Source organism: Haliotis asinina, chromosome 15 (assembly GCF_037392515.1).
Source record: "Haliotis asinina isolate JCU_RB_2024 chromosome 15, JCU_Hal_asi_v2, whole genome shotgun sequence".
Classification (NCBI taxonomy): domain Eukaryota; kingdom Metazoa; phylum Mollusca; class Gastropoda; order Lepetellida; family Haliotidae; genus Haliotis; species Haliotis asinina.
In genome coordinates this window covers 37947860-38008807 of record NC_090294.1, presented here as the reverse complement: position 1 = coordinate 38008807, position 60948 = coordinate 37947860, and the positions used below count along the sequence as shown (strand labels likewise).

General features: G+C 37.6%; 1 protein-coding gene across 3 annotated transcripts; it reads right to left on the bottom strand.

Moving 5' to 3' along the window:
- Window positions 1-1002: 1002 nt before the first annotated feature.
- On the bottom strand, window positions 1003-48120 carry LOC137266365 (clathrin interactor 1-like). 3 transcript variants are annotated; one of them, XM_067801854.1, is made up of 15 exons: window positions 47712-48120; window positions 38633-38834; window positions 34982-35120; window positions 33039-33173; window positions 30077-30239; window positions 28810-29107; window positions 24706-24868; window positions 24039-24111; window positions 23113-23425; window positions 21779-21892; window positions 19348-19464; window positions 17826-17873; window positions 11577-11703; window positions 6605-6757; window positions 1003-5774 (listed from the first exon to the last, which is right to left on the bottom strand). In XM_067801854.1, the coding sequence occupies exons 1-15, from the start codon at window positions 47741-47743 to the stop codon at window positions 5638-5640; spliced, it is 2214 nt and encodes a 737-aa protein (XP_067657955.1). In that variant the 5' UTR covers window positions 47744-48120; the 3' UTR covers window positions 1003-5637. The 3 variants fall into 3 exon arrangements, with proteins under 3 accessions (XP_067657955.1, XP_067657956.1, XP_067657957.1); XM_067801855.1 differs by lacking the exon at window positions 17826-17873; XM_067801856.1 differs by lacking the exons at window positions 1003-5774; window positions 6605-6757 and adding an exon at window positions 10052-10226.
- Between the last annotated feature and the right edge of the window lie 12828 nt (window positions 48121-60948).

The window sequence follows — 60948 nt, the reverse complement described above, 5'->3', positions numbered from 1 at the left end:
ATCAAGCATGATTTCAATGATTTGTTGTAGCAGAGGCATCGTGGTAGTGGTAGCTGTCACCCGAGGATTTAACTGAACAAAAATTGATGTGGGACGAGTGTAGAAATTACTGGTTGCGATATTCTTTTCTATAGATGAACATGGGCCTTTTTGAAGTTGAATGTGCTATGTAACTGATACGCAATGCCACTGCTTTCAAGCAGACTGTAATATATTTAGCGAAGAATAAAACATAATAACTAATGTATTTGTGTGTGTTTTGTTTGGTGATACATGTCATTCATAACATGGAACAAATTCAGCTTTTTAGAATCAACGATGACACTTTTTATCATTTTGGATTTACAGATGAACAGTTTAAACTTAAAATTCCTGGGTTTTTAATTGTCTGATTTGGATCAAATATATTTTGTACTCCCCATCCAAAGTTCAGACTCAATAGTGTAGTGTAGCCATTTGCTTCGGTGAACTGTTCTAAATTTCATTTTGCGGAATATTCCATTCTGTTTAAAGGTACTGGTTACTAATGAATTGAAGTATTATAAAACAGACTTGTAATGTTGAAATAATTGTCATGAGTTCTTATCAGTGAAAACTGGCAAATTCTTAACAAAACTTTACACAAAACCACTGCTATTCACATGCATGATTATTGTGCAATTCATCTGCATAAAGTTAGTAGTTGTTTTCAATGTAACCATTTATATAGAGAGACACACGTAACATTAGTCTGACTTTTGATGGGTAATATATGCAAAGAGCCCGATGAGAATTTTGTCTTCATCCACCCATGTTGTGTGGTCAGGCCCTCTGACAAGGCTGATACATGTCATGTTATCAATTGCAAAAACTGATGCTCATAATATTGATCCTGGTCCATACTTGATTATTTGCAGACTGCCGACATGTAGGTGCAATGTGCTGAGTGCAGGCCTCCTGTCATGTACCACGGAAATAGTATCAGCCCTGCCACAAGTGTAGCAATAACAACCCAAGACATGATCTCTTTACATAACATGTTTACTCTGTATTGGTACATATACACACAGACCTCAGCTGCGAGACCTCACAACTGAGGTGTTAACAGTGATGCTATGTACACTTCCATATAAAACATATAATCAACAACAGAACCATGTACAAACAACTGCCGCTAGGTTAGTTCTAACATCAGGACTTATGTACATCTCACTAGGTTTGGAATGAAAATTCACAACTTTCGTACGCCACCATGTTTGATATATATATATAAGCAAGCAAAGCGATATATACCCTGCTCTAATTATAATAAAAAGACTGGGATGACTTTTGTGGACATTCTGCTAGACTTTTTCAAGGATCAGTAATAAGCTTTTAAGATGATCTGTTCGTGTAGGACAGAGTGACTGGGGTAAAAAAACTACACCCAAATAGTCTTGCGTTATCTACGGTCAATTACATATGGGAAAAGATAACAAGAGACAATTGTTCAAGAGAAAGATCACAAGGTTATAGAAATGGACAGAGAATACTTTTTGAGAGATTAAGTATTATGAAATGGCTCACAAAATTCAGCTCACTGAATATAAATCATTTTGAAAGGTTTAATTAAACAATTTACAGAAATTGTCACAAATCTGCAACAGATAGAGAAAACAGTAACAGGACAATCAATGAAATATCTCAGCTCCAATACGAAGCACTAACAGTTCACACAGGATCAAGTTTCCACTTTTACCGATAGGAAGATATCTGCCCTCTTACTTTGAAAAATTATACATTCTGAGTACATGGATGTCTGTACACAAAGTAACACATTTACAGGACATGGTTATAAATAGAAGCATCCAGATGCTTGGTTATTCTAAATAAAACATGCGTTCAGATAGACAAACTGATTAAGACAATGCAAAGTATCTTGAATTGCCCCTAACTTCTGAGTATTACATTTTAACATGAAACACTGAAACCATTTCTGAAATTGGTACCCATTCTACAAAGTGATAATAGCTCAACAACAATCAAAGTCTTTGTTAATTCAGAGGAGTTCGCCTTGGTGCTAAGGTCGCTATGTGGAATGGGTCCTGTTTGCTTTTAGTAGGAGGAGTAGATAACTGATGTCATCCCTGTATAGTTTAATCACTGGATAACAATCTGTTGTAGTATCTAGAAATCTGTAACAGGAAATGTCTGCATTTCTAGTACAGGAAGACCCACTGCAATGACGAAGTGATATGTTCTTTCAAAATTGTCATCATTGACATCACAGATACAGAAATGAATAATAAACCATGTCAGTTCAAAATCCCATAATTAGCAGCTTTCTACCAAAGTTACAGATACAAATTAGAAAGCGGGACCCTCGATACCACATGGTTATGAACATGACACATCTCACGCCTAAAGTACCAGATAGTTCACTCAAAATGACACCCAAAGACTTAGTGTTCAAACTGATGAAGATTCAAGAAGCATCTCCAAAAAGTTGCTCTGGAACAAGATCATAGCAACAGTTCAGGAACGCATCAACATCCATACAGACTGACCTTTTGGCTGCATATTCTGTCCAAAAAATTGAGAATGAAGGTTCTCATTCAGTTCATTGAATACAAACAATACTTGCTTTAATTTCAGAAGCAAATCTTGTCAGTTTGACCTAGATCCAACCCTAATCTGGCTTCATCAAGTTTAACTTCTGATTACATGCGACAGACGAACTGTAAATCTCACAGACTATTGTGATAATCCCTCATGTATTTCACAATGAGGTGAACTATTTCAACATGAGATTTTGTGCTGTCACATAGGTTGCCTGTTTCCAGCTGTACTGCAGGTACTAAACTCACTTGCCTTAACTACTCAATTTCATACATACTTAAGCTGAATAAAGCTCTTTGTGTTTCTCATAACACTGAAGTCAAACATAAATGTTAAACCAGCAGTTATCTCCCTTGGTTTGTATACCACATTAAAGGACATTTGATTATACATGTAGTATCTACCAAGCAGTTTTCAACTACTGAAAATTATTGAATATGTGAACTGCGTGAAATGTTTCGCGATGAAACCTCACATGTATTCAAAGCTAAAAGAAAAATAAAAGCACTGAAAATCAGTTTGTCATCCCCATTCCTCGACACATTACAAGTTAAGTACATGACGATGTTGCTAATACATGTATCTCTTGAACTACTTCTGATGATTACAAATCCAAAAAATGGGAGATGTGTCGAGACTCATCATTTAAAATCACATCTCTCCACGTAAGTGTCAAACTACATCCCACAATAAGCACAATGTACACAGATCATTCATACTTAAATCATGCTTATCACTAGTATGCAATAAATATGTTTCATAACTACATTCAAGGAGAAACTGGGCCATTGAGAAATATAAAATTGAGCAAAATGCTGAAAAAAAAAAAAAAAAAAAAAAAATATATATAAAAACAAACAAAACAAATCAGGCTTACCTATGAAGAGTACCAGAGACTAAATGCTTGCTTTCATTTAGAATATATAAAATGTTCTGTCTGTTCTGAACACAAATATTGCAAATATAAAAAACGAAATACATGTTGAAATAAACGAGAATTACTTCCACAGACAAGCTGTGGGAAAGGTAGAAGTATTCCAAAGTGTTTGGTGTTCAAGTCGAGAAATCCTAAGCTGTTAAAAAACAACCCCAAAACAAAAACATTCCCATGGAGGTGTTGAAGTGCAGAAAATTTGCAAATTATCCAATGATTAAATTACCAGAGTGTAATTAGTGCTGGGAAGTTGCCATTTAGGTTGGCTTGATCAGGATTATGTTAAGGGTTCTCTTGTCTCCATATAACAAAAGAAACAGGCAAAATGTAGAAAAGTATTGTATATCAGGTTTGAAATTAAGATATTCTTCTGAAAAGAGCCTTTAAAATTTTGTTTCAATAAACTTACATTAAAAAAGATGTTAAATATTATAAGTCATACAATATTTTTAATTGTTGCCATACTCTTGCGCAATATGTTAGGAATTTCTATTGTAAAATGAAAAAAGTATATATCTTTGGCCGAGTTGATGTCAATAACTTTGCTTCATTTTGCTAGAACATAAACACAGCCCTCTACCATAATAACCAATCTGTACCTGTGTAACCATGACAACATGGTATTTTGTATACATCAAAATCTTGTAAGAATAGAATATTGGAAGATTTTCTTCAGCAGATTACAGCATGTGGTTTGTAAATATTTGGCATTGGGCTGAAAATAATACATGTAAAAAGGAACAAATAAGAAAAGGTGCACTTTGATACATCGAGCTCTGTGTACCAGATATTGGTAGATCCTCAGTAATGAAAACTTTATAAATAATAATGAGTCTCTATTTGACTGCAATGGCATCATAATGTCACGTCTTTACGCTGTTCCATTAATTTTATTTAAAACATGGCATGTAAAATAGAACTGGTATGACAGCATCTTGGAATGTCTTGAAAATACCTAACTCGAGGCTCTCGCAAATTCCAAACTGCTTCATATCAAAGCAATGATTTTGTTTGAAGAGTCCAATAAAAATATTGCGAAATCTGATGCCAGTGTTTCTATATGACAGGTGGGGGAAATATATGCCTGTATGAAACCAACCAATCTGAAATGAGGGCACAATGATATTAACCAATCAGACATCAGCATCCAATTTACTCCTGCAGAAGAAGTTCGTGAGTCACACACTTTCACATACTCTTGTTTATCATTTTGATGTAATGCTTCGACATCTAGGTTGTAACCTAAAATTACTCAAATATATAAACTCTGCATACACCTGTATAATGATTAAAGATCTAATATAATATCCATACCAATAATGGACAGAAACTGTTCCACCTGTGCTAAATGACATATCCAAGAAACAACACACATAATACTACACCACCAGGGTACTAAATCTCCATTCCATAGGCAAAATTACCATGGACTGAACTATCTTGTTTTAGAATAACATGGAAAGTTTCAGAATGACATGAAATATAATTCCAGAGTCCTTGATTATCTGAAGCAAAGCCGCTTCATGACCACGGTCAGTACTAAACTTGACCTCCTGCTGTCTCAAATGCAAAATGACTTCATACACCTGGGAAATATACTAAATGTGTGTTTCTTGAAATTTAAAACAATACACCAGTTGTCATGTTGACCTCCTTCCCTTGTGATATTATACTTTGGAAATATCTACTGAAAGTGATTGATAGTTTACATCAGAGTATGACTTGCTACACAAATCATGCTCTCATTAGGAAGTGGTCAGGACCAAACTGCTTTCAGAGTCACTGCTTTGGTCGCTGACTTTGACCTTATGAGGAAGAGAAAATCTGGGATCACCCCGTCCAAAGGGATGACACAGTAGCGGCATCAATTTGAATATGAAGTTATCTCAAAATTGCGAGGATATTTGTTACCATGGAATGGAGATACAATACCCTTGGCAATCAAGGTCGTTCTGCATTTTAAGAGATCATAACAAGACAGGTAGATATAAATTTGAAAATGTCACTGTACTGTTATAGAAAATAGGCCTAAGAGGGCGATATGAATGATATCTCTGAATGGGTGTATATGTGATGTAAGTATGACTATGGATGCACTATTTGACTGATGGTGATGGTGGACTACATTATTTGACGTTGCCGAAAGATGCGAAGGCGGAATCTGTGCGCTTCTGGAACGATGACTGTCCTGATACGGTGGTGCTCTGCATGCCCATGCTGCCCTGGGACATGCCTCCCATCATGCTCGGTTGCATGCCCATTCCTGGAAACAGACAGGGATATCAATACTGCTGGCTCTGTCTGCTCAGCACTTTTCTAGACCTGTCAGTGACTTGTAAACAACCATTCTTGGGATTGATAATATTAGACATTGTGGATGTGAGCATCAGCTGAAGAACATTGTCTATTTGAAATATCATACAAAAATAATAAAATATTTGGCCTGTAAGAAATCCAAAATACTTATTTTACATGCATCTAAATGCATCTAAAAAACAGTGCTGTGTCCAACATATTCAAAGCATGAAATTAATTTTGGATAACAAAATGGGATGAAGAACAACTGAACGTTTATTGAGTAAATACATTGAGTTTTTCAGGACATTCTATTCTGCTGCAATCTGTTATTGGTGGGTCATGAAAGAAATACCTTGAGCCCCAATGTTCTGCATGTTCCAGTACAGATTGGTCTAGAGACGATCATGTTACCATCGATAGGAAAGCATACTGACTCCAACCAAGGTCCGACCAAAAGTCATACTGACTTGAGTTACTATGACGTCAAGCTATGATGTCATTCTATTGGTTACATGTCACAGCATTGCTGACGTAACGTTATAGGTGTGCATTGAAAATACAAGTACCTTTCTTGACTAAATGCACATGTTTTGAAGCTATTTGGGTGAGTAATTACATAATAAAATAATTACAAATTGGTGAATTTGGTCAATACTGAGGACTAACTCTGTGGTTAATATTGTTTTTCGCTGGTCCATGAAAACAGGTATTGACTTCATCAGCAGGTGATGATTGTAAAAAGTAACACATGAACCACTGAAAAGATCAACGACAATCGCCTGGAATAAAACATACCTGTTCCCATCATTGGTTGTGGATTCATCATCCTGGGAGCTCCCCCGACGTTCATGGTAGCCATGCCCTGGTTTAGAGTGGACATCCCTCCCATCATGGCTGGACTCTGACCAGAGTACATGGCACCTGCAGGTGCAGCTCCTGCCCCCATACCTTCAACAGAACAAGCCACAGTGTCAGGCTTAAGTTTCACAGTACATCTGTGACAGTGGAAATTTGAATTGTGAATTTCACTTGTATCTCTGTTCAGACTTGCAGCCTTCATGGTTTTAAGACCGATCACAGATCATGAGCACTGAGCAAATAGGTGATGAAAACGCCACTCATGTGAGACATTAAACACAGGCTGCAGTGTGGCAAACCTGGACCTATTACACAAAGTGATCATAGAAGATCGACCGTACATCAGTTAACTCAAACAAATACAAACGCTAGTCCTTGCACTAGGGACATCACCATTTACAAGCACTTACACTGGTACCTTGAAATGGGGGCATTAAAGGATTACCTATAATAATAACAGAATTTTGTAAAGATGTTGGAAGTATAAAAAAATATATAAATTTGGAAATTGGATGGAAATATTGTAATTTTGTTCAAATTTGTCCGCAAATCAACTGTAAATTACATCATCTCAAGTTATTTTTTTTGCAATATAAAATGGTCATTTGTAATTCCAACTCAGGAATATTTACTGACACATCTTGCAGATCATCCTCGATATCTCCAGCGTATACCTTCCGATAAGTCTCCACTATACCCTGGACGCATCTACGGCTCTGCCAGATAAATTTATTACCTCCCTTGACTGTCTTTTCATCCAGTCAGGTGTCTATGCTGGGAAGTTGAGCGAACCAATCACAACTCACTTTTGTTTTTTTAATTATCTAACCGATTATACTTGGCAACAGAAACAATGCAGAGGTTCTCTGGAAGAGGTAGAAGGCGTTCTTGCATATGTTGTTTTAAAGTTTCGGATCTGTCAATTTGTTTGTATGATTTCCCTAAAATCTGAGTCGCACTGTGGGCAAACCTTCGCAGTTGCGACCGCTACCTTTGTTGACACTGGCAAGCTCTGTTATAACGGCGGCCTAGCTGATAGGCTAGTGTGAGAAGGTGGAGCCAGCAAACGGAGGTAATAAATTTATCTGGCAGAGCCGTAGATGCGTCCAGGGTATAGTGGAGTCTTATTGGAGCGTATACCCTGGAAATATTGAGGATGCTTGCAGATATGAGTCCAAAGATACGATTTTCAGGATTCAGATAACACCCTTCATAGTCAGTTTTGTGATCGCTTTGTGAATTGGTCACCCGTGTCAAAAAAGCCATTGCCTCATTCCTTCAAGTGCTTGTAGTGAAGACTTGTGCTGTTGTCATAGCAACTGACATAATACAGATCTTGCCCCTGCATCCAAAAAGTGAGTGTGTAAAGACAAGATTTTCAATTTCATTTTCTGATGTTTTTCAGGCACACAAGTTGAGAGTATGAACAAATACGGCTGATGGAGACTGCTTCCAGTGTTTAAGAAAATGGTACAAGATGCACAAAGTTTAAACCAATAATCATCAGTACTTCATGGGCTCATTTACTCATGCTCGTTCATCAAGGTGAATACACAGGGCATCTTTGTTGGGTAGTCTCCATTATCAACCAATGAAATAAAGCCATGACTTAGATCAAATTTGTGGGGAAACCACCAGATTTCACTGACAATATTACTCACTGAAAGGTTTAACACCACTTCATGAGTGAGTACAGTTACACCATACCTAGCAATATTCCTGCTGTATAGCATTTGTCTGTAAATATCAGTCTGGACCAGACAATCTAGTGACCAACAAGAGGAGCATCAATCTATGCAAGAGGGATACAATGAGTAAAACAAGTCAGAGCGCCTGACCACCCATCCCATTAGTCACCTCTTACGAAAAGTGTGTGCTACTGAAGGCCAATTCTAACCTGTATCTTCACTGATGACATCACTTGTCATCTGACGAGGAATCAAAGTGGTAAAAGTGTTACAGCTAGAGAGATCCCTAACCTAACACTACAACACCCAAATTCAGATCTGTGCAGTCACAGGTGATACCCAACTTCAGATCTGTGTAGTCACAGGTGATACCCAACTTCAGATCTGTGTAGTCACAGGTGATACCCAACTTCAGATCTGTGTAGTCACAGGTGATGGAGAAACACAGCTTGCAGCACCATGAGGTACTAATGACATGAATATAAAACAAACATTCCAATAGTGTATTCAGTAAAATACTCAGGACATGCAGTTTATATACGTGACAATGTGGAGAGTAAGTGCAGTTCCATCACATCCATCATCTTGAAAGATCTGTTGCAGAAGGAATATAAATATCTAGAGAGTGAGGAGAGATGACAGTCGGATGTATTCAGTCTGGTCGTAAAGCAAGACCAAGGCAGGAGCAGAGAGACTCCAGCATGCAGATTTCCATGCATTCTAAACTCGATGAAGCTTTGGCCTATCTGATCAACACAGATGTTTTACTGATACAATGACAAGTGAAATGTTTCTTGGACTTGTATTTCTGAGATTAATAAAAAAAAAAAATGTGTTCCTCCTTCTTCACATTTTTCTATAAAATTAGAAAGAAAGTTCTACTGCCCTCATCACTTTTGCAGAAAACTGAGCCTGAGAAACATTTAATTTTTTTTTCTGCATCATGTAAAGTAAACTGCCTATCAGACCTTGCAAAATATTCACACAAGTACTTTGGAGAACAAATATGATTGAATGCAGAAAAATAATTCTGGTGTACATTTGTATTGATGACAATTTTGTGTTTTGGGGCATTTCCTTTTCCAGAGATCCATATTTTTTTAATCAAGATGACAAAAATTTAAATATTTGTTTAAGAAAGATGACATCTGCTTGGCTGAACTTTCTCTAGAACTCAGACATCCTCATGACCTACTGATGTCCACAGATCAGAACACATAGGTGTTGAATCAGAATACAAGATCTGATTTCACTGAGAATGATCCTGACCCATATGATGGTTTAATTTCTTCTTTTCAAAGAAGTACAAAGAACAATATCCAATATGTGGAGGCAGAGAGAAAACCAGGTAACTTTATTCCCAGTGAAAAGCTATGCTTTCGAGATGTAAGAATTTCCACTTATTGTGAACTTATGCATTCTGAATCCTTCAATTACTCTAGCTCACTTGACAAAACCAGGTTTGTGAGAAAAGCAATTTGACATTCCCCATTTCTTCAGTTAATAATATCTGGTTTCAGGACGATTATTTTGAGTCAACTAGCCTGAACTTGTCGAGCAAAATTTTTGTCAGGTTATCTTATTCTAAAGAAATAAATTTTCATCAGCTACCTCAAAACAGTTTCTACAAGACAAGGACTTCAGACTAGTGGCTGAAATAACAGGATAACACAATGCTTTTCTTGTGACCAAAGTGAGTATTTCTCAGAACGAACAATGATTGAGACACATGAATAAGGTAACACACATACACACACAGACACATATATATATATATATAACCCTGCTTGCCATATTCAACACATGCATTATCACTGCCGTCCCCATGTACAGACCTGTGCAGTTTATCTCTGGGTACCAGTATACAACACCTTGGGAGAGAAGTGAGACAGTGATGGTTAGACACTTCCTCAACACCAGGGTGGCTCTAGTGACTCTACATTTCCACCAATGACAGTGACAGCCAGAGGTGCCCTTGCAGTCTACATGTACTTCAACCTGACAATCACACCAGATCTCTCTCAGGAGCCACCGTCAACTCTCTATTGCCTTGTATACCACAAGCTCCTCCATCACAATAATATATACACTGAACCGTAAGAGAAACGTAATTTTGGCAAAAAAAAAAAGTCCAAAAGAAATTCACATATTTCACATCACTGGTAAGGTGTGACATATTTGCTGGGTAAGAGATACCACAAAACAATCAATTTGCTTTCTGTCTTTGGCAACAGGCACAAGAAATGATAGGAAGTTTTGTAATTCAAAGTTCAATTACAAGGGTGTAGATATTACATCCCTGATGACAATTTTGATCATTTTGAATGATTTTGATCATTTTTTCCTATAAAAAATTGTACTGACTGTCTACCTTCATTGCAAACCATCTGTATATTTTCGTGGTGATCAAGAAACCTATACTGAACAGCAAAAGAAACATAATTTTCGAAAACATGAAATCTCACAAAAGCAAGCATCCATCTTTATGTCTTCTATTTAAGACCTTGAAAAAGAGTCAGAGTGGCGTTTCATTTGCTGTTCAGTATATATTGTAAGCAGAACCAGTGGACCACTGACAAGAGTCTGGTGTAGATAACTGAACTTGGAGAGATCAGCTGGCTGCAGGTTGTTCCTGGTTAGTAAACTCTACATACATTGGTGCCAATGCAGCATGTCAGTATGTTAACATCAGAAGGGAGAGAACTCTGTTTGAATCATGCATCACTGGCATCAATGAAGTCACAGTGAGTTACTTAAGCAAGCATGTTAAGTAAGGTTCTACTATACACACACATAAGCCAGTTCAGTTAATAAAGCTCTACAGCTATGTTAATACACTTAATAACTTGGTTAATACACAGCAAATATATTAACAAATTAAAACCTCAAAGACACATCTATGACTAGATCCTATACAATGCACTTATTCATCTCTTTGTATTACAGTCTTAAACAGTGTTTGAATATAAGAAAAGTGTGAGACTTACATACTGTAAATATTGTCTACAAGGAATTGATGAATAAACAATCACTGGTCACTTAAAGTTTGTTAAATCCACAATGACTATTTCCATTAAAACTCATCAACATTTCCACATGAAACATTTTCCATTTAACCAAACAAGTATCAATTTCAATTTCTGATGAGTATCAAACACTGACAAAGACTGTGTCTTGCGTCTTAACACAAAAATTGCCCTGTAATTGGCAATGTCACTCACCTGTTCCCATCATGCCTTGCTGCTGTAGTTGGTTCATGCTAGGCTGGGCCTGCTTCTGAAATCGGTTGGCAGGGTTCAGGGTGTCCAGGCTGATGTCGACCTTCGACTCGGACCATGTGTTTACCTTCTGAAACAATCATTCCATGAAACTGTATAGAACTCCTTTAACACTGACATTTACCAGAAGAGTTTCCAAATTATTGTGGTGATGATGAGTAAAGATTTGATGAAGCGGCACACCATCTTTACACCGGGCAATGTGAGGAGTTGATTGATTCAGGTTGTCGATATTTACCTCGGTGGTGAAACAGACACACATGGGTATGGTGCTGATGAACCTAGAAACAACGCTGGGATTTTAACCCATGATGAAAAATTCAAGCAGTCCTATAAACACTACAGACATGATCTGGCAACCTATGACCTTGTAAGCACACATGACATTAAGTACAGAAGTAGCAAAACCTAATTCAATAACACACCTGAAACTAAACCTCTCTTTCAGACAAACAAGATGCTTACCAAATTTGAAAGCAATTAAACCAATAATTATAAACTAATTTGTTTTTAAGTTCCAAATTATTTAACTTGTCCTTTATTTATAAGAATTAAAATTATCATAATGAAAACTTGCCCTGCATTAGACAAAGGAGGTGGTCCTTCCATGGGAATATAAGCCAAGAAATAGTTTTCATGTGACTGGTTGAACAAATATTTTTAAGTTCAAAGGTTTAAATTGCTGGATACAAGATCAATCTATTACAGCTTGGAAATTTCACAGGAAAAGAATGCAACTTTAACACAGTAAACTGTGATTCTCCTGAATCAACAAGGTGTAGAGCTGCCACACCAGTTGATAAGGAAACAGATCTTGCATGACGAGATGGTGATAAAATGTTGTTGTTACCCTCAAGTGAGCAAGTGAGTTTAATTTTATGCCCTTTCTGGTAGGGGACATCATAAATGGGCTTCTCACATTATACCCATGTGGGGGATCGAACCCAGGTCGAACCCAGGTCTTCGGTGTGATGACAGAATAACTTGATTACTATGCTACCCTACCACCCCATCCCAACTGAAGAAAGAAGATAAAAAATAATATAAACGTAGTAAGACAGGAAAAATAAAATGGTTTAGTGTTCTACATGTTCCAGTGCTCTAAGACAAAAGAAAACTAAAGACACTAAAAAGCACAGACCTGTTATGAATAATTAATGTATTACTATTAACACAGCCAAGCTATTTTCTCAATGATGGTGTGTAAGGTCATTTAATTCTCAAAACACAAACTGCTTTGCATTTCTCATAGCAAACAAAATCTAATGAGTTTTGCCCTATATTTATGCTAATGGCACATTAATGGGAAATGCTGGTCAGCAATATTTTTCAATAACATGCTGGCCTGCACATCTGGCTTTGTGCCCCAGTGGTCAAAGTGTGAGCAAAGATCCCTGCCTTCTGGGCACAATGACAGACAAAAGGTGAGGTAACACTGGCAATATTCCATTTATATGGTGGCAGTCTGTAAATAATCGAGTCTGGACCAGTGAATCTAGTGATCAACATGAGCATCAATCTGCACAACTGGGAACCGAAGACCTGTGTCAACCAAGTCAGCAAGCCTGACCACCTGATCCAACTATTCGCCTCTTACTACAAACACAGTTGTTTTTTTATGGCAAGCACTGGTTGCTGAAGGGCTATTCTACCCTTGACCTTCACGGGTCCCAGCTATATGGCGGCGGTCTGTATATAGTTTATTCTGGACTAGACAATCCTGTGATCAGTATATTAAACATAGACCTAAGTAAATGGGATATGATAGCATGTGTCAACCAAGTAAGCAAGCCTGATCCTGCTAGTTACCTCTTCTGGAAAGTCTACAGAAGATCACCATCACAAAACTGACAACTACTTGTGTTATAGCATAAAAAACCCCAATAAAACAGTCAAATATTTGGGACATGAGTACTGTTCTCAATTTCAGCTGACAAGGAAACATGAATAAAATATATAAATCCTGCAACAACTGTAATCCAGAACTTTTCATGTTCTTAGTATACAGAGAGGTGGACCAGAGGCATTTTTCAACATGGAGGACTATGTTAGGTGATAAAAAAAACAAACTTTACTTCGTTCCACTGTATAGTCTGTTTGCGGTGAAAATGAATCAATGAATTTCACTTTAAACAAAAGTACATCGAATCAAGTAAAATTAACACTGCGGATGCTCATAATTTCACCAACTGAACATTTTCAGCTTAGGGTAAAAGTTGTTTGACAAATGATCATAGTAATAAACTGCTATTACTGCTTTATGACAAATGGGCAAGGACATTATATTAACCACTGAGAATAAGTACGCTCGGTCAAAGTTAACGCTTATCAAATACCATCACATACATGCATTTGTTTCAAGGTTCCAACTACATATTACCCCTTGTAATACAAACCAATAATATCAATTTGAAACTATGATCGTTTGTTAAAAAACTGTTATTCAAATTTGAATCAAATTCTGAGATATAAATGTTCAATTGGCAAGGTGGAATTTAAAGTGTTCTCAATCTCAATTTCAATTTATCTAATTTATTTTTTTTTGTTTCAGGTGGAAGTCATCAGTATGTTTTCACTGCAAATATTGCAACAGACCTGACTACAGAGCAACACAATGCACCCACTTTTGTGGGTTCTACTACCAAAGTGTTCCTTCCAGCAAAACTGGGAATGATGGCAAGCTTGACAATGAGCTAAGAATGGGTTCATACTGATGATCATCTCTGAAATCAAACACTATTCAATAAACACTTGTATCCAGCCACAAGTTTATTTTTTGGGGGGTGCATATCTCCTTCCACTTATCTTGCTCAACTGAATCTGGAACATTTAACTTCTTTGCATCAGTTTGATAATAAAAACAGCCCCTAACTGTCATGCCTTTCACAAAATGCTGTTCATCTCACATGTCAATAATACCACATGCAAACAATCACAGCATTCTGTTACACACATTTCTACAATCTAGGGAAACTATTAAGATGTATTGACATTGATATTCAATGGCATGCAATACTGTGACTGATAAAATCAAATCAACAACAGGGGTTCAAAAATCCCATTGCCGACACCCAAATCTGTTGTTTTTATTTTTCAGGTAATCAAATAATGGTATCTTACTTGTCTGTGGGCTACTAGATAATTTCCACTTACAGTTGCAAACTGCAAATAAATTTCATATCCCCTCAAAATGTAGCCATTAAAGTTCACAACGATAATGAAGTAGAGTTATCTTTCTTTGGAATTTATCACTTTTCTATAAATAGTCCAGTAAACATTAACATCAAATACCATGTTGATTCATTCTTTCATAATTACATCCTCATATGTCATGAAATAAGGGCAAGTAGAAAATCAGTCAGGTCAAATCACTTTCTTAAAGTAGTTTGCTCTGTGGTAAGCATCCTCGATATCTCCAGAGTATACGTTCCGATAAGTCTCCACTATACCCTGGACGCATCTACGGCTCTGCCAGATAAATTTATTACCTCCCTTTGCTGGCTCCGCCTTCTCACACTAGCCAATCAGCTAGGCCGCCGTTATAACAGAGCTTGCCAGTGTCAAAAAAGGTAGCGGTCGCAACTGCGAAGCCAATGCGACTCAGATTTTAGGGAAATCATACAAACAAATTGACAGGTCCGAAACTTTAAAACAACATATGCAAGAACGCCTTCCACCTCTTCCAGAGAACCTCTGCATGGTTTCTGTTGCCAAGTATAATCGGTTAGATAATTAAAAAAACGAAAGTGAGTTGTGATTGGTTCGCTCAACTTCCCAGCGTAGACACCTGACTGGATGAAAAGACAGTCAAGGGAGGTAATAAATTTATCTGGCAAAGCCGTAGATGCGTCCAGGGTATAGTGGAGACTTATCGGAGCGTATACCCTGGAGATATCGAGGATGTGTGGTAAGTGGCTTTTAAGAAATATTTGAACCCCTGAACAATATTATTAGTTCACATACAGTTGAAAAACTAAAACTAAACATATTTTAAAACTTCTACTTGGGTATGAGGTAATGTCTACAACTTGGGCATTCTTTTTCACATCCATGCCCTTCTGTATACATGCATTAGAAGTAACATGCAGTTAAGACCCTAAGACTACCATACTTTGCAAGGAACCAAATCCTAAACCAGAAAGAAGGCACACAAATTTAATGCATACTCCCACTAGAAATATGACACTTTTGTGATACACAGATAATAGCTCAGTAATATGGCTTGTTCTATGCTCTATACACAGATATGCTGACTTATCAATGCTGTACCCAGATCAAACAGAAATAAACAAAAAAATAAGAAAGAATGAAGGCACATTTCCAGTTTAGTCACTTCTTAGAGCATGGAAGTGTTGAGCATACCCATTGTACCCTTGGTGCTCTCAGAGCCAGATAATAAGTGGTGAACGGCAAGAGCACTATTCCACAGAGGCAACAATGATGCGTGATAAGCAAGCTCTTTATGAGTGAGTGAGTGAGTTTAGTTTTACGTCGCACTTAGCAATATTCCAGCTATATGGCGACGGTCTGTAAATAATCGAGTCTGGACCAGACAATCCAGTGATCAACAACATGAGCATCGATCTGCGCAATTGGGAACCGATGACATGTGTCAACCAAGTCAGCTAGTCTGACCACCCGATCCCGTTAGTCGCCTCTTACGACAAGCATAGTCACCTTTTATGGCAAGCATGGGTTGCTGAAGGCCTATTCTACCCCGGGACCTTCACGGGTCAGCTCTTTATGACCTACTATCAGAACCTTTTAAGCAACTGATAAGCAGCAGAGTGCTGTGGCCTTATTCAACATATCAACACACAGGGCTTGCTTTTTGTAAATGGACAATGCAGTCAACAGGGTTTGATTCCAGCTATATGGCAGCTGTAAATAATCAAGTCTGGACCAGACAATCCAGTGATCAACAACATGAGCATCAATCTACACAACTGGGATACGATAGCATACGCATGTCAATCATGTCAACAGGCCTGACCACCAAATCCCACTAGTCGCCTCTTATAACAAGCATGGTTCACTGAGGACCATTTCTAAACCAGATATTCATGGGTAGTCTTATGGACAGGAAAATGTCTGACCACTAATATGTGGAGTTGGTATAGTAGGATGCAATAATTCTTAATCATGTCAAACCATCCACATTCATGCATTTTGAAACTCTGAATTGTTGAAAACAAAAGGTAGACGCAATGTTATTTACAATTACAAGCCTTTCACGTCAAGAGGCTTAAAAAGTCACAACACTATGAACTCAAGTATGACTCGAGGTCAAAAGTCAACTTGCAGCTGCCGAAAATACAGAACCCATATCTCATTTGAAAAAAACCCATGATGCTTATGCTACATCCTTACTTGGTTTACAGATTTCCACAACCAAAGGTAAAACTGAAGAAAGCAAATAAGATTATTACAAATTGCTCAGGATGATATTATCTTACATACTTTCAAGCAGAGATGAAAGGAAGTGAGTCTGGCACGTCACAGTCATCCAGATCATTCTAGCTTTATTTTACAAATTAAGATAAAAAAGGAATATTTGAAAGGAAGTGAGTCTGGCACGACACAGTAATCCAGATCATTCTTACTTTATTTCACAAATTAAGATAAAAAATGAATATTTGATGGTCACAGACATCATTTTAAATGAAGGGCTAAAATATATATTTTCGATCTCACTAAAAACAAATATTTAAAAAAAATAGAAAAAAATTGATATAGTTTAATTCAGCCACCAATAAATCTGTAAACCAAATAATTGGAACATGAGACAGTACCTGTCATGTACTTCAAGCATATGGAGAAACAAAGTGGAGTGACACTGACAGAGACAGACTGTGAAGCAGCTATTCTACAGCCAACAAATATGGCTGAATCAAAATGCATAAAAAATAGGTAGTGGAGCAGTGATATCAGCTTATCTTGGCTTTATGCAACCAGATTAGGTTGACCTACAAATTAACAGATATTACTAAATAACACATCTTAGAAGTAAAATAATGTTGATAATGATATACATATAAATGTTTAATCTCCTATGCGTATACAAACAAGGTGCTGTAAAGAGCACTTCTCATCCACTTGTGCCTTACTTGTAAAACTAATCCTTGAAGCCAAGGTATTCTGACCAGCTGCAAGTGCAAGGGTAGAAAGGGTGAGAATAAAAGAGAAACAAACCTTGGGTGTTTGTGGCCCTGCTGACGAAGAGTCAGAGGTCGGCGTGTCCTGAGTGACGTGTACAGAAAACAAAATGTGAGGGAGGAAGAGACAGAGTCAGCTACAGGTGATGCTTAATGTCGGCCATTTTGAATGTGATCATGACCTCCAAATTCAGATTTTTACATTTAACTTTTTTGTAAAGATCAAACATCCTTCTACACAATGGAAATATTTGTTTCACTGTAAGAAAGATACTGTAAAATATTGCAAATAAATTGAAACTTTCCATCATGTTAATCACACTTTCAGATTCATGTGATTCCATGAAGTTTCCTAGAACGTTTCAATAGAAAAGTGGAAAATGCCAAACTTCTTTGTTTATCTGATGTCTTTTTATTATTTTTCAAATTATGTCTTGCTGCAATCACATATCTGTCAGTTTCCATGTATCTTTTACCGAATTTGTTCTTTCATAGTTGTCAAAGGTAATGACTGCCAGGTGTTGCATCTGACACTTGAACATGAAGTACCTGGAATTCATTTGCTAGCTTTGAGCCTTTTCAGTTATTGCTGGAGTGAGTGAGTTGTTTTATGCCACAGTCAGCCATGTTCCAGCTATATGGCGTCGGTCCGCAAATAATGGAGTCTGGACCACACAATCCAGTGATAAACAACATAAGCAGCAATCTACGCAATAGCGATATGAAGACTTATCAACTCTGTACAGACGTAGTAGATTTGTAGACTAAGGTGAGCTGACTTATTCAAGCATTCAATGTAACCAATGGTGCTGAATCAGTCATGATACTGACTTACTGCTTTCCATGAACAAAAGTGTTGAAAAAATGAAAATAAACAGTAAAACTGTCAAGACAGTGATACCAGATATGTGTTGCTGCTGTTCAAAATAATTCATCCAATGTCTCCTTAATAAGGAGAAAAAGTTAACAGTTGTGCTGACAAATAAAACATCTCACTTAAAGCAAGTTTCCCGTGTCAGTCATCCAGGTTTCCCAAAGCACACAACCAAATGTATGTGAAATGTTTCTCATATCAAGCATGCAATTTTCCCATTGCACACAGCCAAGTTTCCCATTGCATACAACCAAGTTTCCCATGTAAACCATCCAAATTTGCCAGGTTAACTAGCCAAGTTTTACATGTTACTCACTAAAGTCAAAACATATACAGATTGAATGTTACATATATACATTATCTCAATAACCTTCGATGTTTGGGACACCTGAAACAGACATCATGCAAAACACAATATCGCTCATATTCAATGTGCAGAGCTGACAAATTGAAACACAGAGAAAGTCCAATCGACATAGCTTCAAAGCAGAACAAACTAGATAATATCCTTCACATTACCTGTCATACTTACCTCAACAGATACCAACTAAAACTTTATTTTCAACATATATTTATCCATTTAAAAGAAGCAATCATGAAACAGTTGTATAATTAGAACACAGATTCAACAGTAAAACAACATCAACCATCTATAGATATACATTAAAAGGGCCAACCATCTTACCTGCACGGGAGTGGATATGGATTTTTGCATGGAGGAGTTTGTGTAGCCTGCACCAGTCATCTGCATGGGCTGCATCATACCCGTTGCCATGGGCGTTGCCATGGGTGACATCATGGGCTGGGGAGGGGAGGAGAGGGTGATAACTAACTACTGACACCAACAACACTCAGACTTTCCTTGGGCACTACATTCAGTGCATCCTCGATATCTCTAGGGTATACATACTGATATGTCTCCATTATATACTGGATGCATCCCGATGAATTTATTACTTCCCTTTGCTGGCTTTTTAGCCAATAAGGTGTCTGTGCTTTGAAGTTGAGCGTAGCAATCACAACTCACTTTCACTTTATTAAATCTAACAAATTAAACTTGGCAAACCAAACCATGCTGAGGAACTCTGAAAGAGTTATGATTACACAATGATTACACAATGCCATCTGTTCTTGCATATATTTTTTTAAAGTTTCGTACATGTCAGATTGTCTGTATGATTTCCCCCCCAGATCTGAAATGTACTGTGAACAAACCTTCGCAGCTGCGACAGCTATCTTTGTTGACACTGGCAAGCTCGGTTGTGTTGGCAGCATTGCTGATTGGCTATTGTAAGATGCAGAGCCAGCAAAGGGAGGTAATAAAATCATCGGAGCGAGCCGTAGATGCATCAAGGGCATAGAGGAGACATATCAGAACGTATACCATGGAGATATTGAGGATGCATTTAGTACTAACATTGGCACAAGCTTTTATCAAATAAGCCACTGTAAAAAATATCCAAAAGTTACCCTCAAGAAACTGGTCTTTGTTCAGGCTGAAGAGCGATATATTTCTCTTGCTGTGGGCATTCAGACTCAGACAAGGTAATGTCTTACCTTAGAATTCTTTGAGGTGTAATGATACAATACATTTGTTGATAGTGAGTGATTATGGTTTAGCAATATTCCAGCAATATCACCGTGGGGGGACACTTGAAATGAGCCTCATACATTGCACCCATGTGGGGAATTGAACCTGGGCCTTTGGCGTGATGAGTCAACGCTATGACCACTACACTACTCCACCGCCCCATTTACTGATAATATGGGTGTGATATGATTCATATTCTGAGGCAGCACTTTTATTTCATATATTCCATTTTTCTTTTTATTCAGCAGGTGAACCACAACCCTGAATTTATTTATTAAATTTCAGGTAGCAAAATATTGGACTTTGCACTGAAGAACCGTGTGTCTGGGTGCACAGTGTAGATTTTGCTATTTATAGCCAAAAAATCTGCATACAGTTTCTATTGAAATTGACATTTTTACTAAAAATAACTAACAATAGCAGATAGTATGCATCATGACTAGGAAGTGTAAATTGATGTATTGATAACAGGGCCTTGTATTGTAGGGAAGAATGTTTGGGGATTTGTGCAGATTTTGCTATTTATAGCCAATCAGGAAATACTAGGAAATCTGCATACACACATTCTATTATAATCCATGTTTATCATCAAAATAATGTGTAATGAATGTATTTTGATAAGAAGTTGTAAATCAATGTTTTGTATCATGAGCTTGTCACAGTTCAACACTACATTACCATGAAAAAAGATGCAGCATCAAGTAAACAGTACTGACAAAACAGTATTCCTAATAATGGATCAATGTTGTGCCCAACGAAACTCTCTTAACACTAATTTCTATAAAACTATGACGAATTATCACGAAGATTTAAATATAGTAATATATTTTGAAAAAATTCTTTTTTTTAACTTTGTCAAAACTACAACACATTTTGTTGGTAAAACTGTTCAAAAACATAAGCACATGGTAACTTAAACAAAAGAATGCCTATGCTGTTTGCCAACTTATGAGACACCAATCACATGAAGCCAAACAAAAGTGGTGCATAAGCTTAAACTGTGATTATATCAAACGCCAAGCATGTACCAACATCACCATAGAATGTCTGCCTCCAAACACCTTCCCTGGACTGGGGAATTGAACCTGGATTTCAGTGTAACAAGTGAATGCTTTAACCACTAGGCTACCCCACTGCCTGTTAGTGTAACAAAGTTTCATTTCTCATTTGTCAAAATTTCTTCTTTTAGTGACAAATCTTCCCAATATTCCTTAAAACACTTTTGGGTTCCTGTCTTTGTTAATGATTTTCATGGTCAACCCAAAAATAGCCATTAAAATTTTTGTTTTGTTTATTGCTTTGCTTCTTGACTTAAGAAATATGTACAAGTCATAAGATTTTTCTGTCTCTACAAGCAGCTTGAAATTAGCTGTAAGTTAAAGAGGCAGTGTTATTTCATAACAACTCCATTTATTTTGGATTTGTTGGTGGTCAAAGATGGCAGAAGACTCATGGTAACATTGAGCATACAGACAAGGAGGCACTGGACAATAGATGTGTTGACGTTCTGCAGAACAGTAATCACCTGCTGGCCCATCATGTGTGTCGACATCCCTGGCATCATCCCCATTGGCATCTGGCCTGGCATCTGGCCTGGCATCTGACCTGGCATACCCATCCCGGGTGCCATGCCACTCATCTGAAAGTGAAATAGAGCAGTCACAAGTGCTGTAACTCTAGAAACTTCCAAGATGAACCATGGTCGAATTGCCTCCATAATTACTATATGCAACAGATTTATCCTATTTTATCCTGGCCCAACAGTCACCATCTTTTAAAGGTTAGTGGACTTAGGCAAGTGTTGAAGGTTCTGCTTCTAACTGGAAGTCTCTCTGATGTTGTACACTGCAATCAGCTGCATCATGACATCCTATCAGTGAGTCTTGGTCTACCAGTGGTTCATGAAATATGTCTGGGCCAAACAGTGGTTGATAATAAGTCTGAACCAACCAGTGGTTGATTTTATGGGAGTCCGGGCCTAACACTGGTTGATATTAAGTTTAGGCCAAACTGTGGCAAGTGAAAATCTTTGACAGTTAACATTTTAATAATTAATTCCAGCAAAAAATGGGTACCAGGTGGTATAACTGTAAGTCATGTGACTATTAACCACCTAGCACCTCAAAGACAGCTTGGGTTATCCACCTTAATAATAACCAGATTATGTGTTAGTGCTTTTGAGCAGGTACATGGGAAAGGTGCATTATAAATTCACAATTATTATCATTAATGATCATTATCATAATTTGTCAGAATAGTGCAGCAATTTGGCAAAAATGTGACAGCATGGTAAGATTCCTTTCCAAACAGAAAGAAGATGAAGCAGTCGCTGGTAGTTTGTGTACGTTAACTGTCATTCACATTTCAAGTTCAGGCATTCGCGCAACTACTGAACTACTGCAATTACTGAACTGGAAAAGTCTTAATTTCTTATCATTAATGAAGCACCAGTGTGCGAAATAATTTTCAAATTTTGCTAAACATTCGGGCTAGCTATGCCTGCAAGTTACTCACCCACAAAACAATTCACTACCCCATATTTGAATATAGGCACTTCAATAGCAAAGGATTATCACAATGTAGATGATACGAAGATATTGTTGACATGGTACAGGTTTCATGATAAAACAATTAATATAATAAACATTTTTATTAGGCCATAACATTACATGAATTGAAAGGGTAATTTCAGTCAGAAAGAATCATATATATGCCAAATAACCACAAGAAAATTCACTAGAAAGTCATGCCAGTGACTGGAGATTTACTGGCCCTACTGAATTTTCACTAGTCACAGGTTAGTGGGCTAGTGGCTATTTTCACACACTGTCTCTGACACCAAACATTGAACCAACTCACCCCCATCTGAGCTCCCATGCCTGGTTTGACTGGCATCCCCATTCCCATAGGGGGTGTGCTCATCATGGGTGATGTCGCCCCCATTGCAGGCTGGGTTGGCATCATGGATGCAGGGGCCGGAGCCGGTGATGACATAAGGTTGGATGCTGTTTGCATAGGTTGTATTGGGGTGGACTGAGGGGACGTTGATCCAAACATATCGAAGAGATCGTTGCTTGCGGAGGCTGTGTTAGGAACTGCTGGTGTTCCAGAGACTGGGGACGTCGGAGAGTTGGCGGAGTTCATCTGTGAAAAGTCTGCGAAGTTGGCAGAGCTGGGAAACAAGGAGATTGTATCAGTCTGACAGTCTGATTAACTTCTGTTCATGTCAAGGTAACACTGATGCCTTAATCAAGCTGTTCATTTCTACTGTTTTATTATTTGGGATTGGAGCAGTTCACTAGTGCAGTAAATTAAACATGTGAATACATGAAAAGCAAAACTCATCCATTTCAGCCACATCTGACTAAATTAAGAATAATAGTGAACACAGGACACACTCCGCAGGAAGAAAAAATAGTAAAAGTTTAAATAGAAAATATGATTTATACAAGAGGCACATTGTAGAAGAAGAAACTAAGAAAAGTTTCACTTCCTCACTGAGTACTTTAGTAATTGTATGATAAGCATGCTCACATTGACTTATTGCAACAGTGAGTGAGTATGGTTTTACTCATTGTACATATGTGGGAAATTAAACCCATGCCTTGGGTGTAACGAGCCAATGCTACCCCTAAGCTACCCCTCTGCCCAATCACTGTTACAGAGTAATGTCAGATTTGCATGTGAGGAAGTGTATAACGATAATCTAAACATAATTTGTGTTAATTCCATCATTCTAGATTCTGATCTGTGAGCTTGCAATGAGTTCACTGACTGTATCTTACCCTGTGGGAGATGAGACTGTTCCTCCGTTCTGAAACTGTGCAAAGTCACCGAAATCAACTGGTTGACCTGGAGCTGAAAACAAGCATAATGAAGTGAGTGAGTGAGTGAGTGAGTGAGCGAGCGACTAATGCAATACGTAAACATCAGTAATATTTCAGCCGCATCTGTCCAGCCCATAATATGCAAGTGTGAACTAGAGAAATCAGTGGTTGACACAGTAAAATGAGCCCAGATCTGACAAGCCTGTCATAGCAAAGAGCTTTATTATTATGTCAAGCAAACGCTTTAACAACTACGCTACTCGACCGCCCCTCCTAAGAAAGATCTTCCCAAAGCAGTTAGATTTGTTTGTTGTTTGACACTTCAGTCAGAAACATTCCACCTATATGCCACAATTAAAAAAACCCCAGAATCTTAGGGCTCATAGAATTTCAAACATTTTTCTAATATATGGTATCGTCAATCGGTGAAGTAGACTTTCTTGGTGAATTTTCTGTCAAAGTGAAGCATGGAAAAGCATCGAAAGCAACATCATAGCTTAGCCTGGGGAGTATCGATAAATGACAAGACTCTCACTGGTAGTACAGGTGTTCAGTATTTCTGTTTCCCATGGAAAATAATTATAATGCCCAAAAATAGACCATAGGCAAATAAAGTTTCACCTACATTGAGGTGTTGTTGCTGCCCTGGGGTTAAAATCGTCAAAACTTCCATTAGAATTCGCACACTGGTATCCACTGAAGTCAGCAAAGGAGGGCTCCGATGCCTTCTGTTGAGGTCCCATATCGATAAGACTAGGTGCATTGTCTACATTAGTACTATTTACACTCTGAAAAGAGAAACAGTATGCCAAAATTACTCAAACTCTCTGTCTTCTGTTGAGGTACCACCTCGATAAGACTAGGTGCATTGTCTACATTAGTAGACAATGTCGAGCCTTTTACACTCTGAAAAGAGAAACAGTATGTCAAATTACTCTAACTCGGCCTTCTGTTGAGGTCCCATATCGATAAGACTAAGTAAGACTAGGTGCATTGTCTACGTTAGTACTATTTACACTCTGAATGAAGAATCAGTGCATCAAAATTACTTCCACACTGTATAATTTTTACAACATTTCTTGTACAATCATTAAGATCAATGTTAGTCAGTGAGTGAGTGAGTATGGTTTATTCCAGCAATATCATGGCAGGGGAAACCAGACGTGGGCCAATTGAACCCGGGTCTTCAGAATGGTGAGAGAATGCTTTAACCTCTAGGCTACCCTACTGCCCCTTAAGATTGATGTGCACAATCCTTTTCTTCATCATCTCACGTAAAACATTGAAATGTTTCTTTACGATAAAACAAAATCAATGGCATACCTTATGAGGACACCTGGAAAGAAATATGGGCTTTCATGCGATCCCGTTTTTTTTCCCCCTCAGTATACTTGGGCTTGGATTACAAACAAAACACCGCCCTGCACGTAATTTAGAAGTAGCACATCAACAAAGACCTAACTTTGTGTATTGTCTGAGTTGTTTACTTTATTTCATGTACGATATTATACATAATGCAAGTTTTACATCTATAATCACTGATGTTTTTCCATCGATGTTATTTACGATTATCAATATTTTTTTTAATCTTCTGAACAGTAGTGATACGAAAGTTGAAATTCTCCTTTTCAGACTGTCTTCACTGAACTTTAGGTTTAAAAATCTGAAAAATCATAATAAACAGATCGCAGAATTTATGACTGATTCTTTGGAAGGCAACCAGAAGAATCAAATCTCAAAAATCAATTCAATTAACTAAATGGTACAACCTCCATGATTAGCACAGAAACATAATCTGAGGATTAGGACCAATCATCCATTATTCCATTCAAGACATACATTAATTATCATATCAATGAGTTTTTACTGTGTTGATAAAGGCAGAATGAGGCTCTGTTGTCGTTAGTTACAGATGGCATGGTTAGAAGGCATAAACTACATAGTTCTCTATGACACATTAATCAATACTGCACTTGCCAACCAGTAAATTAAGCCATGAATTTCCGTAGGAGAACTACATTCGTGATTAATCTGAATTATCTATGAATTACCTTCACAAGTAGATGAATCAATATTGCTAAGGGCATAAAAGAGGTCATTGTGCTGCTGTGAGAACTGTCTTTATATTTGCAGCACTATGTAGAACAGGCACCAGAGATATTATCAGCTGTTCAACTGCATCATTAGTAAGAACAGGGCTGTAGGTTTGCTGATATATCTTGAATGCTCAGAGGCTGATCATCAAAGTTTCAACATTTCCTGAGCTGAATGAAACCATCTTTGATATCTCCAGGGCATATGTTCCGATAAGTCTTCTTTATGTATACCCTAGATGCATTAACAGCTTGGCGCGATAATTTTATTACCTCCCTTTGCTGGCTCCGCATTCTCAGAGTCGTTAATCAGATGAGCAGCCATTACAATTGAGCTTGTCAGTGTCAACAAAGACTGCAGTCACAATTATGAAGGTTTGTTCACAGTATGACTCAGAGTTTTGGAGAAATCATACAGACAAATTGACAGGTCTGAAACTTTAAAAAATATATGCAAGAACTCCTTCTGCCTCCTTCAGAGAACCTCTGCATCCTTTGTGTTGGCAAGTTTAATTGCTTAGACAATTTTAATTTGAGAAGTGAAAGTGAGTTGTCATTGGTACACTCAATTTACTAGCGTGGACACCTGATTGGACAATAGCTTTAGAAGCACCCAGGGTACAATGGATATTTATCTGACGCTAGAGATATCATGGATGAGTGGAACAGGCACAAGTGATAATATCACTGATATGATGAGCTGCTCAACTGCACTGCTAGTAAGATCAGGGCGGTAGTTTGGGAACTGTATTTTGACCTGCTCTGAGGTTTGATAAGCTGACCCAAACTGTCTTCACATTTCCAGCACTGAGTGGAACAGGCACTGCAGACATAATCTGTCAATAAACTGCATCACTAAGTCTTTCAACACCAGTCAACCAAAGGCGTATACTGCCATGACACCGAGGTCCCAGAGAGATTGAGGTCACAGATGAAGCCTATGTTTATCAAGGAAAATATCAGCCCATAAATCATTATTACTACTACATATCAAACACCATTAGAAAGGTCTTATCCTACTGTTTATAAATATCTTACCTTTTATCATATTATTCAAGCAATATGACTGCAACTTAAATTAGTTCATATTAACTGAAAATGCAGGTTTACATATTTATGTCAAGATGAACCACGAAGGAAGCGAAAACTGGGGCGATTTTTGTAAATTTGAAACATGTCATGATATCTTTTTCCTTTTTCCTTTATATTTTCATTTTACAAAATCAAAAAATTATTATCAAAAGATTTCTAAAATAGAATGTATGGTTGTATATTTCCCGATACCAGAGGCATTCTGCTCAGTATTATGATACAACAGCTAGAAATGCCTCCATTTTTGATGTTCCATATGAATAATATTCGGCCGAAAGCTGTGAACATCAACAATATCACTGTGCCCTTGCCAAGAGTATTTTCACAATTGTAAGAACTGATTTCACTGGATAAAGATTGGTTTCTAGTGACGCTTTTTTGAAAACCTGTAGATTCAGATGAAAGTTTTGGGTACAAAAATCACCACCACATTATGGAACTTGGAAGCTGCATCAGTTTTATTCATATGTTATAGCACTGAACAGTGTGTCTTCCAGTGTGAAGTTTGAAGCGACGAAAGCGAAGATGTTACTTGAATTACATTACACCATCGCACAATAAACATGGAAAAAAAACAAGTTATGTTTGTTTGACAACATTTATGTCTACGGTTGTTGATTTTATTCATTAATTCATTTGAATTGTTTCACTATATCCTATAAACATTGTTAATTTGCTCATTGAGAACACTGATATGGACCTGTTGCTGAAGCATGTGTGTGAGAAGTTTTTTCAATAACATTATAATTGTAATTCTGTCAATAATCCATGGCCATTTAAAATGTAATATTTGTTGACAGGCATTATGAAGAGTGATAGACTTGATAAATGAATCATATGTTAGTTAGGTTCCTAAAATTATATATCATTTTGATGCAACTACTCCCTGGCTGATATTTTTTGCCTGCAGTATGTGGGGACTGGTGACATCATGGCCGATTTTTCGGCCTACGGCGTTGAAAGGGTTAATAAGATAAGGGCTGTATTTTTTAGACCTACTCACATACTAATATTCCAACTATACAAAATATTCCAGAAATGATAAAATTCCCAATTCGTTTAAATACAGTCTGTCGAAAAGAGGTAGGGAATGGTGAAAATATATAGCGTCGGGCAACTGCTTCTAATTCTCACTTGGAACCTGTTTTGCACAAAACACAACTTTTAATTTCAATACTAACATAAGTTTGATAACAGAAGTTCCAGAAAAACAATGTCATTTTTCATGATAGAGGTTAATGAAAACTCCACTGGTCAAAACACGACTCAAATACATGTAACCAATGAGGTTGCCATTTTAGAACACTAGCTTCATTTCAGTTTACTACTGATATAAGGCCAGTGGCCCAATCTACATTCAGAAAATGGCTAGTAATCCTGAAAATGGCCCATTGTCAATGTTCTCTATTCCAATCACTGCAGGCGAAGTAAAAATTTCTGATTATTTTGATCTTCATCTCCCTATGATGCTAAAGAACTGGAAAAGAAGCTTCAAACAATAGGTATCCTGCAACAGAATGTAAACAACAATTATTCCATCCTACCGCTGAATCTGTATCTTTGCCGAAGGTGCTAGCAGCTCCGAGATCAATTTTCTTTGCTTGTCTTGATCGTCTATTTGTTGTGATTTTTTCTGTACGCGTTGTATGAGTTCTTTCCACTGATGTAAATTCATTTTCATCATCGTCTTTATATTCATAACGATCACGATCTCTGGGTCGATCTCGATCCCTATCACCGTAATCATCATCATGATCCACATCTCTGTCTCTGTTTCTGTCTCTATAGTCGTCGTAGCGACCGACTCTGTCGTCATAGCGACTTCCCCTGTCGTCATCGTCACTGAAAGTAGAATTGTATTTTGTACAACTATGTCATATAATTTAGGGCATGGTAGGGACTGTTCAAAATTTATGGTGAGGGGGTGATGATGATTTTAAGGGGTGATGGAGGGGAGTGTCATCCATTTTGTTCTGAGGAAGTAAGGGGTATGTGCGTGTATGACATTAATTTTGTACATGAAACTACTAAAAGGAAAATTATGGAAGGGTTAAAAAGGGGGACATGGAGCAGTGACTTTGTATGTTAAAGGCAGGGTCACTTACTCTATGCATAATTTTTAGGGTGGGGGGAAAGGGAGAAAGAAGGGGAGCATTCACATTGTAGATGCTTCTCCCAAAAAAGTGATTGAGTGATTGAGTGAGTCTAGTTTTATGACGCACTCAGCAATATTCCAGCAATATTCCAGGTATATGGCAGCAGTCAGTAAATAATCGAGTCTGGACCAGACAATCCAGTGATCAACAAAATCAGCATCGATCTGCACATTTGGGAACCCATGTTAACCAAGTCAGACCACCCAATCAAGTTAGTCACCTCTTAAGACAAACACAGGCGCTTTTTATGGCAAGCATGGCTTGCTGAAGGCCTATTCTACCCCGGGACTTTCATGGGTAAGTGATTGAGTGTGTGGATGAGTGGATGAGTGGATGAGTGAGTGAGTGAGTGTAGTTTTACACCAACTTTCACAATATTCCAACAATAAAAGACACCAGAAACAGTCTATCCACATGTTACTCTTTTGCAGGCATCAAACCCAGGTCACTATCTGACTATCCCATCGCCTGTGAAAACCAATATGTAGAAAGTCTCTGGGCTTCATTCATTTTATTTTGCATTCATAATTTAAGAAACATTTTTCTGTAAAATATGTTCCTTTCCGAGACTGGATGTAAGTCTAACTGAATGTATACAAGTATAAGATACTGAAAGTCAATGATGCCCCTTGGAAAGATGGAGAGGTTGACTTACTAGAAATCTGGCGCCTCTGCGCCTCCTCGCCGACCTGTCACTTTGTTCCATACATCCTTGACTCGGTCCACTGCTTCATTGGCAATGGACTTTTTTCCGCCACCCCAGTCATCGATGTCATCAAGCTTCTTGGTTCGCCTTGGCTCCTCATCGTACCGATCACCTAGATGGGAAGTTAATCTACATTGCAACCTTGTTAATTCACTTTTTAACTTTAGATCTAAGAGATAACTGTGTTCAGGAGCCCTTTGCACGGACACAGATCAACAAACATCCCCATGCTTACTCAAAAACATTAAAATTAGGATGGCAACGATTCAACCAGAGCTCGATCTGATTCGATTTTCCATATTTGACCCTCGCTTCTAGCATTGTTTATTTGAATCTTCACACAAGTGAAAACATACTCTTTAACTCTCAGTACTTACGAAATATATCTCACTGAAAAGTTTCTCAACAATTTTATGAGGAAATCAGGAATGTAGAAATATAACTTTTTCAAACAAATATGATGTTTACACATGAAACACCACTCCTGAATCTTTCACATTAGTTTCCATGTATCTGAAATGCTCCAACTCTTTCAGCTTTAAGTAAATCAGCGTTTAAAGCATGAAATCCATCGTTAGCTTGGCAAATTCTACTAACAAATCTCATTGGATTATTAGCATGGTGTCAACCCAACCAGTCAGATTCACCTTATTCCAGAACTTGAAACTACTCAAGTTGGAGTCAAAATTACATAGTTGCTGTTTTGAAATAATATAAATAAATACTGACTAGAAATAGTGATAATGGTTATACAAAATCGAAAAGATTTGAAAGGGTGTTTGGGTTAATTTCCACTGTACAGAAATCAGATACAATGGTGTGAAAGCTTTATGGTGGTTAACCTCATGTCCTCAGACCTCACTGCATCAGGTATCATGTCAGTATCAAGGATCTCATTTTTAAGAGACTATGCTCATTCATGCCATCAGTTCTTATCAACACCATTATACAGACATTCTAACACACATGCAATACCGACATAATCAGGCTGAACAACTCGAGAAAGCTGTGACTTCTTCACAAACACAAGAAATAATCATTCAGGCATGCATTGACAAACAATACATATTTGAGAAAGATCTAATGATGCACTGTCGCTTCACAAGGTCCTGGTGTGGAAATAACCCACTTCCCGATGTCCCAGTCCAGTGTTGTTTTTTATCCAGTTGGGTAAGCCAATTTATATCACACTGAACACCTGTCCAGTTGACTTCTCAATGCTAATTATGTTGTTTATGTAAAAAATAAACAAGAAAATTGGCCAGCATAGTGGAAATAATTGTCAACACAACTGATGTTACACGGGTCACTAGCAAATTAAAGTTGTTACCACCCCTGAAGGTCAGACATGAATTGTTATTTTGGGTTGTTTTTCTGCCACTTTCAGCAATATTCCAAGAGTATTATCATTGTGGGGGTGGGAGTGGGATGTAGGGATGGTAATGGGCAAGTACTGAGCAGTATAACCCTTGGTAATCTAGCAAGAGTGAGATGCATAATGTTTGAGTTGCTGACATTATGGTGTCTATGGACTTCAATCAGTTATGATAAGTTCACAACTGAGATCAGATACATGAGAAGGTGCTTGGGGTTTTGTTTCTTGCTTAACACCACACTCAGCAATACTCAAGCTGTATGGCGGAAGTCTGTAAATAACTAGTCTGGACCAGGAAAATTTCATGATCAACATCTTGCATATTGATTTCCACAACTGGGATACGATGATATGTGTCTACCAAGTGAGCGAGCCTGACCACTTGATCCTGTTAGTCACCTGTTACAACAACCTTGATCTTGGTGAAGACCAATTCTAACCAGAGTGAGTGAGTGAGTTTAGTTTTACGCCGCACTCAGCATATGGCGGAGGTCTGTAAATAATCGAGTCCGGGCAAGACAATCCGGTGATCAACAACATGAGCATCGATCTGCGCAGTTGGGAACCGATGACATGTGTTAACCAAGTCAGAAATCCTGACCACCCAATCCCTTTAGTCGCTTCTTAAGACAAGCATAGTTGCCGTGTATGGCAAGCAAGGGTTGCTGAAGGCCTATTCTATCTGCTTCTATTCTAAAAAGCTTGTGGAAGTCCATTTCAGTTTTGGTATTCGTCCATGGATTCCATGATGCTTTCTGCAAAGGACACTTTGGTCCAGTTTGTTTTTAATCCTTCGATGCCAAACACTTTGCAGGGTAACAGCGAGTGAGTGAGCTATTAACAATAATCCAGCAATATTGTGGTGGGGACATCAGAAAAGAGCTTCACAAATAGTAGCCACATGGGGAATGGAACCTGTGTCTTTGATGTGATGAGCAAATGCTTTACCCACAAGGCCATTCCAACGCCCCTGGCAGGGTAACACCTAGTCTTGGTTTTTACTCACAATCAGTAATTGACCTATCAACTGCAATCGTAAACTCTACCACAAAACTGACAAGGGCAGGTTAATCAGTGTTCACATTCATGCAGAAACATACGTTTTTCATGCATAAAAATAATAAAGCCACGCAAAAAATATTTTGTGTACGTTTTGGACGCATAGATTCTAATCTACATAATTTCAAAAAGTACCTTAAACAAATAGACAAACAACAAATTTTAACATGATTCAGGATTGTACTGAAAAGTTCACGCTCAAAAGATTTGAACTACATATTCATAATTTCATTTCTGGACGCACTCGTACAAAACCTACCACAATCACTGTTAATAATAAACACATTTTACTCCTTTGGGTATCGAGATGTAGAATACAAAGGTGTTGGCCTTTGCAGAGGTCTATATACACAATTCCTCTTTGTTCCAAGCAGTCCAAGTCAAGTAACCCTTGATTTGTATTGAAACAGGTGTTTCGGAAGGAGAATCATGCTAAGCCATGCTGACTACAATCTAGGCTCACATTACAACACTTACTGTATGAGTTATAACCTGTAGATTCTCCTGACACACCCACAAACTTGTCCTTCGTCTTCTTGGCTTTCTTCCTCTCCTCTCTGATCTTGTCATCATCTTGGATGAAGCCCAACAGGTCCTTGCACTTGTGGCGCACTGACAAAACATGACGAAACTTATGTTAAACACAACGTGGGCCGTTTCTCTAGAAACAGTCGCATAAGAATTCTCAAAGGCGATGAAAAACCACCCATGTAATCAGAGTTCAAACGGTTCACTAACTTACCCCTGCACTCGGCCAAAAAAGTGGTTTTAACAGCCATGCTGCTTTGCGCTCTTAATGCATGCGCTGCGCTCATAATGCATGCACAATGAAAAGGTTTGCGGAGCTTGAAACAGTATGCATGACCGGAGTATGAGGTCGTAATCAGAAGTCTAATCTTGGTTGTGTACACAAGAAAGTAAATAATTTACTCGTTACATAAAAATACATGTTGGTTGTGATGAGCAGAGTTTGTCACAGAGACAACTTGTTGTCTGGGTTTATTGACACCTACATGTCTGCCTGTCTGTCGGGTAATGACAAAATGCAATGCACATCTTCAATCACTGACCACATGCAATTTGAAATTAACACCTATCAGGCTTATAAGTCCCAAGCAAAGAGCCAGCTAAGCGTATCTGTATGACCAGTGGCCAATGAAAAGGCTTTGTTACACTTGAGTTAACATCCACCGGCTATGACTGGATTCGGTGTTGCGGCTGCTTCTTTTCGAGGGAGGTAAATCCAAGTACAAATTATAGCACTTGATTCGCGTTTATACACTTATAATTTTTTTTTTTTCTTAATCAGCAATGCATTTTATATATCAAGAATAAGGGATAACTGTGTTTTAATTACGTTAGACCTTTAACTTTGATAGCAGCCAACAAACCACAAACGTTTTGAGAATAGCTACAGCTTGTTTAGCTTCACCTGAGCTACTCTACATATGCATGATCTGTGATGGCAAATGGCACAAACAGCAGGTCGTGTTAACTGCATTAAATTGGGAGCAGAGAATGTTATTATTGTTGCTGCTTGCTGCCCAAAGCTCGTTTGGGAACATTAAACCATCTGTGTCTTTTTAAACAGAAAATTAGGACTGATGATTTCTTGACACTGTGGTATCAAATGGGCGATCTTTGTACATGTTGAATATCAACTGACAAAGGTGCACCCCTTCACAATAATAGGCCCAACCAGTTGTGACATGGTCATGCAATGCACAAGTATTCACTTGATCAGGTCAAGTTGAACAAGCTGTAGCCAGTAATCTAGATCTACCCAAATAATAACCAACCACTTGTGGATAAAGAGATCCTCCAGTCTAAAGCCATTACTTGACACACAAAGAAAAAAAACAGACTAATGATTAGTCTCTGAATATACTTAAATTCAATAGTAAGAAATTAAAAAAAACCATTTAAATGGGAGAGATGGGAGATTCCAAGCAAATCTAGACTTGATTCATTTAGGGTTTTGACATTGTAGGGAGTGCTAGGCAGTGGTTCAGGGACTGGCAAAGTTGGGATACATCTTAGAAACTTTTGACTTATATCAAAAACAGTCTGTCAGCTCAGAAGCTGATTCCAAGTGCAAGGTAGGCAGCAAATGTCAGGAAAATTCAAAGGACAAAGTTCATCCTATGATACTTATTTCTAGTGTGGAGGCTCTGTGCCAATTTGTCGAGGTGACCTGATCTCACTGCATACTACCCTAATGAAAAGGACCCTCAATTTTACATGACATGCAATGTCAAAATACAAAAGAATTGCGAAAGGCAGAACTTTACCCCAAAATGCAAAAAAACTGAAAACTATAGAAATATTTTCTATTTGTGAATTTAGTGTCCTGGACACTTATTATTTGAAAGTAAACCACTTAATGAGTATATATGCTGCTGTCTTTATTTACTACCCACCATTTAGACCTTGGTCCTTGCCATTTTCGTCGGTGAAAGTGTAGTTTTCCAGTGCCCTCAAGTCGTAGATGTGTTCTCTTGCACTCGTCACCACACGTTCTGAGCCATTCCTCACCAGGTACGTCAACAAAATCAAACTCTGAAAACATCAAACACAAATCTGAGTCATCTCCAGTTTCAACTCCACATGATCTTGTGGTAAATAACATTCAGTATACCACGGTTGCATATCTGCATTCCGTTATGAATAATAAACTGACCCCAATTGGTTACAAATGCTGATTTGCATCTGCCATACAATATCACTGATATCGCAACGACAAACTATGATATAAACAGAAGTCTCATCTTATTATCAACATACAGATCGCCAACATATAATGGAAATATTGCTCAGTGCAGCGTAAAACTGAACTCCCTCCCTCGCCCAACAATTGCAACATAATTCTCACTGAAATAAACCTGCATTCACACTCATGTCAATCATAAATGTGAGAAATATATCACACTCTCATTTTTACCATTAAACTGTTAACATGTAACAATATCCAAGTACTAAAAACAATCATTCATTCAATAATATTTCTAAGTAATATTTCGTTGTACCTTGTTGTTTTAGTTATATTATACAGAAGACATATGCATCAGGAATACAAGCTACTTTAAAAAAATATTTCTTTGTCACATTCAGAGTCTCTATGACAAGAATGCATTTAGCGACATCCTTTGCATTTCATTTCTGTTTCATATTCCATGTCACCTCCAGCAATAAATCAACTACATGTACCTATCCTGATCACTATTGATTAAAGATCATCTCTGATAAGCTCATAAAACGAACAATGTCAGTAAGCTGGTAGAACATTAAGTGCAATCCCTTAAGCATGTTTTAGGACTATCAGCTCTTTTTACATTGTTACAACTGTTACAAGTAGTGATGTAACAATGCATTGAACTATCGACTGATTACAATTGCTTAATCTAACAATTAATTGATGGAAGAGTGAGTGAGTGAATTTAGATTTACGCCGCACTTAGCAATATTCCAGCTGCAAGACGGTGGTCCATACATAACCAAGTCTGGGCCAGACAATTTAGCATGAACATCCATCTGCACAACTGGAACTGACGACATGTGTCAAGGAGGTCAGTGAGCATGATCACCTGATCCTGTTAGTCGCCTCTTATGACAAACATAGTCACCTTTTGTGGCAAGCACGGTTTGCGAAAGACCTATTCTACCCTGAATCTTCACAGGTCAATCCATGGGAGAAAAGAAAAACTACTGATGCATCGATGGTATGTGTGACTATTGATAGTTTTGTAATTGACTTCCGTTGATAAAAGCACTGCACAAAATACAGGAAGTATCAGATTTGCTGACTTTGATTTTGAGTTATCTGCCCCTCTTAGACAAACATGGCACCAAACACGGCATGCTAGTAAGTGATTGAAAGTGTGAATAATAAGTTATGTTTTAACTATTTACTTGAACTGGGTTTCAAGTTTCTTGTCAGACTGACACTACTTGCACTTGTTATTTCATTTAAATTGAAAAAACTACTGCAATAGCTGGTTGCAACAAACTATCACTATCGCAATGGTATGTTGCAACAGATTATTATATTGTAATAATTATTCCCCCCTCAATAGTCACCTGTAGTTACTAGTGGACCTTTACATCAATCGTTTACCAAACAAAGGCCCATCTGGGTCACATAAGACCGAACATATTTCCTGTTGACCATGATAACAACCTCTATTGAGGGGACAGTGCCCTGATGAGGTCAGGTGTCCTGGTGATGTCAGGTGCCACATTATGAGAACAGGGATATAATAAGAATTGTACACTCTACTGCACAATGTACAATCACATATTTCTGCATCACACAAGGTTTTCCAAGTGTATTGCTTCCACTCATTCCTAACATAATGGAAATGACAAAACTATTTTGTGTCCAGTAAAGCCTAGTCAGAACTAGAGCTGGCATAAAATATAGTAGATAGGGAAACATATTAATGACTAAAGGAAATTTGTCATCGATGATACTGCACATACACTATTGTGAAAAATATTTGTTATAATTTACTCACACAATACCCAAAGGTTTTGATTCATAGGCAGCTTGTAAATATTATTCAGGACAGTGTTTTGTAGGTCATCCAAGCCGAAACGTATCATTATTTACCAATATATTGAAAGATGATTTCTTTCAATTTTTTCTTTTCTCAGATATAGTCCAGTTACTTCTCCAATTTTTATCGGCAATTGATTTCTATCCACTTAACGATTATTGATCTCTTTGATTGACATAGATAAGCAGCCCTAGATGTAGGGAGGGATAATGTGTTGAAAGTAAGAGTTTTGTGCACATGATCTATCTTCACTGTGAAGAACAAGGAGCAACAATAAGTCAGATGGTTCTAATTCAGCTTTTAACAGTATTCCAGTTATAACTGGCTATCAAGGCTATCAACAAGTTGGCTATCAATGGGAGGAAATGCCAAAGTGATGGATACAAGGTTTTATGTGACATGCAAATGTGTATATAGTCCAGAATGACAGAGAAAATTACTTCAGAAGGATGTACAAAAATATTCACTACAAACACAACAGATACATGTCTTTGATAAGTGTTTGAGTAGCCACGTGCATCGTTTCACCCATCAGTCCATATTATTAATGATTCAGTCATCCCAGGCTCTATCAAAACATGCAGTTCTCCACACTGTTGCTCTATTGTATTGCCTGCAAGGACTCTTAACACCACTTATTAGCAGTCACTTGGACGCCCAATTCAGATGTTTCTGGTCTGCCCATGGGCAAACACGTCTAAAATATCTGGGCCACCACATTTCCACATCACATTTATGACACAAGGTAAAGTACACCAGTCAAATGCAGTGATACATGGCAAATTTGTCTGAATTGTCAGTCTCTTTGAATGAGAGTAAAGAGTTTTTTGGTGTGTATTTCTTGTCACAAAGCAGAAATAAAATCTGTCAGGGAAGAGTTCAACTGGTTTAATTTTTGTGCATTCTCAAAATAATTATGAACATATGTGACATGCTATTCCGCTTCAAAGCATTCTGTCTGCCAATACAAACATTTATTGACTTCCAGGTACATTGTTGTCAGGGTTATTGTGAAATGCACAACTAATTATTCAGTCAAGCTACAGAAAATTTGTTTTATGTACTTCACTACCCTTGGCCCAATGTATATATGCATTTAACATGCCTCTGGACTGGCACTCTAGATAATATAATGTCCATTTATTTGTGTACCTGTAGGCAGTAACATAGAAAGTCTTCACTGACTTGTAGTGGTTACGGTTTATACCACATTTAGCAATGTTCCAGCAATATCATGGCAGGGGGACACCAGAAATGGGCTTTGCACATTGTGCTCATGTGGGGAATCGAACCCAGGTCTTCAGTGTGCCGAGAAAATGCTTTAACCACTAGGCTTTTCACTGACTTTAAATTCTAAACTTGGGGCAAACTGAAATCGAATAAAACTGATTAATATTTATACACAGAAAACATGCTGAAGTAGGACTAGCTACAAACTTTCAGAACTAGCAAAATAGGCTCTCTAACTGGTCTAGCTTTGAAGATAATCAAATTCGTGTAGCTGACAACCAATACCTTGTAGACCCGGCGCCAGTTTTTCTTGTTGTCATGCAACATCCTCTTCCACAGCATCCCCATCACCTCCGGGAAGTGCTCATAAGTGAATGTGTACTGGGCGACCTCATTCATTAAGGAGCCATGGGGACCCCATGCGTCATCATTGGTGGCTTCACGAACCTTAGCCTCCACTTCGCTGTAGTTCATCACAACATTGGTGCTGAAACACAAAGGCAGTGTTAAAACAAGTCTCTCTTGAGGACAAATACATCAAGTCTGATTAGAAATAAAAACTGTACTGAAGATTAAACACCTTCTACTTAACCAGAACCATAAACTGATGAGGATGTCAATAGTTCAAATTACACCTTGACCTCTTGCAGTGTTTGCATGAAAGTGTTGCAGTTAGGTATTAAACCCAGCAGGGATCTATTGAGCATGGTTTGTTTTAACCTAATTTAATCAACTTGCACATGGTGTAACCTTGAGTTATAACATTATGTGACCAGAAAAAAGGTTGCACAATGTAAGCTTATATATACTGCATGGATTTTCGTACTGATGATTAAGAAAACATTTTAACAACAATATCCTGAGTTTGCTATGATCATTTTATCTATTTACTGATATTTCATGTCATTCAGTTTTTCTCCATTCCTTAATTAGAGTGACTAACAGGATTGGGTGGTCAGGCTCACTGAATTGTATCCCAATTGCATAGGTCCCTGCTCGTACTGTTGATCACCAGATTGTCTGGCCTCCGATTCAATTACATACAGACCACTACATTGTACAACAAACACACACTGCTAAGTGAGGTCCTCATCAATCTCTTTCCCAACTAATATCTATTAATGATTTTTGAACAGAAAATTTTTTGACATGCACAGATATAACGTGCACCAGTGGAAGATCTAAACAGTTAAGCCAAGTCCTGGAAAGGATTTCCAAACAAGTGCCCTTGGAATGCATATTACACCAAAGTCAATTCCACCACCACCAACACCTTCCCCCTCCAAACATTTAGCAGAACATTGGGACAGTTTTATGACAGCTTTTCTCAAAACTGCAGGCAAATAACTGCAGAACAAAGCTTAAAGCTTTTTCCACTGTGTAAGTTTTACATCAGTGAAATACAAATACAGCAAAATATTTAAATGCACTGTGTGTAAGTTGGAAATAAATAGCAATTGTATTTTGATGGTTCAGGTTGCACTACTTCAAGTTCTAAATGCTTCCATGAGCCCTGGAATTTACTGGTGAAAAGAAAAATACAAATGACCCCATTATGAACATAACTAGACTTGGGAAATGACTAATTCCAGTTGGAACTGCCATTGACGTTTGTTATTGAGTTGCAGCGGAAATTAGTCTAGAAGCAGACGTACTGTGGTACTCCTAGCACAGTCAAAAACTATTCACACAGTGAGTGAGAGTTTATTATATGTTCCAGCTATATGGTGGTGGTTTGTAAATAATCAAGTCTGGACCCAACAGTCCAATGATCAACAGCATGAACATTTGCACGATTGGGAATCAATGACATGTCAACCAAGTCAGCAAGTCTGACCACCCGATTTCGCTAGTCACCTCTTACAACAAGCAAAGTCACCTTTTGGGTCAAGCATGGGTTGCTAAAGACCTATTTAACCTGGCTCTTCAAGGGTCATTTTCTTACAGAAGAAGCCATAAGAGGACAACAGCATAAGACTAACCTCAGTTCATGAGAAAATCTCTAGAATAAACATGCAAAATTTCATTTAAGCAACATAAACATTTCCAGGCAAAACCTGTTCCCATTGCAGCTACTATGTATCCTAGTGAAATAATAATGAAAATGGATCTAGGGCTTTAACACCGGAACATTTTTGTTTTTTCATACCAACAATTTGTTTAGCTCAGTTTTATATGCACGCATGTAACCTTTCATGTAGTTTCTGGAAATCTATGCAGGTTAAAAACAGGATGCCCAAACTCTTGTGCCTGGGAGTGATACAAATGCAAGGTTTCACAATAAATTATTTAACGCTTTTCACAGTTATGCTCTTTAATCAAAACACAAGAGACTAATTGATGACAGCACTCACTTCTATATCCTCATGAATCCATTGAAGGGTACACTTTTGGTGTTTCTTTTCACAAAAATATTTTATGACATCATTTCTTACAATGCTATTCCACATCCCTTTCCACTAAATCAAAATTCTGATATTTCTTTTAATGCACTATCTTATTAATAAAATTAATGAAAATATATATCAGTGTCTTGAGAGACTGAAATTATGAAAAATAAGTAAACTAAACTTGCAATGAACTGCTTGTTACATGGACCAAATAACCAGTGATCAAAAGCATGAGTACATATTGGGATACAATGGCAGGAGTCTAAGCCTCACCATCTGATCCTGTTTGTCGCCTCTTATGACAAACACTTCTTACTGAAGACCAGTTCTAAAAGGAATCTTCATGGATTGATATTTAATAATAGTTTTCCCATTGATTATATATCTGATTATTGACATTTTAAGCCAACCTTATTAATTCATGACTTGCCAGGAGGTGGTTAAGAGGTGGGTTTACTAATGAATGATTGTCACATGATACACAAAGGATGAACTTTTCACATCAACATTCATCAGTGTGATCTGTTTGCAGGTATGTTTCTTTTGCATATAAGTAACATTCCAAATGCTAAACTAACGCTTTGTTTCTGAATATATTATTAGGACTGTAACTAATAAACCCATTTAAATTGAAAAGGAGGCCCTGGGCGACCAGAGATTCAGAACCTGCAAAATATGGACTTGCTTCATTTAGGGCTTTAGCACTGCGGAGAGACTAGACTGTAAGGGAAAATAATATGGTTCAGGGACTTTGAGACAGATTATCCAAATGCCGGAAACTGGCTATACAGAATTGCCTCAATAAATCTACTATAAGGCAAATATGATACATGACACAAATCCTGGGTACCGAATATGAATATTTGGTAATGAATTCAACAACAAGGCAGTAGATTTACCATAAATTATATTCAGTGTAACAATAACAAAATATATTCTTGTCACATTTTGAACAGTGAGCAGAGCTGTCAAACTTAATATATAACAGCACTGACTTATTCAGAATGGCTTGGACACACACCATTTTGAATTCATGAATATCTAATCCTTGTGATCATGAAAAGCAGATTGAATTCATGAAGGTATATGTTTTATATTCAATACTCAAGTTAACTGTAATAGCCTGGTTTTATCCCCCGAGCATGTAACTCAAAAACCGTTCAATATTTTTAGACCAAAATTGATTGATATAATAATCTCAACCTATGGTTGTGCCTTTTGCTATTTACAGAGTTTGGGCATTTTTATTTGTTTTGTTTTTCCATGGAATGTTTTGGTCTTAGTCTAATGGCAGAGTGGGCTTCGCTTTCGCAGCATAACTGAAAACTGTTCAATATTTTTCTGCAAAACTTGGTAGATATATCAGTCAGAACCTATAGTGGTGCTTCTTGCTATTTACAGGATTTTGTGATTTATTATTTCCTCGATTTCCATGGAAATGTTTTGACTTAGTCAAAAAATGGAGGGATAACAAATGCGACATGACTGAGTTCTGTCTAGAAGAAACATTTGAGTTTCACACTCGGGAAGAGGTTCTAGTTTTCACGATGCATCTGGAAATTACCGAGATCTTGCGCATGATCACTTTTGAAACAAGGTCGCTGATTGCACTACTAAATCTGATTGCCACCAATCACGAGTCTTGAACACTTGCACCATGAAAGGGTTGTGTTAGAACAGAAATTACTTAGGAAGATATGACAAGTAACCATTGTGATGAGAGAATGCAGGAATATCTGCTAATGCAGGGATTGGGAAAGGCAGGGGCCATGTGCCATTTTGCACATTAGAACATAAAATGGCACATTAAAATTTTGAAGTTTACTATTTATACAAGTGCAGTGGCTCATTCTAAGTTCAGAAAATGGCGGATAATCCTGAAAAAGGCCATTGTCAAAGGTTTTGTGATTGGCTTGGATCACTTGTAAGCCATGCAATAGGCTTGAATCAGAGTTAATCATTTTCTAGTTGATATCTGGCAAAAAATACAAAGTGTTTTGTCATCTGTTTTTATCCCAAAATGAAGTCATGATTTTCTGTGAATCAGTAAAAACTACAGTCTGTCTCGTAGTCCCCCAAACCACAGTATTTTCCCTTGTGCCCAACCCTTTCTGCAATACTAGAGCCCTTGCTTATGAAACAAGTCTTTTGTTTCCTCAGATTCAGGTTCTACATCTCCAATAACACCAGCGATCCTGTAAAATTTAAAGTGAATTATTTGTTACAATTATTTTAATTTATTTATTCTGGGAATATGCTTTAGACAATAAAACACAAGAACAAAATCCTTTAAAAAGTCATCAGATCAAATTTGTGATTACATATGGGGTGGTGGGGTAACCCAGCCGTTAAAGTGTTCGCTCATAACGTAAGGACACAGACTCAATTCCCCATATGGGTACAAAGTGTGCAGTCTGTTTCTGATGCCCGTCACCATGATGTTGCTGAAATATTGTTAAAATTAACATAAAACCAAACTCACTCACTTACTCATTACAATATATCATGTCAGATTTAGAGACTAGCTTCAAGTGATTGAAATATTTAAAGATTGATCTATCATCACCAATGACAGTTGTGTATCATATCATAAAGCACTACTTGGAGAGCAAGTAGTCAAAACTCCTTCCACTGTTTCACTACATACAATAAGTATCAACCATGAGTTGTATATTTCTTGTGAGTGATATCAACACTATTCACAACCTCACTAAGGAAGGTAATAAAATTTACAAGCATTAAAATATCTACCCAGGTATAAATAATGATAATTCCTGTATATTTCTAAACATTTTTACACATCTTGGCATTTTTTATCAGTACCTTTCCACCTAATATATAGAATGCCCTTTCTTGCCCCTCTTTGGACGGGATCATTTGGGCATTTATGTTAATCTACATTTCCTGGCTATATTTACAGCTAACTACTTACAAACCCCAACTATACTACCCAACAAAAGTTTAGACTCACTAGTCAAAATGTAACCATTTACTTCAGTCAATTGTTTTAAAGGAGATTTTGTAAAATATTCCATTCTGTTTACATGCACTGAAGAATTGTAAAACAAATTCGTACCATTGAAAAGATTATTGTCATGAGTTCAATGAATGATGAAAGTCAGTGAACATTGACAAATTCTTTATAAAATTTTACACCAAAATGCAGCTGTTCCCATGCATGATATTTGCATGCTTTTCTTAGCAATGTGATGCATGATCCTCACGCAATTCATCTGCGTAAAGATTGCAGTTTGTTTCCTGAAATTAGTGGAGAAATTCACTTTTAAAGCATCCATACTAAACACCAAATGTTTTAAGATCAAAATTAGTAGTTTGACCATAAAATTAGTTGTCAACTAAATACCTCAAATCATGATGGATTCTGACAGAGATAAGACACTAATCAAGAGTGAAACTCAGGGGTTCAAAAATCACATCGCCCGACGCCCGGGACAAGTCAGTTTTCATTTCGGGCAATCAGATAATGGTATCTTACTTGTCCGTGGACTACCAGATAATTTCCACTTATGGTTTCAAACTGCAAATACTCTTGGATTTAATTTCATATCTGCTCATAATGAAGTTATTAAAGTTTGCTGTAATTATGAAGTAAAGGTAGTAGAGAGTGAAATTATCACTCTTCAATAAATAGGCCAGTAAACATTAACATCACACATTGTGTCATAAAATCAGGGCAAGTGGAAAATTCGTCAGGACAAGTTACTTTCTTGAAGTCACTTGCCCTGTGCCAAGTGGCTTTTCAACATATTTTTGAACCCCTGGAAACTTGATTTCCACATACTAGTACCCGCATACACAGATTTCCAAATTATTTGCATTACATATATTTTTATCTCTTTTTGGAGAAATTCTATTTAACTGACGATGGAAAGATAATTTTTTGTCTATATGTCCGACAATTATTGAATTTTCATCATATTTTGTAGAATATCAAGTGCAGTTGAACTGGTGTAGTTTGAGGTTAAAATTTGTAGCAACTACAATGAAAATTGTAGAGGTTGGCAACTATGCATAAACCACACCTTTTCTTCCCTGTTCTTTGCAAGGTATTTAGATCAGCAGCTGGTTTCAAGCTTTAAAATTATAACAGAATATAATAAAAAGGAGCCTGGAGACTTTCTTCATACTTGAAACTGTGGTAATCTAGACTTGTCATACATTTTAAACTTGAAATGCATGGGCTGCATTGGATATATCTGTTTCAGGGTGTGTACAACAGACAGCAATTTATTGTGTAGTGTGTTTTATTACTGATTATATCAGTCACTGGATTGCTTGGCCCAGCTACCTTACCAATTGTCACAACACAAGAGAATTATTAAACATTACACAAAAAGCAAAACATGATCAAAATGAACCCTTCTACTTTCTGGTACATCTTGTGGCATTTGTCTTGTGGATAAGCTTCCAATACTTTCATTTTCAGTTTCTGGATACACAGGTAGTCATGATGAGTGATGAATGTCATAACAAGTAGGTCACCGAAGGACAGTGAGTAATATCAGCATCAGATCTGCTGTCCTGGCCACAACCATTAAACATGTGATGCACACATATGTAACAGCCCACAGGGCCACATTCATATCAGTGTAACAATAAGCCTGAGGGTGCAGGCTGGAGATCCTTCATCACGCAAACAAGTCTTACTACAGAGGCAAGGACGAATCACTTCATTCACTGATAACAATAAGAGATGTTCACTGCAGGACAAAAGTTGGTGAAAGGATGTAATTGCTACCTGTAAGCTTGTGTCAGTGTGACCTATGCTACAGACATTCCATGGGGTAGAAGAAGTTTAGATCGTTTACTGGGTGACCTTCAGTCCTTAGATATGTCACTATGGGAGATGGAATGTTTCTGTTAAAGTTATAACCCTTTCCATCATTACTTATTTATTTATTTATTTATTTATTTATTTATTTATTTATTTATTTATTTATTTTGATCATTTATCTATTTCTTTCTATATTACCTACCTACCTACCTATCTATCAAGCAGGCACTACGGCTGTCACTTTAGTACAGGCACTGTCACAACTACTCAAAATCAGCTTCAAAATTTTTAATTCTCAACAATTTATCAAGTCAAAGAGTCTATGATATTGCCTGAACACTTAAAGACTGAGACTGCGGGAATATCTACACTATAATTCTGCTGTAGATAGCTCAAGGGTCCCACTTAACAAATGCTTAACTGGAACACTGTACACACATAGAGATTATGCATAACAATACTTTGCACTAGACTGCAGGAACATACAAGTTGACCTTTAAACCACCAAACAGCCCATAACACACAGGGTTCAACCCTAAAACACTTGAAATTGGACTATCCTTCAATACACCTTACCATCAGACAAAAATGTTCACACTAGTGACTACCAACTTCATTTAGTGTCATTCCACTATGAAATACGTCTTTAGCATGATTAGGTGGTCAACCCATGTGTCTTAATGTGAAAAAATCCAGGAAGTGGCTTTTGACATTAGGGATTGCCCTCATACAGAAATCTTACATATTTGATGCAGTCTGTATTGAACCTATTTAATTTATGTGTGCAAACTCATAGGTACACACAGGACAGGGAATCAAGATCACTCATCTATATGAAGCTGAAGAAACCCCTGAGATATTAACAATCCAGAAAACTGATTGGTACAGTATGCTTACCTAATAATCATCTTATAATAAAAAGAGAATCTATTTGAAACTTACGCTAAGAACTATGTCAGGGCTAGAAATTTAAGTGTTTTGGGTGCAAACTCTCAAGAGGTTGCCAAAACTTTGTCACTGTGAGAACACTGTGGATTCAGTACCACAATGTAGTGCCCCATGATGCTTGTCTAATAGTCACTCCAGTTCCATTTATATTTGGAATAATTGTACACGATATCACAAGCAATATCAGATAAAGGATCATGATATAATGCTAATGCTACAGTATACTTTAACACACATTCCATGACAAACCTAAATCAAATAGCTTCTTATCAGGGAAATATGTTTCAGGAATTCTAGTTTTCGCTTGTTTACTATCATGAAAATATTCTCAAGAACATTGATGAATAGCATAATTTGTGTACTTTTCAAAAACTGTCCACTCCTTTCTGTAATAACAATAATGCTAAAAACCAACGGCAACAGTAGTTTTGATAAACAAAAACATGTAGGTTTGTAGGTCTGAATATCAGCCATGGGTCAGAGATAATGGATACTTATATATATATATGTCACTAATAATATTGACAGTGCTCATAGAAAGGATATCATCTGTTCACAAGATGATAATTCTTATTGGTTTGTTTCAATAAGACAATCAGTCCATACTTACAATGATTTTAAGAATTTGTCAATAACAACAAAAAACTGTTTTGAAACTCCAAATGTTTGAACATGAACACAAAACAACTTGGGTATTAATGTTTCTGTGTATGTTATGACACACGTAAACATGAAGACTCGTGGTGCATGAATCGAAACAGTGCATTGGAAACAGCTTGTCAACCGAATGGCTCTCTCGCGACATGATGCTGAAATGTTTACAAATGGTCAAGGTGCACAACTGCTTGATTTGCATCTTAATGTTTCAGAACAGGTTTCGAGAAATAACGAGGGGATAACAGACACAGCCCCTTGCTGAAATTGTGACAATTAATATGGGTCAGTTTGACAGATGCTCGGTTTTACCTAAAGTGCCCCTCCCCTCTCTAAAAACTGTCAAATAATTGATTTGGCGTTCGATCAGACATACGATTATTCAGCAGCGATTTATAAGAAGGGTAAAAAGGAGAACATCTTATTGCAAATGTGTATTTTGCTGACAAGGGTGACACGTCGGTCTCACATATGCTACGTGGACCCCCTATGAGGTCATCAACGCCATGATACAAATTTGGGATACCGGTTGACAACCATCAACACCTTGCGGAAAAATAATACGATATATACTTACACCTTGTCTGTTAGTTCACGAATCTTCCACATTTTGGTTGGTCGATATCAGTGGACCAAAATCTCCAGCCAAAAGGGATGGATTTCTGTTAACAACCCCGATGATAGTGGATTTTTCAGATGTATTATTTTGCCGGAAATAACCTAACCAACAAGATGGCGTTGTCACGTGATCTGTTCAACCTTCACCTTGAGAACATCAGACCCGCAAGCGCTTCACCCTCGAGAGTCCTCTTACAAAATGAACCCAATGTCTCACAGTCACACAAATATGCGACTGTTATTAATGTGACGTGACATTAGATATCGTTATCCAACAACAATTAATCAACTGTTGTCTCTAACCACTGTGACATTCCCACACTTTGCCTGCGTCTTGTGAAAGTATTGGATTTCCCAATATTATTATTAAAGATATTTGTGGTTTGATAGTCTAAATAGACAACATATTTTAAATTCCCGGTGAAAAACCGACTCTCATGGATACTGGGGATATCGTGGTTCTAGGAAGAAGTTATTCGATGTATTCAGTTTGTAAAGGCCACCTTGGTTAAATTAACAACTGGTATATATCGCCAAATCTGTTTACAAGACTTAATTAGTACACGCAAGATATATGTCAGGTAAAATCTTTACATCAATATTATTATTTAGAATCTACAAGTAATACACCTTGTCCTTAATCTGGGTCAAAATTGTTTGTTTTTAGAATTTATTAGGTTCTGGTGCTTTTGTTGTAAACCAACGCGTCATTAATGTTCTTTGTCATGATTAATTAACAGCTATAGTTATTAATGGGGTTTAAGAATTATGTTGTTCAACACCTTGCCATCATTTATAAACAATTATTTGTTTTCAGTTTCGGTCACCTCAAGAAATAACTGCAGAATACAGTGTAATATTTGTATTAAGAATACAATACAAAATTACAAATATTACAAATTCTTTGTATAGAAACTAACACGACATATTTATGCCGTCGTGTATCGCTGAACATTTACTATGCAGTGTTTAACATTATCGAAGACGATAATACTTATAATTAAGGTCATAAATAATTCTTAAAGACCACACCCTTGGGTTAATACCAGTACGAGCAGATTATACATGTTTTAAATGTCAGCACTATTTATACTATATGTCATGTACGTGTATTTATAATACACATTCACTCGGATCAGTTATTGATTTTTGTATGTATGTATGTATGTATGTATGTATGTATGTATGTATGTATGTATGTATGTATGTATGTATGTATGTATGTATGTATGTATGTATGTATGTATGTATGTATGTATGTATGGGTGTGTGCGTGCGTGCGTGCGTGTGTTTGTAGACATAGGTAGGTAGTTACTACATACGTATGCATATACGTATATCTGTGTGCGTGCGTGTATATGTGCATGCGTTCATGCGTGCGTGGGCTTATATATACATACGTATATGTATTACACACTTAATTACCGAGGAGGGTCGTGTTGACAGTATCTGTATAACAGGCATATATGTCGAACCGAATGAGTATGGTTTTAGTAATATTCAAGCAATTTGGCGAGGGACACCAGGAATGGGCTTTCTGCCTCATACCTATGTGAGAATCGAACCTAGGCCTTCAGCGTGACTCGCGGACACTTTAACCATTCGGCTACCCAAGCGCCGCCTTATATACTGCAACAAGTGGACCGCCCCAGAATACTGTAACAGCCGGCTTGTTGTTTGTTTATACTATATGCTGTAATAGGTAGGCCGACCCCAGTGTATTGGGCCTTTCCCCCTCCTTTTAGTAATAAATAGAGCGTTCTAGTGTAATACAATAACGCTCATTTCATGCGTGATCTATTACTAAGTGTTGTTAAAAGGATTGCACCACCGACATAATTATAGCTGGGATATTGCTGAGTGCGGCGTAAAACTAAACTCCCTTCATCAAAGAGAATGCGCTAAAAACTGTGTACGTCACATTGCAATGCCAGCTGTTTCTGGAAAGGGCCGTCATAGGGATTGTACGTATGCTTCTTTCCCCGTGCATTGATAATTTTTAACGTCATTTTCGTACATATTTCTCCTCACCGTAAACTACCAACTAGTCTCTGAAAAGAACATATTTTATTGAAAAAGTTCATAGTAAAAAGAAACTAATAAAATAATGAAATGGAGCCCTGTGACTTGCTTCAGCTTCAGCTAGGGGAATCTAGACTTGTCACGTTTTCACGACTTGCATGGGCTTTCTTGGATAAATTTGCTTCTAGGTGCGTACGACAGACTACCCTCACTGGTGCTACTACTTTAAAAACAATAGAAATAAATATCTTTCATATGCTTTCATATTCACAATTATTTGGTATGTTTCATTTTAATACGTATCGTAATATGTATACATTTATCAACTACATTTTTACAACCAATTTCAATCTATGGATTGTTTAATACGTATACATGTGTTTTATAAGCCATTTACTGGCTGAACCTACAGTCGTAGTTATATCATGTTTTAATAACATTTCTGCTGTCGAGTTGCTCGGTGTGACATGGAAATTAAAATTTCTTCTTCTGTCTTCTTTATCTGCGTTCATTCCATTCTTTTACACCTACACTTAATGATTCTATCATTTAAAAGTCTTTCAATTAATCCCCCGTTTGTTAATATTCATTCATTCATTCGAAAACATTCATTCATTCATTCATTCATTCATTCATTCATTCATTCATTCATTCATTCATTCATTCATTCATTCATTCATTCATTCATCCATCCATTCATACAGAGTAAAGCTTTACTTCATTAAGCTTGAAGTAATGTCAACTGTATTTTGGTTAAATGTCAGAAACTCGCGTGGGTAACCTGGAGTTGAATCGTCCCCATTCCCCACTAAACAGATCAGATGCATGGTCAGGCCAGGGAGAAGGGATCAGAGGGACTGACATTTTATCTGTACTTGGTCAACTCACATAAACGAGACAGGTACAAGTCACATAATAAAATATACAAAACGAGCCATCCCTTGTGGGATTATGAGATACTATAAAAGGTAAAATGATACACATAAAATATGCAATAAATACACATACATTAGTAATGTGGTAAACATAATTATAACAGCGTAATAGGTGCATAAAAGTAATTTTCAGACACCTAAGACATCTAGGTAGGTTTTAACAGTAATTCTGAAAATATATGTTAGACGTTGCTGAAGTTTCAATCACGTGTCTTTCTGAACCATACTTTTTATTTACAGCCCGTTGCCATATGTAGCTCTTATATTAAGAGCTAGTGGTGTCTTGAAGGAGGGAAAGAACGTACGTATGTACGTACCCATACCTTCGACGAACGAACGAACGAACGAACGAACGAACGACTCTGACATGTCACACCCTGCGTCGTATCTACAGTGCATTGTGCGCTTGTTGATTTCAATACCATGTCCGTACCAGCCTCTTTATCATCTGAATGATGATTGGGAGATTACAGGGCTGTCCTAAACGTCTCGCTAATCTCTCTTACTGACACCGTCGCTAATCTCCGAAGTTCGCCGACGCACAGAACATGACCCGAGGGTCGTCTGTCTCATAGTCGCTGAACCTTATGATCTTCCCTTCCCCACTGCCCGATAAGCAGTGAAAATCACTAAGTGAAGCAAGTCTAGATTTCCCTAATTTTTTAATCACCCTCCACACGGAGGCTCCTTTTCAGTTTGAATACTTATTTGTTTCTATGAAAATAATATATTTTCAAAGACTAATCGTAGTTAAGCACCCCGGTATTCCCACAATCCACTATATACAGTTGTGACGTGTTAAGATAAGCGCATGTAATACGAGGTATTTCTGCTTCTTATATAGTCTATAGGTAAGACTCGGTTGAACGTGTCTACTACACAGACGGATCCAGGTTTGAACGGGTGTCGGGGAAGTGTTGCGTCTTTGTGAGTGCGACGTATCCTGCTAGACAACGGTACCAAAACGTCGCAGTCACAAACATGACAAATATCGTTATCCATACAGTTGTCACTAAAATGCACTTCCAGACTTCTAGAAAACCAGGCGTGGTGGGGTAGCAAAGTGGTCAAAGCGTCACACCGAAGACCCGGGTTCAATCGCAACATCGGCTCAATGTGTGGAGTCTATTTCTAGTGTTCCCGGCAGTTATATTTCTGGAATATTGCTACAAGCGGCGTTAAACACTCACTCTTCAAAACAAAAAAAACAAAAAATAAATAAAAAAAGAAGAAAAAAAAAATTAAAAAAAATAACTCTCTGAGAAGTTAAAGAAAAATGGTTTCTTGTTGCGACACTTTAGTGTGTGAGCTGGATTTAAGAGCATGGGACTTGTGTAAGATTCGCTTAACGACGCTCAGGTTGAATAGGGTTTAAAGAGGCACTTGAAGTGATACTATAAAATACTTTATATTCAGTAGTAGTGTTCAATTGCGGGTAAGATTGCTGCGCTTTGGACGTCGCAGTGTTTGGGCCACTGTCTTCAGCAAAATTAACGGTTTTGATTATCCGTTTCACAGACCCTGGGCCCAGCTCTCTTAGCGCTAAGATAGTCGTAAGTGCTATACATTAACATTAATTTGCACAGCCTTCAACGCAAGAATGGATCGAGTCACCTTCTTCTTAAGCTTTATTGCCAGTATTTAACTCCTACACGGAGGCATGCCCTTTTATTAATCTCACAAAACTTTATGATTTCTTTAAATTGCAAGTGGAACTAAATGTGGCATGTGGAGAGATAGGTTTCTCTCGGCTCGTTAGCAGGTCTCTGAACAGTTAATAATGCGTTTCACTGTTGAGGTGCTCATTGTCGACAGTGAAGGAAGGTTCCACACCATTAGATCCGAGGTCAATGTGTAAGAAGATTTCCGAGTTCGAAATAGCATGGGCCGCTGCCACAGTATGTTCTTAATTTAATATTAATTCCATGCTGTTCTCAGAAAAAATAATGCACTAATTATCGTAAATACAAGACTTTGCACGATTTATCAAATTCTGGGAGAGATATTAGCATTATCAGACATGTCTATCAATATTTACGATGAAAATAAAATGAATTACAACTACTGAAGGTAAGTTTCGTTTCACCTAGAAATTGTCCGAAAGGCGGGGTTTCCCGATATACGGGGTCCGAGTATACGGGGTTCGACTGTATTCCTATTCACATAGCGAAAACTTCATAGTTTTTATACGTATGATACACCATGTATAAAACAACCAGAATGACAAAAAAGAAAAAAAAGAAAAAAGAAACAAAATGAAACAACAACAAAAAAAACCAAACAAACAAACAAACAAACAAACAAACACCACCACCAACAACACAGCGAACGAAGAAACACGACCACCAACAACAAAAAACCCAAATAAACAAACAAAAAACCCCCAACAACCCCAAAATCGGAATAAACCGTGTTCCAGATTCACGAGGCTGTATTCCCGAGTCCTGTCTTTCACATGGTGTCAGATTCCAGTCTTAAGTCAGACCTGAAATCAGATGTTACGATCTTGTTAGCCTGGTATAATTATAAGCTCTATGAACCGTCCGATGTATACCTGTCTTTGTGATTAAATCTGGTCCATGGTCCAGTTTCAGTAATCATTCTCAAGCTAAACGCTTTGATTTTGTGTAACCTCGGATCTGTTTCACACTAAATATGTACACTTTAAGACTTTCTGTCAGGAGTGTCCGGAAACCACCAATAAAACGTCAGCTGACCCCGGCTTGACACAGTAATGAAATTGATAAGAGACAGTAAATTATCTACCTGTGGTTTGACACCGTTTATAGTGTGGCTATTGTTGAGTAACACAAACAGACATGCCGATCAGGGTACAGCGGACACCTGTATAATCGAGACAACGCTTTTCCGTTATTCCGTGTTCATGCTGTTCTGTAGTCTCGTGATTCTTTTATCCAAACTTTGAAAGATTAAGATAATTGGAGTGAGTGGGTGAGTGAGTGAGAGAATGGATGGGTGAGCGGATGACATTCATGAGAGATTCGAACACTGGTCATAGGTCCTCCGTGCGAACGCATTAACCTACGGGCCAACCCGCGTCCTCATTATCCCAAGAGTATGTAATGAAACTGGCTTCTGTGGTCTATTGGGATCGGTTGACATGCTCATGCTGTTGATCACTGGATTCCTTGGTCCAGCCTCGATCATCTGCAGACCACCGCCATGTAGGCGGAGTATTGCTGAGTGTGGCGTTAAACCACAAACAAACCATTAGAGAAATTTATCTGTAAAGACACGAATTAATTTACACTGGGATCTTCTTTTCTTTCCATTCTTGTCCTAAGAGGCGACTAAATCGAGTGGTCAGGCATATGCTATCGTATTCCTATCTCGTAGATCGATGCTCGTGATGTTATAAGAAAAGATATCAGACAAAAATAAATTCAAATAACTCCATTTTAAAATTTTACATACTATTGTCCCGTGTAATGTCTACTTGCATAACCTCGCATGAACACAAAGAATATTGTGAGTGAGTTTAGTTTTACGCCTCACTCAGCAATATTCCAGCTATATGGCGGCGGTCTGTACATAATCGAGTCTGGACCAGACAATCCAGTGATCAACATCACGAGCATCGATCTGCGCAATTGGGAACCGATGACATGTGTCAAACAAGTCAGCGAGCCTGACCACCCGATCCCGTTAGTCGCCTCTTACGACCAGCATAGCGCCCTTCTATGGCAAGCATGGGTTGCTGAAGGCCTATTCTACCCCGGACCTTCACGGGTGACAAAGAATACTGCCTAGTGTAAGAAGTTTGATTTAACTGATACTGTCAATCATTACATGCTTTATCGTTCATCAGTCATACCTTTTGGGTTAAAGTTTACTGATTGGCAGAAGCATAATTTTTGTAGTCATTTCAAAACACAAAACAACAGAGAGAACGTCATAACGATGTGTTCACGGCACAACATTATGTGTTTGCAAATGCATTGTGACAAATACTGTTCCAACTCTAAAAGGTTTTAACAGGGAATTAATTAGAATGCTAGAAGTCATAAACCTTAGTTCTTTTAAATATGATGTTAACGTTATCCACGTTTGACTTTATTTTATAGTAAATATTCGATAACGTTGTATTCACTCTTGTATACCTGAAAACGACCCCTTGCCCCTCACCACGTGAGAGAGAGAGAGAGAGAGAGAGAGATAGAGAGAGAGAGAGAGAGAGAGAGAGATAGAGAGAGAGAGAGAGACATTCACGTTGAGTGAGATTACAGCTCTGAGATTAGCACTCCGAGATTATTCAGCCCCAAGAGTGACCAACTTTACCACACACACTGATTCCGCCTCGTAGCGAACACAAAACCACATGTCACAAACATTGCCACACCTGAATTTACACCCCGATTAAAGACAAAACTTTTCGTTGTAAAATCTGCTTTCCATAAAAAATTAATAATTTGTCGTAATAAACAGAAGGCACAAAAATTAACGTTACAAAAATCCGCGTGGTCCCTGTTCAATACACACTTGGTTCAAACTATATCTTGCAGATACAAGCTTAAAGAAACAAAATATGTCAATATCTAAAAAAAAAGTAAAAAGTCAACAACCCCAAAGCAGACAAATAGGCTTTACATATCAATAAAAAACATGTTACAGACAACGATTCATACTTTAGGCACTTTTACAGACAATGAAAGCATTCGATAAAGAATTTGATAGCAATTTATTACAACGTTTATCTTCATACAGAATTTCTCCAGGTTCATTTACATAAAACGATGAGTATCGCTTTACATTAACGCGCATATGTAAATCCCCGGCCTCATAACGGTTGTTTCGGTTTATGATTGTACGTTTAACCTGCAGCTTTAACAGTTTGAGTATATAAGTTGTGCATTTGATTATCTTAAAGGACCCGCGCCCTCGGCTGCTTCAGTTTATAGTTAATTCTCCCGCGGGACGTCCATATTGTCAGCTTAGGATGAAGCATGATGGAATTAGCACTAGCATCATCCTCCGTTTTATGAGTTGCCATGTATGCCGAAAGCTATACATCCTCGATATCTCCAGGGTCTACGTTCCGAAAAGTCTGGATGCATCTGGATGCATCTACGGCTCAGCCCGATAAATTTATTACCTTCCTTGGCTGGCTTTTTATCCAATAAGGTGTCTACGCTGGGAAGTTGAGCGAACCAATCACAACTCACTTTCGCTTTTTAAATTCTCTAACCGATCAAATTTGGCAAACAAACCATGCGTAGGTTCTCTGAAAGTATTAGATGGATTTCTTGCATATGTTTTAAAAAAGGTTTCGGACCTATAAAGTTGCATGTATGATTTCCCCAAATTGTGAATCGTACGGCGAGCAAACCTTTGCAGTTGCAACTGCTACCTTTGTTGACACTGGCAAGTTCGGTTATAACGGCGACCACTCTGATTGGCTACTGTGAGAAAGCTGAGTCAGCAAAGGGAGGTAATAAATTTATCGGGATGAGCCGTAGATGCGTCCAGGGTATGGTGGAGACTTTTCGGAACGTAGACCCTGGAGATATCGAGGATGAAAGCTATATGAATGTGACTCAAATTTCCGTGTACTTACATAGCTACACTTTAAACCATAAGTGTTCAAACTGAAGAGAAGACGTGTCCGTGCATGTTCTGAATCGGAACACATATGCCATATGTCGGGCAGCTGATTTCGTAAATCAAATGATTATAATAACATAATCATTATCATGTTAAGATATTTTAAGACAATGTTGAACATCACGCAAGGGGGAATTTTAAAGAAATTTTTATAACAAATTCTGCATTTTTACTTAACCTATTCTTCCCCAGTTGGTATGCAACTGAATAAGCAGCCTCTGAAATAGACTATCAGAACGCACAGTGTTCCTTTACATTAGATAAAAGGAACGCAATAGGACGGTATCTGTTTAATAAGGTTTGATTTGATATCTATGCTCGACGGGATTTGATGATTAGCATGACGAGCATGTGTTTATGAGTCACAATACTGATAAGAACTAGAGAGCGCATCTTGCCTTGTCAATGACAAATCCGGCGTAAAAGTAAACACGCAATTGCATTATCACTATGGGGCCTTGGGGTAGCCTTGTACGTAAAGCGTTCGCTCGTCACGCCGAAGACCAAGGTTCAGTTCCCCACAAGGCTTCACTGTGCGAAGCCAATTTCTGGTGTCTCGCATCGTGGTATCGCTGGAATATCGCTAAAAACTGGACTCACTCACTCACTCATCAATCATCACTACGCTCGAACAAGGCTTAATCAGAATTGATACCTGTAGATATACTAATTTCATATCGGTAAGTAAACGAACGAGTTTGATACCAGTCAATGTTTCAATTAACGTTTTTCACCTGTAAATATACTAATTAACATTTGAAACTAGCAAATATATTAACAAGCTTTTTACAAGTAAATATATTAATTCACATTTGACACCTGTAAATACTTTTGAAAACCCTTTACATGTAAATGTACTCATTCACATTTAATATCTGTTAATATTATTTTTTTACATGTAACTGTACTCATTCAGAAATGACACCTGCAATATATTAATTAATTCCTTTCACGTTAGAATTTATCAATTCACATTTAACACCAGTAGATGAAATAATTCATATCTGACACAAGAAGATGAAATATTTGACATGTGAAACCTTCAAACATACAAATTCAGTTTTTTACCTATAAATGTACAATTTTACATTTGAAAGAAAGATGCATGTATCTCATGATGTGGTATTGAAGAAAAAGGTCACTGCGTATGGATTTGGTTACAGTATGAAACAGACGGACTTATACCGATGAACCTCGAGGTCAATATATTGATTGGCAGGCACAAACGTGTAACAGGTTGTTAGGTCTCCGTGTTGTTGGCTGTCTATGGATGTCAGCTGCTTTGTAGGAATATCTCCATAGTTTCATAATCCTTGGTATGACATCTGGAAACATCTGTTAATCCCTTTTTACATACAATATTCATATTTTGATATCTTGGAACACCTGTCAAATATTCACTTTTATATCTAAAATACCTCATTTTGATATTTGGGAATAACTGTCAGACATTTCATTTTCATACATGCCGTATTCTGGTTTTGATGTTTGGGAATTTCTCCTTCAACGTTCCCAGTTACACAAACCGGATTAACAAATGCTTTGATCAAACTGTCATGAAATCTAATTGGTGCCACTTCTGTTGCATCAGTATGTTCCAGCATAAACCGCTCATGAACCTGAGGTTTTGGATAAATGCAGATTACTTTGACGTGAATCATATATAGTTAAACTGGGTTAATCCGGGCGTTACCTGCCACAATGGCATCGTCCACATCAACCCATTTACCGACATTTGAAACCCGGTGACGTAGCTATATAATCTTTGTATAGACGTCTGGCGTTTTGCTCTCATGATGGCGGCATTTCCGCTTCCGGTGCATCATATTTGTGCCGCCATTTTGTAATTGGCGAATGGGCGAACCTCACCTTCGTTTCAGGGGTAACAAGTTCTGGATTAACCGGGTTTCACTTAATACTGACGCTCATTAATACTACGCGCACGTGGTAGAGTAATGGGACGTCTGTACTTAAAGTCGGGGGATTCTAACAATATCGGATTCGTGAAGGTCCGGGGTAGAAGAGGCCTTCAGCAACCAATGCTTGCCATAGAAGGCGACTCAGCTTTCGTAAGAGGCGACTAACGGGATCGGGTGGTCAGGCTCGCTGACTTGTTTGACACGTCATCGGTTCCCAATTGCGCAGATCGATGCTCATGATGTTGATCACTGGATTGTCTGGTCCAGACTTGATTATCTGCAGACTTCCGCCATGTGGCTGGAATACTGCTGAGTGAGGCGTAAAACTCAATTCACTCACTCACTAGAACAATATCGAACCAAAATATGACACAAAAGCAATGACATCTTATATACGTGGGGTGCCTTGCCATCAATTAGTACAAAAATCGGCGTTATTAAATACACGCTTGCTAGTACGCACACACACCCTTACGCGCATACACACGCACACGCACACGCACACGCACACGCACACGCACTAACATACAAGCACACACATTATATAAACTTGAATCGTTGAATCTAGTTTCACGACACCTCACCTGATATTGTTCGCAGAGAATAAACAAAAAACAAAAGTTTTTTCTATATTCTTTATTCGTCAGTGACCACCAGTCCCAGAACGTCAAGCGAACACGAAGCCACGACAGCCGTATTGGATGCATTGTGTACAGGTCTCATTAACATATATCGATATACCTACAGGCACAATACACATTGATCCTTATTCCTTAACCACAACGCGTGTACTCAATACTTACAGTATATATATTGATTGCTCTCGATGCAAGGTAACATACTGCAATGGCGCAAGGATCATTGAGCTCAGTCGTATATTGGACAATGGACGGTAAAAGATCAAAGAAGAAAAAATTGACAAAAATATTTTTATAGAATTCAGATAATATAACGGGGGTTTAAAGTTTGTGTTAAAAAAGGTATTTGTAGTATACTCTCGGACAAAAGAAAATGTACCTTTGAAAACTTGATTTAACCGCAGGTAGAAAGGTTGTCAAAAAGTCACTATAATGAAAACAGTTTCTGATAAGCTGAAAACAGTTACGATAAACTGCTTCCCGAGGTCCCAAAGACTGAATCGCCATCGAAAAGCCTTTTCAGGGTTTGTTTCATTTTGTTACCACCAAACATGGGTGTATACTTTCTTTTGTCCTTCAGTTTAGATTGTTCACCAATAATGTATATACATCATGATAAAATATTTTTATGGACGGGATTATATCGTAACACAGGTTGCCTACTGTTGCATTTAATTTTAAATGAATCAGCTGACATTTAATAATAATCTACACAAAGATGTCAGAGTATTCTATTATTGGATCGAAATGGTACAGCGGCACTGAGCTAAATATTAAATATGATGTTATTAAAAACAATGACCATCCTCTTATCTTTTTCACACAGGCGGTGGTCTTTGTTTGTTACTGGACTTCAAAAAGGTAATAGTGCGATACTGGACAAGCATCATTCTGTGAGTCCCGGCATTGGTACCGACATGTGCCAGAAAAAGGCGAAAATAATAAAAACTATATAAGAAGAATGCGATCACAAACACAATCAAACTCTTTTTATTTTAAAATAATATTCCACTCAAATTATGAAAAGCTTTATTCAAGTTGCACCAAAGGAGAACTGTGCCCTACGATTGATTATTGATATTTCATTTGAACTTTCTTTCCTCATTTCTAAATGATTCGGAATAACAGTAATTTCAAAGCTTCAAAATTGTGCATTCCTATCAACTGTTGTTATAAAAATCGTGCTAAAGCGGTCAACGGGTTCAATGCACAGGAAATTCGAATAACAACCGTTGCATTGAAAGCAGAATTTTTACCAGCAACAAAATAAATATGTTATGATACTAACCGTCATTGTGTCAATGTTAAGTTAATAAAACAAAGATATTTATAAAATGTGATGCTATAAGACTTGACGCCTGCTACTTCTGATTGTATTTGGTTCATATGGACTTAAATTCACGTTGAGTATTTCAATAATGTTACGGTAATTAATCACAATACAGGAAGACTTTACAGCCTTAAGTGCTGATATTTTTAGTCATTTACCATTTTGAAATCAAACTGCAAACGTTTCGCAAATAGGACCCGAAACTACTACCTATCAGGGGACGTAACTCCGCATAACAAATGGCGCTTTCTCTCACGACCCACGACTATGCCTTCTCCTTTATCTGATTTTTAAACGTATTCTTAAAGTTTCTCTTGCTGAAAAGAAAAAACAAACTAACTAAGATCCGTGAAGCGACTGCCGTCTTTTACAGTTCCCTCATTATAACACAACGGGTCGTGACAGGGTTGATGCAGGCCACTCGAATACAGACTTAGTCTTATAATGAGGCTGTCTTTCTCACAACGTATACTAGTAGTTGGATAATTGGGTTTTGTCTGACAGGCCATTGCGTTTGCTGTCATTGTACTTGATATAATTTTAATAATTTAGTATACGCCCTGTGAGTTTTCAGAAAAAAAGAATGTACATGCATTTTAACGATGAACTGAATTTATATATCTGAACGACGTATATTCTATAACGTGGCCCTTTTATAAACATGATCTTTTTCACACTACTGTTAGTCCTTGTTCTCTAATTATTCGACTTAAAGATGAAATCGACAGGT

What these genes read in the sequence shown, in the direction of transcription:
- LOC137266365 (XM_067801854.1), bottom strand. Translation starts at nt 47,743, where the DNA reads ATGTGGAAGATTCGTGAACTAACAGACAAGGT. An exon ending in ACTGGCGCCGGGTCTACAAG is followed by an intron (nt 35,121 to 38,632) that starts GTATTGGTTGTC and finishes TGATGTTTTCAG; the next exon opens with AGTTTGATTTTGTTGACGTA. An exon ending in GCAAAGATACAGATTCAGCG is followed by an intron (nt 24,869 to 28,809) that starts GTAGGATGGAAT and finishes TTCTCTTTTCAG; the next exon opens with AGTGTAAATAGTACTAATGT.